The 71,299-nt window shown below is 49.4% G+C and overlaps 1 pseudogene; it reads left to right on the plus strand.

The window, feature by feature from the left end:
* The first annotated feature begins 38,455 nt into the window (after window positions 1–38,455).
* On the plus strand, window positions 38,456–54,240 carry LOC118991547 (nascent polypeptide-associated complex subunit alpha, muscle-specific form-like; annotated as a pseudogene).
* The last annotated feature ends 17,059 nt before the right edge of the window (window positions 54,241–71,299 follow it).

The raw sequence follows: 71,299 nt of genomic DNA on the forward strand, positions 1-71,299 counted from the left end.
CCACTCACTGAGGCAACATATAGTTGGAAAATACTGACTGAGATGGTCCCAAGCTTCTCTGCAACTCAGAGCTCCTCCAGAGCCCCGCCAATGCCCCTGTGAAGACTTGAGTTCTGCCATCCGAGACCACCACGCACCACTGCACCGTGGTGTTTATTACTGACCATCCTCTGTCCTTAGCCTTGTCTGGCCTGAGACTCAGCCCAGCCACAGGAATGAGGCTTGGGAAAGCTGCTGCCTGGCCTCGGGCAGTCTGGGAGAGATTGCAGTCTCGCCACTCCTGAGTGCCTAGGATGCCACTTCTGAGTGCCTAGGACGAAACTGGTGAAGCTCTGCCAGACTCTCAGCCCCACCCCCAAGCCCCAGGCTCCTGCCAGCAGCCTGGCTGGGAGCTCGGTGAAAAGGCCTCTGGAAGATTCCAGCAGAGGTACTCCTGCCCTGGGTCCCAGCCCAGTGAGCTCCTCAGCCTTCCTCAGGAAGGCTCCTCTTGTAGGGACCCCAGTGGCCAGCCCAGAACCCCTCCGAGACGGGAAGCGGGTAGAATTAGAAATTACCATGGAGAACAGGCATAAACTGGGTGTCTGGGCAAACCGGGGGGAGTGACGACCTACAGGGGGCCCACCCACCAGTCCCTCTCCCCAGGCGTGGAAGCAGGCACGGGCCGGCTGTTGTCTGCGTGAGTCTCGGAAGCACTGCCCCGGCCTCCGTTCAACCTCGTACCTCAATGTGGCAGATCACGGTACTCTCAACATTGTAATTTCTCCTGTTTTGCAGTCTCCTTCCTCTTGGCTGATCAATCCCACTGTTGAGTTTCAAAGTGCCGGGTCCACAGGTAAACAATGATTGGTGGAGGTGTGGCCACGTGACCCAGTCCTGGCCAATGAAATGCAAGGAGAAGCCTGTGGAGGCGTGGCTTCTGCGGAAGATTTCTCCTGGGGTAGAAAGGGGGAGCTGTGTCCCTGAATCTGGTTCTGGCCGTCTTGGAGGGAGGGTGAGACATCAGAGATTCAGTGTTTATGGCTGATAGTGGGGAGGACGGAGCAGGAAGATCCCAAGTCTTGGTGACACGAGTCCTGAGATGGGTGGAGTGACCTTCGGCCAGGCACTTACTGTGAATTTGCTCCACAAAGGCAAGTGTGGTGGACCCCCAACAGCCATTACCCCTTCCTCTGCAGACCTCGTGTTTTCCTTTTAAAAAGGAACCAACCCATCTGTAGTTTTGTGTAAAAGTCCACACACACACAAACACACATCACACCTCTTGGCTCCCTGCCCCCCCCCCCCCCGCCCACCGTGGCCCCTCATCCGAGCTTGGCGGTCTTCCCGGTCACTGTGATTGGGTCAGGGTGGGTATGTGACCTCGTAGGACCTGTGAGGCTCAGTTACTGGGCTTCTGCTGGGACTTCTGGGGATTCTAGGCTGGGGCTTTTAGGATCTGGCGGCCATTTTGCCACCCTAGGAAGGACCTGGGTACATATGGGACAGAAAGTCCGGACTCTGATGGGGACATTCGGGTGTCCCACAGTCGGTCCTACCCCAGGATGTCCCGGTGCTGTCAGTCAGTGAATACCACAGTACACTTTCAGGGAGAGGGCTAAGCAATGGAGTGCTAGTAAATATTCAGCAACAGGCTTTCCAGGGGGGAGTCCTGATGGGTAGTGCTTGCCAATTCCTGTAGCACAAATACTCCTACCCTGGCTGATTCATGCTACCAACTGTATGCTATTGAACCTGGAGTTGGGAAGAGGCTTTTGAAAATCCATGCAGACCAGCTCCTGCACACTTCAGGCTTTAAGCCACCCTGGTCAGGTTTTCTGTCATTTATAAGCAGAATAATTTGACCTCCATACCCAGTCTTACTATTCTAAGAGGGAACTCCACCATTAGGCTTGGGCTCCCCACTGAGCCTGTGCAATTGTCTGGTGTCTCCCTCTGTTCATTGGAATGTGGGGCACCTGTGATTTCTTCGAGCTGTGCTCGGCTGCCCTGGGGGCTCTTGGGGAGGCTGTGAGCCCCTCAGAGCCCCTCACAGCCCCTCTAGAGGCTGGGCAGCAGCTTTGCCTCTCCTCCCCACCTGCACCACATATCAGCTCTTCTTTGAGTTCAGCTCTGACACAAGGCAGGAAAAGCTGGGCCTTCAGGACGCTCTGTGCTCTACCTCCTCTACCTGGAATCTGGCTGCTGTGTTTTGCTTTGGCTTGTTGTGAGGAGAGTATGCAGGGAGGTGAGGACCCTGGCAGAAGAAATGCAGTGCAACAGCTCAAGCAACTGTCTTGCTACGTGGGGCAGAAACAGCACCTCCCTCGCCCGGTCGTTGGGATTAAATGAGATCACTCACGCAGAGTGCTCAGGTGTGAGCCTCGTGTGTGCAATGTGTGTGGTTCTCCGGTTCTCTGGTTCTCTGTTCCTGCCTGCCGTTGTCATCACTGTGAAGCTGTCGTGTCCCTGCACCCTCCCCACAAAAACCACCCTGCTCCTCCTTAAGCTTCCTCATCTCATTAATGGCGGCTCTATTGTTCTGGGCAAACCTGATCCTTGGAGCTGTCCTTGACTCCTCTCTCACCCCATACTCAATCAACCAGCTAGCCAGCCATCCCCACTGCAAAATGTAAGCGTGTCTGACTACTTCTCACCACCTCCACTGCGCCCCTCTCTGATCCTGCTGCTCCCTGTTTCTGCCCCGCGGCAGCAGCAGCCTGGTGTCTCTGCTCCTGCCCTTGCCCCTGACTCCAGGGAGTGCTCTTGTTAAACCCAAGTCAGATTTCACCCCTCCGCTCCAAATCCTGTAGTGGCTCCTGTTCACTCAGAGTCCAACTCAAAGGGCCCCTCAGGATCTGCTCCACCCTCACCCCTCATGGTTCGTCAGCCATACCAACTGCACTCCCACGGCTGGGACTTTGAGGTGCTGCTCTATCGGGAACATTCTACCCCTAGCCGGGTCCCTGCAGGTCACCTTCTCAGGAGGCTCTCTCTGCATCCCTGATCACTCCAGCTCTGTCCCACCTACTCTGCTCCTTTGGTACTAACCACCATCTCCTCTGTGTTTGATAAATCATCTGCCTAATGTTCTCCTCTCCCCCATGGCTCTAGGGGGCAGAGCCACCCAGTCACTCACCTTTCCCAGACTATACATTCCTGGCTGCTCTGGAAGAGGCAGGCCTGGGACCTGTTGTCTTCATTGCTGTATTCCCAGTGCCTAGTCCAGAGCTCAGCCTGTAGGAGGGGTTCTGTGCATACACATTTGACTAGCTGACTGCATGGCTCCCTCAGAATAGGTTTACTGCAGTTGCTCCTAAATGAGTGTAATGTTTGGAGCGGGCTCACTCTGTACCAGGCACTGTGTGCCAGCTACTGCCTGCCTTGTAGAGGGGTCCCAAGAACCAGGGAGGGAAGCACGGACCCTGCCCTTCAGGAGCTGCACTCTGCCTGGTGCATCTCATACTGTGATCCGCAGATAACTTGGCAGATCACGTGCCAGGGATTGGCCCCCACACCAGGGCTCTGGAAGATGCAGGACCCTGTGAGCACAGGATGGGGGTGTGAGCCCCCAGGCCCAGCTGATTATACTTCTTACACCTTCCTCAAGTTCAGATTCATCTTCTTATCATGCCTCTGCCTCCACTGTCCCTGGTCACATCTTTATTATCTCCCCTCTGGAGTGTTCCAGCATCCTCCCAGCCAGCAGCAGCACCCCTTCAGTCAGTTACTCCTACAGTGTCCAGAGCCCCCTTTGTAAAACGCAAATTGAACCTGCCGCCCTGGGTAAAGCACCTCCACTGCCCACAGCAGAGCCTCGCCTGGTGGCCCACAGGCTGAACACCGGCTGCAGCCATGATCTGTCAGGCTCTCCTTGGCACTAGCCTGCACAGGATTCCTGAGAGATTTAATTGTTTGTCTTTTAACATCAGGAGATTTCACACATGAATCTGGGTTTCTGCCTTTACTTAAAAAAAATGTGGCCCCATTGGGCCCAAATCTCTGCAGGCAACAGAGCAAAGGGGCTGAGCAGGGAGGATGTGGCCCCATTGGGCTGAGCAGCTGTTTGCTCCTGCTAGTGCCTGTGTGCTCAGTGGCCAGTGCCCACCACTCCCTGTCACTCAGCATCACTGGGATTTCTCTGCCCTTTTATACATGCCTACTTTCTTTGATTTTTAATTTTTAAAATTTGTTTATTTATTTACAGAGAAGGGAGAGAGGCAAGCAGACAGACATCGATTTGTTGTTCTACTTATTTATGCATTCATTGGTGGATTCTTTTATGTGCCCTGACAGGGATCGAACCCACAACCTTGGTGTGTCAGGACGATGCTCTAATCAATCGAGCTACCTGGCCAGGACTCACACCTACTTTCTCTGGAATTTGAGTTTGTGATCCTTGGTCCAGAAAATGAGGTCCAACTCCAACTCCTTCTAAGTGTACCAGGTCTTCTATGACAGGTTCTTCCTCACACCTCTGCCTTCATCACCTGCTGCTCTTGGTTTGCTCTTTCGACTCAGATAATAAGGTGCTGCTCACAGCTTCCTGCAGTCAGTGACATTATACTTCTTTGTGCCTTTGCGTCTCCTATTCTTAGCTGGGTTCAACTCATCTTCTTTTCCTCTTACTCATCTTTTGAGGTTCAACCACAGTGGTTGCCTGGGGTGGGGGCTGGAAGATACTGACTGTAAAGGGGTAAGAGGGGACTTTCTGGGGTGACAGGAACGTGCTATATCTTGACTGGGGGTGTTGGTTACACAGGTAGGTTACACTTGTCAAAATTCATTGAACTATTGACTCAAAATGGGTGCATTTAATCTTTTATAAGTTACACTGCAATAAAGTAAATTTAAACTAAAGCTCAACCCAGTGTCTTCACCTTCAGGAAGCCATCCCGGGTGCCCAGGCTGGGATAGGCATCCTCTGGGTGGCTCTGGAAGACCCTGAACCACCTCTGTCTCATCACGCACCGCCACCAATTATAAATGCCTAACTGTGGCTGCCACCTGCGGTCTGCTGCCCATTTCCTGTGGCCCTCAGGTCCCTGCAAGGTGCCTTGGCTTCGATGCTGGGGGTGGGGAGGGAGCAAGGCCTAAGCTGGAGCTTGTCCCCTCTCTTGAGCCTCCAGATAAGAGTCTCTGGAATCAACAAACTTTGGTTCACACCCCTACGCCTGGGTTCTGCCACTAATTCACTGTATGACCTCAGGCAGCTTGGGAGAGATGCTGATGCTGGAATGTACCCACAGACACAGCAAGGTTTAAAGGATTCCGTGCACGTAGCACTGTCCTCTGTCCTCTCAGTGCTAGGCCCGTTCTGAAGGCTTTTCTTACATTAACTAATGCAAGCGCGACACACTGCTGTGTTTCCCATACTGTGCAGGGGAAGAAACAGGCACAAGGTGGATAAGGACCTTGCCCAGGGCTGAGTTAATGGAGGAGGCCCTGTGACCCCAGTGGTGCATGGAGCCATTCTACTGTACCTGCTAATGTCAGCTGCTGTTTGTACTGTGTCGTTATTTCTCCCTCCTCTCTTCTCAAAGAACCATCTTGTCTTTAAGGTCACAGTGACAGTTAGTGGGAAGCTTGCAAATGCAAGGTCTTTTCACTGTCCACAGAGTGTCTGGGTAGAAAACAGACTGGGTCCCCTTGCCAGACAAATGTCCAAGTGGTGTTGACAGGAACCAGGCAGAGTAACTACGCAGGATTCCGCTCAATTCACAAACATTGAGCCAGCACCCATGATGTGCCAGGGAGCATGCTGGCATCAGGGAGCAGCAGCGGGCTGGGAAGATGGAGAACACCGCAGGCCAGCCTGGAGGGGCACAGGAGTGTCCAGGAGGCCCATGAGCCTGGGTATGAGGGTTGCAGCAGGCTTCACCCCCACCCCAGGGGCAGGTTTCTCACTTTAACCATCATCTGGTCTAGGTTTTAGGGGTTTGGAGGTGATATTTGTCATTCTCTTTGGTCACTCATGCCCTAAGAAGTAGGGGGTGCCCCCCACCCTGTCTCCCACTATGGAATCTCAACACTTGTTTTCCCAGACTCCCTTGCAGCCAGGGCGCAGTCCTGTGACCCACATTCTACTGAGCAGAAGCTAGGACCCGAGAGTCAGGAACTTGAGCAATCTGTTGAAGTGACAGTGGCTGAAGGCACACTTGTTTCCCAGGGTCCATGGTGGCAGAAGATTTGGTGTCATATCCTATACTCAGAGATAGTGAGGTGAGGGATGCTGAGGTGGCAGAGGGGTCTCTGTTTGGCAGTGTAATTTTGGACAGTCTTCCATGTTGGATAGCCCACAAACCTGGTCTCTGCCCCCACCAGTGACTCTGACTTACCATTTACCCCGTAACATATTGCTTTTCTGCTTCAACTAGTTGGCAATGGCTGTGGGGTGGTAACTAGGAACTTGGGCTGACACATTCAGTCTTCATGGCCTTCGTCACCCAACCACGTTCCCCAGAGCCACTGTCCAAATCACACAGAGGAGCCGGGGAACCTGCAGGCAAAATGGAGATCGCACATTGGAAGCTGCTTGGTGGCAGCTGCAGTCCCCTGTCTGTTCAGAATCCATCCTGATTCCCATTCTTTGGAGCCTACAGGTTCAGTCCTTTCCCCTCTCCCCAGATTATTAGTGTGACTCGCAGAAACTCAAAGACCTACTAGAAGAAATGGGATCCTTTGTTGTTGTAGTTTTGTTTTGTTTTGGTTTTGCTTAGGGAGGAGAGGTGGCCAGTTTCTCAGAGGAAAAAGGCGAGGAGCCCCTTCCTCCAGGGGCTTTAATTGGGTTGAAATACACAGGAATACAGGTGGCAAGGATCAAACAGTAGATAACATTTCAAAGAAGTCTGAGGGCTTAGTCTGAGTCAGTGTCTGCCAGGAAGGGAGTTTTGCAGAAACTTTGGGAGACATACTCATTTCCTGCTCGGACCCTTAATACATGAATGAAAGCACTCTTAGCAAAGCAGGTTTCACAGGATTTTTTGGAATTCTTTCTTATGCCAGATTTCTCCCCAGATACCGCTTTAGCAAGGCAAAGAGCTGCACACCTCCCCATCGGGTTTTCAGGCTTAAGTGGATTAGATCGAGGAAGCACTTCTCCCAGAGGACATGGGAACTTGGGCTATGTCAGATAGCCGGAGGGCGAGAGTCCATTACTCCCTCTTTGTTGCAGCCCCCTGAGTCCTTCCATGGTGGCCTCCCAAGTGATCGAATCTGGCTTAGGTTGCCCCTTGCTGTGAGGGGTCATACCCGTCTCTGACTTCTGACCATGCTTTGGGGGCAAGAGGAGGAAACTGAGGCAGCATTCGCTACCAGGGACAAGCTTTGTCTCCTGTGGCTTGCATTCTGAAGGTCGCTAGCTCATCCTTAGCCATGGGGGTAATTACAATTCCTGAAACCAGGCAGAGCGGTCCCCAACATCTCCCCCTTTTTGTTTGTTAAATCAATTGGAGCTGTTAGGCCTGTGAAACCCACTATTTGCTGTTCTCGAATGCGATCACAGGAAAATAACTTCCATATACATCATAAAGCACAAATAAGGATTAAAACAAGGAGGCATCCAAGGGTTGCCATAACCCAAACTCCTAAATTCAGTTGGTTGAAAAATGATACAAATGCATGGGAATGACAAAAGTAACAGGTCTGGTTACAATTCAATGTTTGGGAGAATTAGCACAGACTTTAGGAAGTTACTTTAAAGATATGCCGCAAGGGCTTGTGCCTTACCTCAGGGTGATAGAGTTTTAGGGAGAACAAGTTACAAACATCATTAGAATCAGTAAAGAACCAGCAGCTCCAATGACCCACATTCTCAGATTGAGTCCATCAAACCGATGTTCGGGGTTCAGCTAGCCAAAATTGCCACGGAGGGTCTGAAAAACCTCCTGCTTGGTTAAGTGTTGAATGTCCTGCAGCTATTGATGTAGCTCTAGCTGCAATTTATCAATTTGTCCTTTTAAGTTGGTAGAAAAAGTCCCTCTTAGGTGATGTTGAATACCACTCCAGGAATTCCACTTCAGGGGGATGACACACAGCTTGGAGAAGTCTGGATGGGGAGAGTCCATTGGGTGGAAGTGGGTAGTTGTCAGGGAAGCCTTTTCTTTATGGCTTTCTATATGGCTTCACTCTCTTTGCTTCACTCTCTTCACCATTATTCATGTCCATGGGTCATGTCCATGGGTCTCTTGACTCAGCGTCCTGAGTAGGTGGGACTACAGGTGCGCACCATCTTGTCCAGCGCACTCGCCACCTCATCAGGAGGTGAAAACTCCACCAGTGTGTCCCGGACTGCACTCTGTTCTGGGACCGGGAAGGGTCTCCCTGTCGGGTGTGCACCAGGGAGAAAGGGAAGTATGGAAACCAGTCTCCATCTCGTGATGCTGCCCATCGGGATCCTTTATATAGAATTGAGTGTGCTGCCTCCGGCACACTTGTTTATGTTTTAAAACTATAGTCCTGAAAGCTGCAGCTATCTAGCAAAATGGCAAATTTTTCCTAAAAACGATCTAGAATTACCGTGGCCATTACAAAGAAAAATCCAAATAGATAAACTGACTTAAAAAGTGCACTTAAAAGCAAAGGCTCTTAAATCAACAAACAGAATGGGACACTTATTTTAAATTAGTATGCAGAAGCTTCAAAAAGTCTTGCGATCAGAAATTTGACCAAATTGAAGGGTGCTATTCAAAGCCTGATAAGATTTTCTAGGCCTTCTCGCTAAGTTAAATGTACAAAAAGGAAAAAAAACATTCCAAATAAGTGGATGGAGTGTCAGTCCTTTGATATTTAGGTGGCAGTTCAATTCCTTGAGGATTGAAAGCGGTCTTCTTTGTTTTATAAATCTAGTATTAAAGGAACAGAGGTATGGCTCCAGAAGCTATTCAAAGTCCACCACTCCTTTTTGCCAATCCCCAAACTACCCCTGTACCTCTTGGGCCTTGAGAACTAAACTAAGGTCCTTCTTGAAGGAACGCTCCTTTTTCCCTATGCCTTTGAGATACTTATAATAAATATAACACATACTTCAGGGAGGTAACTCTTATCAAAAGGTGAACAAAAGAGGCAAAGATGGGAAATTTAAGGCAATGAAAAATCATATATCTTTTCAAATATTAGTCTATCTATATGTGTGTGTGTGCATGTGCCTGTACATGAGGTCTGTCCAGAAAAAGTCCAACCACTGTTAATGTAACGAGAACAGTTTGAGGGACATTGATGTAACCAGGCAGTCGAAGAGAGTGGGCCGGAATGTGCATGCATGAACAATGACGACTTCACTGTACTAGTCAGTCAGTCAGGGCATTAGATGCCGTTGAGTGAGCAAGTGTGCTGGGTGCTGTCTCATTCAAAATGATTGAGCAAGTAGAACAACAAATCTGCATCAAACTTTGTGTTAGGATTGAACATTCCTCTGCAGAAACTATTCAGATGATTCGGAAGGCCACAGCTATGGGCAGCTGGTGATTGGCAGCTTCATCACAACAACATGCCCACTCATGCACCACATCTGGTGCAGAGTTTCATGGTGAAACATCAGATCACCCAGGTGACTCAGCCCTCTTACAGCCCAGATTTGATACCCTCTGATTTCTGGCTTTCCAAAACTAAAATCACCTTTGAAAGGGAAGAGATTGAGACCATTGGAGAGATTCAGAAAAATACAATGGGGCAGCTGATGGCAGCTGTGAGAACTGTGTGAGGTCCCAGGTGCCTACTTTGAAGGGGACTGAGGTGTCATTGTCCTATGTACAATGGTTCTTGTATCTTGTATCTTCTTCAGTAAATGTCTCTACTTTTTGTATTACCTGGCTGGATACTTTCTGGACAAGCCTTATATGTGTTGTAGATATGGAATATTTTTCTTTTATTAATGATATATTGATTATGCTATTACAGTTGTCCTAATTATTCCCCTCTTGCCCCCATCTACCTAACACCTCCACTCCCTCAGACAACTCCCACACCATTATTCATGTGTGTGGGTCATGCATGCACTATATTTTTGGACCATAAGATGCACCTAGGTTTTAGAGGAGGAATATAGGAAAAAAAAATTGGAAGCAAAAAATGTTTAATAACATAATATTTCACCAATGTAAATGTGAATAGAACTCAACTGCAGCATTAACAACCATTATTCCTCCCAAATTTGCCAGGGGGAAGTGCATCTTATAGTCCGAAAAATATGCTAGTCCATTTTCTATACTGTACTTGACATTCCTCTGGCTATTCTGTAACTACCTATTTGTACTTCTTAATCCCCTCACCTCCTCACCATTGTCCCACACACCCTTCTCCCAGCTGGCAACCATCAAAACCCTCTCCATATCCATGATTTTGCCTCTGTTCTTCTTGTTCACTCAGTTTGTTTTTTAGATTTAGTTGTTGATAGATTGGTATTTATTGCCATTTTATTGTTCACAGTTTTGATGTTATTATTTTTCTTAAATAAGTCTCTTTAACATTTCATATAATAATGGTTTCATGATGATGAACTCCTTTAGTTTCTTCTTGTTGGGGAAGCTCTTTATCTGCCCTTTGATTCTAAAGATATCTTTGCTGGATAGAGCAATCTTGGCTGTAGGTCCCTGCTTTTTATGATTCTGCATATTTCTTGCTAATCACTTTTAGCCTGCAAAATTTCTTTTGATAAATCAGCTGACAGTTTTATGGGAACTCCCCTGTTGGTAACGGACTGCTTTTCTCTTGCTGCTTTTAAGATTCTCTCTTTGTCTTTAACCTTTGGCATTTTAATTATGATGTGTCTTGGAGTGGGCCTCTTTGCATCCATCTTGTTTAGGACTCTCTGTGCTTCTTGGATTTGCATGTCTATTTCCTTCACCAAATCAGGAAAGTTTTCTTTCATTATTTTTTCAAATAGATTTTCAAAAGAGATTTTGTTCTTTCTCTTCTCCTTCTGGCACCCCTATGATGCAAATGTTGGAATGTTCGAAGTTGTTCCACAAGCTGCTTACACTATCCCTGTCCTTGGTTTTTTGGATTCTTTTTTCTTCTTGTTATTCTGATTGGTTGTTTTTTGGTTCCTAATGTTCCATATCATTGATTTGATTCTCAGCTTCATCCATTCTACTGTTGTTTCCCTGTAAATTGTTCTTTATTTCAGTTAGTGAATTCTTCATTTCTGATTGGATCTTTTTTATGCTGTTGAGGTCCTCACTAAGTTCTTTGAGAATCCTTGCAACCAGTGTTTTGAACTCTGCTTCTGATAGATTACTTATCTCCATTTTGTTTAGTTCTTTTTCTGGAGTTTTGATCTGTTTTTTCATCTGGACCATGCTTGTCTCCTCATTTTGGCAGCATCCCTGAGTTTGTTTCTATGCATTAGGTAGAGTTGCTATGACTCCCTGTCTTGGTAGCATGACCTAATGTAATAGGTGTCCTACAGGGTCCAGTGGTACAGCTTCCCTTATCATCCGAGCTGGGTACTTGAGGTATAGATACCCTTTGTGTTGCCTGAGTACACCCTCCTGTTGTAGTTGAGCCTTGATTGCTGTTGGCAGGTCAATGGGAGGGATTTACCCAGGCCAGTCAGCTGCAAGGACTGGCTATGCCCACTGACCACCAACCTCCATCATCTGTGGAGGATCAGCTGTGCAGGTCAGAGTGGTGGTTCTCTGACATGGTCTGTAGCTGTCCACTGAGTGCACGGACCTTGTGTTTTTCCAGGCAGTGAAGGCCAAATTCAGCCCCCACCTATGTTTTACTCAGGGCCACTCTGCCTGGGCTATAAAGCAATCTGAGATGTTGCTTCTTGTGCTGGGCTTGGGGATTCCCAAGTGAAGCCAAACTGAATCTTGGCTGGCTGTTGCTAGTGCTGTGCATGGGGCCACTTAGCAAGAGGTATGGAGGTGGGGGCATGCTGAGGATGGCTGTCGCTTATTTGAGAGGATTTAGGAAGTTGTGAAGCATGAGCCAAGACCAGCCATTCATATGGAAAAATCTCTATTAACAGCTTGGGTGGGCCCATACATTGTGTTGGACAGAGTCTCAGGGCATCTCCAGGGCAGGGCAAACAGTGTTGGCTAGGTTGATGGAGACTCAGATATGGCACCCACCTGCAAGCTCTGTGGCTCTGTGGGTGACAGTTCAGAAAAGGGACATTGGCCTTTCTTTCTGGGTGAAAGCTGAACCCCAGCTCTGGCCTTGTTGCCGGACCCTTCACTTCCTCCCTGTATGCCACTGGTGCTTTTAACCTGCTGCCTCAGTGCTGGAGTCCAAAGGTTGTGGGTCTGAGTATGTCAGTCCATGTGTGGGTTCTTTAACAGGAACTGCTTGGGACTCCAGGAGTTTCTTCCACTGACTCAGTTTCCGCTGGTTTTTGCACCCAGAAGTTATGGGAACTTATCTTCCTGTCACTGGAACCATGGGCTGGGGGACCTGGTGTGGGATGGGATTCACCACTCCCAAGATCTCCCTCCTGAATATTTATCTACCACACGTGGATGTGGGACCAGCCTGTTTCACATCTGCACCCCTCCTACAGTCTGGATGGATGTGGTTTCTTTAACTCCATAGTTGTCAGACTTCCATTCAACTTGATTTCTGATGGTTCTGAGTGATGGTCATTCTATGATTTAGTTGTAACTTTGATGTGGTTGTGCGAGGAGGTGAGCCATGTTTATCTATGCTGCCGTCGTGACTGGAAGTCTGCATCCATGAGTAATATTTTTCTATTTCCTGATGGTATGGCCAAAATTAGTTTGTAAAACAGCTTTATTCAATTGGGTTAGAGGTATGGCCAAAATTAGTTTGTAAAACAGCTTTATTCAATTGGGTTAGAGGTATGGCCAAAATTAGTTCGTAAAACAGCTTTATTCAATTGGGTTAAAGGTACAAACTCAGAAATATAAAGACCAACCAAAACATTTTTTCAAATTCACATGATTTAAGATAATCTTTGGTAAATAAAGGTTAGTTTGTCAGTTTAATTAAACTCAATTTGTCTTTAGAGTTATTAACATTGAATATAATATAGATAAGCAATTTAATTCTGCCTGGGTTTATTGAAATAAGTTCATGTCATTGTAATTGTCACTGGAATGGGTCCAAGCACAGGCGAGTCCTGCCCTGGAATACTCCTGGACGAGCAGGTTCTTGAGTCAAAAAAATTCAAGACTTGAGTCAGGTGAAAGTGAGAGTAAGTTTTCTAAAGCTTAGAGTGAAGAAAATGGACTTCTGGCCAAGATGAAGGCATAGGTAGATACACTTGGCCTCCTCACACAACCAAAAGAAGGACAACCACACATTTAAAAACAAAAAATAACCAGAACTTCCAGAAAATCAAACTGTGTAGAAGTCTGACAACCAAGGAGTTAAAGAAGAAACATTCAGACCAGGAAGGGGGGAGAGGTGGGCAGCCGGGGTGGAGAGGACTTGTGGCACGGTGGCAGCTGGAGGACTGGGACAGTCACGGTGGCAGTGGGTGGACCAGGCAGTCCCACATTCGCATGCAGATAAACCTGGAGGCACAAGTGGGAAGAGCATGAAACCCAGGGTTCCAGCCCCAGGAAATAAAGCTTCAGAACCTCTGACTGAAAAAACCTGTGGGGATTGAGGCAGCAGGAGAGACTCTCAGCCTCACAGGAGAGTTCGTTGTTGAGACCCACAGGGTCCGAGAACATACACAAACCCACCCCCCTGGGAATCAGCACCAGAAGGGCCTACTTTGTGGGAAGCTCAGGAGGTGATTGAAAGCTGGCTGAGAGCCGAGCAAGCGGCAGTGTTCCCTCTCGGACCCCTCCCCACAGACAGCGTCACAGTGCAGCAAAGTGGGTTGCCCTGCCCTGGTGAATACCTAAGTCTCTGCCCCTTACTACATAACAGGCCCACCAAGACAAAGAAATATGGCCCAAATGAAAGAACAGATCAAAACTCGAGGGAAAGAACTAAGTGACAAGGAGATAGACAACCTATCAGATGCAGAGTTCAAAACACTGGTAATCAGGATGCTCACAGAAATGGTTGAGTATGGTCATAAAAGAGAGGAAGGAGTGAAGGCTATGAAATGTGAAGTAAAGGAAAATGTACAGGGAACCAACAGTGATGGTGAGGAAACCAAGACTCAAATCAACAATTTTAAGCAGAAGGAAGAAATAAACATTCAACCAGGACAGAATGAAAAAATAAGAATTCAAAAAAATGAGGAGAGGCTTAGGAAACTCCAGGACGACTTTAAATGTTCCAACATCTGAATCACAGGGGTGCCAAAAGGAGAAGAGGGAGGGCAAGAAATGGAAAACTTATTTGAACAAATAATAAAGGAGAACTTCCCCAGTCTGGCAAAGGAAATAGACTTCCAGGAAATCAAGGAAGCTGAAGAGTCCCAAAGAACTTGGACCCAAGGTAGCACACACCAAGGCACATCATAATTACATTACCCAAAGATAAGGAGGAATCTTAAAAGCAGCAAGAAGAGAAAAGGAGACAGTTACCTACAAAGGAGTTCTCGTAAGACTATCAGCTGATTTCTTAACAACTGACCCTGAAAACATAAACAAACTTAAGTAAACAACTAGAACAGGAACAGAATGACAGAAATGGAGATCACAGGGAGGGTCATCAGCAGGGAGGGGGAGGGGGTAGAGTGGGGGAAAAGGTACAGGGAATAAGAAGCATAGATGGTAGGTACAAAATAGGGGGAGGTTAACAATAGTATAGGAAATGGAGAAGCCAAAGAACATGTATGTATGACCATGGACATGAACTAAGGTGAGGGAATGATGGTAGGATGCGAGGTGCAGGTTGGAGGGGCATAAAGGGGAGAAAAAATGGGACAACTGTAATGTAGCATAATCAATCAAATACATTTTTTTTTAAAAAAGGAAGTGGAAGTACACACCTGAGGAAAGGGCTCCCAGGTGTGCTCCAAGGAACGCCAGCACTGGCATTTTGTCTTGAATGTTCTTACATAAGAAAATTAGGGGCTTATTTCAGCAGAGGATCTCAACAGAATATTCATTACATTTCCCGGTGTGTTGCTCAGTATGCTGAGCTATCAAAATAAGGGTATGGAGGGGTCAGAGGTCAGTTAGTTTGATCTTGGATTAGTCTGGCTCTAATTGTTTTTTTTAATTGTTGTTGTTATCTAGCTTTCTGACTAAAGTGACTTAAACCAACTGCTTTTAGATATCTTTGGTTAGGGAGGATAGAGGTTTGTGATTCTGGTAATTGCTCAGCTGTTCCAGCTGTGTGTTCAGCCATTTGTCTGTTTCCTCATTCCACTTGCCAGGGAATTGCCCTAGTTTCTTACTAAGCTGCCTTGTTCTCCCCTAAGACTCCCATCGCTGAAATCTTTGGGGGTGATGAGGGCATGCGGTGCGTCTTCAGTAGCTGTTTGCTGCTAATGAGCACCTTGGGCCCTGCCTGAACGGGGCACAGAAGTCGCTCTCTGCCTGATGCAGGGGGAGAAAAGGGAGTGGGACCCAAGACTGGAACAGAGAGGCTATTGGTTGATTCTTCTAACTTAGGGGTGGGCCGGAATCCCCAAAGCGTCGTCTTGATATGGGATTCCTGTGTCCTAGAGCTGACAAATTGGACAAGAAGTTTAAAAATACATGGCCCAAAGATAAAGAGGTGAATGATAACTAGTAAAGATCCAAGAAGGGGCAAAAACCAGATAATGGAGGAGAGAACAGACTTTACAGCATCCCAGCGTGAGGGGCAGGGGTTTTCCTTTCCAAAGTTATGCAGCCAGGTGGCCCGGTCATAGATTTTTTGGCGTCCTCCTCCACTTGACCTGAAGAGTCTGTGTGAATGCAGCAGGTTTTGTTGATGACCACGCATACCCCTCCTTCTTCTGCTATTAGTGATCAAGGGCTAATCTTACTTAACACATTAGCAAGAGAATCTAGAGACCACTGTAAATTTGTAGACAATGCCACTATTTTTTGCTAGAGCAGCATTACTGTCTGTTAAATTTCTTAAAGTGGTTTCGAAACAGGTGAATCCTCCCCTATGCCAGCTCTAGTGAGACCAATGGCCCTCTTATTTCAAGGGTGAGTGGCATTATGAAGTGACAGAAATCCCGCGGGGGCTAAGAAAACCTAAGGTGCACTGGCCTTGAAATTGTGTATTGTTGACACATGGAAAGGTTAGAGCAGGTAATGGCTGGTGGAACTTAGTATAGGGTCTGCCATTATCAGGTAAACTATTTTGGGGGTGTCCACAATATCCAGAAGGGGTGCCTGTTCACTGGGGATATGTTGATGAAAACCAGGCCCATAAGGCTGGCCCCCAGCTGGTGTCTCCCCTGCAGTCAGGGCAGAGGGGTCCTCCTCGTAGGAGGTGGTCCCTCGGCCCTGTGGGGCTCTATGTGCTGTGGGCATCTGGTAAAGGAGCTTCTGGTTGACATCAGTTTTTCTTTGCCAGTAGCTGCAGGTGCTCTGGAGGCTGTCTTGAGAATTAGTGCCCCAGAGAGCTGGTGGGCCGTGTGGCCCAGTGGGCACCAGTGTGTCTTATTAGGGGCGCAGGAAACACTGCCAGAGAAGTCTTTGGATATAGCCGAGATGGGATAGAATTATCTTTTTCAGGCTTATTGACACATCCATTGGATGTAACACAATGACAAAAGGGTTCTTAGGGTCTTGCATAAGACCAGTTACTGGTCTGATTAGTGTGATGGAGGTGACATTGGTGCAAGGAAAACCACCAGGAACTGGGGGTGGGCTCGCTAAAGCAGGACTGGCCTTTTCACGTCTTTCCAGGGACCCTGATAATAGAGTTAGATTCAAGCTGAGGACTGTGGTTTGAAACTGAGTGGCAGGGTTGTTACCATGGGTTGTCTATGGCAGATCCAGCAACTGGAAAGGTGATTTCTGGTAGTAATAATACTGGAAAAGTTTGTCCTGGCAGGGTGGCTTAGTTGGTTGGAGTGTCCTTCCATACACCAAAATGTTGCAGGTTCAGTTGCCCATCAGGGGCACGCACCTAGGTTGCAGGTTCAATAGCTGGCTGGGGTGTGTCCAGGAGGCAACCATTGATGTTTCTCTCTTTCTCTCCCCCTTCCCTGCTCTCTAGAACTAACAAACATAGTCTCGAGTGAGGAATTTTTGTATAAAGAAAAAGTTTATTATTAGTATATTTGTCTCCCATTCTCCTGGAGGGACCCTGGGTACAATAGGGTCAGGGAAACAAGAAATATGTACATTGTTGGTTAAAATTTAAATGATTTGAATGGAGCAGAGGACTTGGGGCCTTATCCAATGAGAATTAAATCCAGGAAGGACAGAATGATTCTTTTCCTGGGGAAGGAGTCTGGGTCAGAAATACGAGACAGACACTTGTACTGAAGCCTGTCTATCCGCCACACTACCTCTCTGTGACAGAGTTCTTGTTCCTTGAGGAGAAGTTGCAGGTCCTCGACAGTGCACAGGAGAAAGTCGCAGGTGGGGTTCCTGGGAGGACACATAAGAAATGGGTTTGATTGGAGATAAGTTGACCAAACGGTTATTCCAGTGGGAGTCACTGCAGTTGGGGTGCTTAGCAGGACCTGAGGTCGCCCTTCCTTCTGAGTTGCAGCTGGGATTCAGGACAGCTGTCCCTCCAGGTGTTTAAATGGACCAGGTCCCCCGGTTTAGCTTGTCTGTGTGGCAGTCTGTGTCTCAGGCCGGTGGAATTTTGTTTTCATGTTTCTGCAATGTCTTTTGTACCTATGCTAGACAAATGGTGTAAGGGATATGCCTGAGGGTTTCCTCATCTGTTCGTGGGTCACATTTGAGAAAGGGGGCTGCCATAGGTGAGTCCAAAGGGCCTAACTTGTCATTTTCATTGAGGTGCAGCTCTCGTTCTTGGAAGACTGTGGGTGACACAGACCGCCACCCCCGCCCCCGCCCCAGGGCTATGAGGTTTCTTGGCGTGGCTTGGCTAGACTCCTGTTTAGGGTTTGATTAGCTGTTTCTACCTTACCCAAGGATTGAGGTCCCATGACAATTCCAAGTGATAGTTGATCCTTAAAACTTGAGCCAGCCGTTGAGCAATTTGGGCAAAAAGTTGTCACTCTGTACGCTTCTTGGTAGTCCAAACCTAGGGGAGATTTCTTGTAGTAGGAACTTGGACACCATAGTCAGTTTTTTCCATTCTGGCAGGAAAGACCCCGCTCCATCTAGTGAAAGTGTCTGCAAATATTAGGAAATATCAAATCCAGCCCTAGAGGGACGCTGAGTGCAGTCACTCGGCCAATCCAGCCCAGGGCATATGCCCTGCATTATATTGAGTTAAGAGGGGAGGAAGAGGAAGGTGACTACAGGGGTTATTTTTGGAGCAGAGTGCACACTGGTTTTTATGAAAACCAGTTATTGCTTTTCTAGTTTCACGAACTTCCCGAACTACAAACGACTGGGAAATGCGGGCTGCAAGTGCCGCCCTCCCCAAGCGGGTGTCATAGTGGCATGTTTTGTTGAGTTCCCATTTTAAGTTCCGAGGTAATAACAGTCCATTATCTCTTGATATCCAGCTGTGGGGGTCTCTGGGGAGCCTGTTCTCTAGGGTCCAAGAGGTCTCCTCCATGCTGTACAGGGGCCCCAGAGGGCGGAGGGGTCAGGGAGCTGAGCTGCCTGCATGGTGGCTGGCGGGGCCCGGGCTGCTGTCTTGGGGGCCTGGTCAGCCAATGTATTGGGTATTGTCTTTAGTTTTATCCATGTCCCCTTCTGGTGGCCCCTGCAGTGTATTAAGCTGCCAGGAGTTCTAAAGTTTCTTGATGGTGTTTTATGGGGGGACGTCTAGCTGTTAAAAGTCCTCTTTCTTTCCAAATAGCAGGATGGGCATGTGAGACCCATACTTGGAGTCAGTCTAGATATTAACCGGAGGTGTTCCCTAATTGTGGAGTCCTAGTGAGTGCTAGGAGTTCCGGGTTTTGCCTCTATTGTTTCCTGAAGGCTGACAATGGCATACCCCACCTCTCTGACGCCATTGTGCCTAAAATTGCTGCCATTCACAAACCATTCTGCTTCAGGGCTGGGGAAAGGTGTACTGTCCTTAAGGTCAGACCTGCTAGGACATACCGTTCAGTAAGTTCTATGCAGTGGAGTGTGACTTAGGTTTCTCTCTCTGTTGGTAGGGGGTAGCAGGACTGGGAGTTTGGCAGACCTTGGAGTTAACTCAGGGGAATCTAGGAGGAGAGCCTGGTATTTACAAAGCCTTCCCCCTACAAGCCACACATGTCCCTTTATTTCTAACACAGCTTGTACTTGGTGGGGAGGAGTGTTTGCACCGAGTGGCTGCCCTAGAGGAAGTTCACTGGCCTCTCCACTAGGGGGGCGGTGGTTGCTAGGGCTCATCCGCAGTGCGGTCAGCTGGTCGCTGCGGGATCTAGTCGTTTTGAAAGGTAAGCTGTTGAACCCTGCAGTTGAACCCAGTTCTTGGGTGAGAACTCCAAGTGCTTTTCATGTTTCTCTGCCACATACAAGGTGAAAGGTTTTTCTAAATTTGGCATCCTAAGGTGGTGCACTGCTTAGTTAGGCTTTTAATTCCTAGAAGTTAGTGACATTCAAGGGTTCAGTCTACAGGTCCTCCCCTCTTTAGAGCTTCGTATAGAGGTTTAGCAGTTAACCCAAAACCTGGTACCCAGAGGTGACAGAAGCCAGCTATTCTTAAAAAGCCTCAAAGCTGTCACTTATTTCGTGGGACTCTGAGGGCCAGTATGGCCTGTTTTCTTTCAGGTGACAGGGTCCAGGCTCCTGGGGCCTGTGGGTACTCCAGATATTGGACCCGTTGGGAGGTTTTGGGGGCCTTTTTGAGAAAGACTCTGGGTCTGCTGTCTGTGAGCAAGTTTAATACCAGAATGGAATTGTTATCTGAGTCCTTTTAATTAGTATTAGAAATTAGTAAATCATCAATATATTGTAGGAGAGTCCCGTTTGTCAAGTGGACTCCCTCAGTGCGTTGGCTGGAGCATTTCTAGATGAACGGGGACTGTCCCTAAAGCCCCGAGGGAGCAGAATGCACGTATATTGACAAGTCTCCCTAGTCTGGGGCTTTGTCCGTTCCAGTGTGAACAGGTGCTGGGAGTCGGGACAAAGGGGCAGGCATCCTTTAAATCTAATACAGTAAAATGGTTGGCTTCTCCTGGGATTCAAGTTAAGGTAGTGGAGGGGTTTGGAACTGTAGGATGTACCGGAATTACAGCCTCATTTACTGTTCTAAGGTCCTGTACAAACCGGTTCTCTCCATTTGGCCTTTGTACTGGAAGGTCACGAATATTGCGTGAGGACTGGCAGGGCTGAGAAGCCCATGCAGTAAATATCTTCCAGTGAGAGGTTTGGTCCTTGTAATGCCCTGTGGTCTAAGAGAATGCTGCCTCTTGTTAGGGTAGGGTATCCTGGTTTTAGGGACATCCTGGAAGGGGTACATCATTGCATGGTATTTCAGTTTCCTGGGGGTTGACTTGGTTGATGATAGATTTTGGAATATTATTAATTTGGGGTTCAGGGTGAGAGGTTAGATTGGCCATCAGGGGTAACAACAAGGGTTTATTATCCTCTGTGGCTGATGTTCCTAGGGTCATGGTAGTTTCTAGACTGGACAGAATGTCCCTTCCTAATGAAGCCATAGGACCACAAGAAAGACATGACTAAAAGTGAGATTCCTGAGAGAGAAGCCAAGGGTGGAGGATGCCATTCACCCAGTGATCAGACAGGTTTGCGGCGAAAGAAGCCCCGGTGAGTGAGTCAGAGCAGAGTAAGCAGCCCTCGTACCTAATGGAAATGTAGTGGCCTTACCTGCCATGTCAGGGGTCACCCAGGGCTCCTCTGGCTTGAGGGTTGGGTGGTCGGTGGGGGTCCTGGGAGGTTTTGATCATCACTGGTTGGGAAGCACCAGGTTCCCTACGGAGCCGGGGACTCTCATCCTTGTGGAGGGCAAAGTCCCGGGGCGGTCGTGCCAGTTGTGGGCTCACCTTCGAGTGTCCTTCTCTTCCACAGGAAGGGCATCGCTCCTTAGGTGTCTGTGGGGCCTGGGGCTGGGGAGCCCTAAGGCAGCGGAGAACCTAAAGCTGCAACTAAAGAGTGACCCATTTGTCTGGACCAGGCAGTCCCTGTTCTTCCTCCATCCTGTCCTGGTTGTTAAAAACACTGGAGGCTGCCAGTGCCGGTTGCTCAGGGGGAGTCTGGGGTCCCAAGACTAGTTTCGATATTTCCTTCTGATGTCTGGGGCTGCTTGTTGGAATAAATGCATCCCCAGAAGGGCTGGGCTCTTGTCGGGCTCAGGGACTGTGTTTGTGTACTTTTGTAAAGCTGCTATTGATCGCCCCTGAAATAGGGTGGGGTTTTCATACTTTCTCTGAGTAACCTTGTTTACTTTATCATAATTAAAGGCTTAATAGTGCATTTTTGCATCCCTAATTGAGACAGTTTATCATGTGGGACTGGTAGTCCCTTCCCTCTTGTCCTTCACTGGACCGGGTTGGGTAGGTCCAGTTAGGGCTTGGTCAGGATGGCATCTCCCCCAGGTCCATGTACGTGATGTTGGGCCTGGGGACCGGCTAGGTCGTCAGCACAAACCCTTGCAGCTCCTGTTAAATGCTGTTTCTTTAACTACAGGGCAACAGTGAGAGGGGACAGTCTGTAAATGAATCCAAGTCAGGTCATAAGTCAGTTAAGTGATTAAACCCGTCTTCAAATTTGTCAGGGTCCTCAGAAAATCAGCCGCATTTGACTTTGCAGAGGGCCAGGTCAGACACAGAGAAGGAACTGTGTACCTGGATGGTTCCCCAACAACGCTCTCTATTTACTACTTTCCTCAGAGGTAACATGTTAGGGTTTGGGTGGGACTGAGTTCTGCTCTGTGTAGTGGCTAGACTACAAATAGGGGCGGGTGCTAGCAGTTCTGTAGTGGAAGAGGGGTCGGAAGGTGGAGAGGCTCCTTTGGGGGACAGGCAGACCGGAGGCAGGCTGTCCCAGCCTTGGGCTGGGGTTTGTTTGATTTCCTAGGAGCAGAAGCTTGTATCTTGGCAGGGCTGAGAGAAAGTTGTTTCCTAATTCATCTAACCCAGACACTGCGGCGACATACGTTCTGCAAGACTCCCTTAAGTCCTTATCCTGCTTAAGGACCGTAAACATTTCTGAACATAAGCTATTTCACTCCATTTACCTTCATTTTTGCAAAACAAGTCTAATTGGAGAATAGTATTATAACTCAAGAGATCCATTTATCGGCCAGACTTCCCCACCCCCAAGTTTGTGTTGAGGCCAGGTGTGCAAAGGAAGACAAGGCCCAATTATGAAGGAGACGCCCCAGGGGGGAATCTGGGAATGCTTTAGGCACCGCCCATTGCATCTCTCTTTACTTGGACACTACAACTGATGAGTGATTATGAGACCTACATACCAGCTCGTAGGGCCTCGGGTGAAACATCAGTCCAGTTAAGGAACCAGTCCCAACAAAAAGTGGCCTGGTTGGCGAGAAAGAAAAATATGAAAAGGGCACAGGAAGTGATTAGGGAGGGGGTCTACCGGACAGTGGGACGGTAAGGGCTCTGGGGAGGAGCGGAGTTTCTACTCTGACCAAGCATAGCTGAGGAGCACAGCATGTGGACAGCAGCCAGAAAGAGAAGCCCAGTGACAGAGGTCAGGTGTGATGTAACAAGAAGGAAGCTTTCAGAGGGGATGAAATGAAGACTCCGAATAGAGGCCCAGGAGTCGTAGTGTGAGTCACAACAGCAGCGTCTTCCAGGAGCCTGAGGAATTCGCCTGGAGTCGCTGGAGCAAGTCCGAGAGGTCAGGTCCCCAACAGTAAAGGCAGAACTTTGAAAAGGAAGGACGTCTATAGAAAGCTGGAGAAAAACAAGGGCCTCCGTTTGGGGGTCGGGGGTGATCAGGCCCGAACTCACCATGGACCCCGTTGCCCAGGAGCCACCTGGGGACCATCGCGTGGGCAGGTTACCCATGCCTCAAGGACAGACTTACCGGTGGTCACAGTGTTGACAGGGCCCCAAGTGGTGGGTTTATGCTGCTTCTGGTAGGGGGCTTCCCCCACCCCCACAATGAGAAGCAACAAGGAAGACAAATTAGACAGAATAAAGAAGAAAAAAGTCCTGCCATGGCCCCCACAGAGTGCCACTGGAACGGGCGAGGCGAGGCCTGCCCCGGCATGGTCCAGGACAAGCGGGTTCTTGACTCGTGCGGGAAAAAACATTCAAGACTTGAGTCCAGGTGCAAGTGAGAATAGGTTTATTAAAGCTTAGAATAAAGAAAGCAAAAATACGTGCCTGAGGAAAGGGGCGCAGGCATGCTTGAGGGAGAGCGCACCCTGGTGTGCTGTGTCTAAAGGTTTCTATCTATTTTCTATAGGTGAGAGTCTTAGCGGGGTGATCCCAGGGGAGGCTCTCAAACAATATTCACTGGATTTCCAGGTGTGTCATTTAGTATGCTGATGTATCAAAATGAGTGCATAGTGAGGTCAGGGGTCATTCTCTGGTTAGTTTTATCTTTATTTTGTATTAGTCTGTTATCATCTGTCCTTCTGACTAAGGTGATTCACACTAACTGCCTTATGCATCTTTGGTTAGGGAGGATGGAGCCTTGCAGTTAACTTAGCTATTTAAGCCATTTGTTCAGCCATTTGTCTGTTTCCTCATTCCACTTACCAGGGAATTTTCCTAGTTTCTTACTAACCTGCCTGAGTAGCCATGCAGAAACTCCATTTCCTTCTTTTTTTTTTAAATCCTTACCCAAGGATATATTTTTTTTATTGATTTGAGAGAGAGAAAAAGGGGGAGAAGGAAAGAGATACATCAATGTGAGAGAGAAACATGGATCAGTTTCCTCCCGTACCTACCCTGACTGGGATCAAACCTGCAACTGAGGTATGTGCCCTGACCAGAGATTGACCCCACAACCTTTTGGTGTAGAGGACGATGCTCCAATCAGGTGAGCCGTCCAGCCAGGGCAAAACCCTATTTCTTTAACATAACCCTTTCTCCTTTCTGTTCTTCTGTTCTCTTCCTTAATCATTAAGCCCTTAGGATATCAGGTTCTGGTCAGTATAAAACTGTCTTAAGAACAAAGCCTTAAACCCTGGCTGGTGTGGCTCAGTGGATTGAGTGCCAGCCTGCGAACCGAATGATCGCTGGCTGGATTCCTAATCAGGGCACACGCCTAGGTTGCAGGACAGGCCCCCAGAAGGGGTCTTAGGAGAGGCAATCACACATTGACGTTTCTCTCCCTTTCTTTCTCCCTCCCTTCCCCTCTCTTTAAAATAACTTAATTAATTAATAAAATCTTTTAAAAAAGAAAAGAGCAAAACCTCAGGTCTGTTGACCACAGAAACAGAGTTTTGACCAAGCTAAATATAGTATCCTAAGTTCTGCTGTATTGCAGCTATATGTGCATGAACGCACAGGACCCTATGGACCACACCTCACAAAACCAGACATTTTCCATGGCTGACATCAGGACCTGATATAATGATCAGCTACTCCCTACCCTGGCTCCTACCAATTGGTAGAGCTCAGGACCTCATCTCCTTTAGCCATCATGACCACTGATGCATTTCCCTATGTAACCTATTATCTGGAAACCATCAGGGGGCCAGGTTTTTGAGTGCTAGCTTACCTGGGACTCCTGACAAGGTACCATTTCCTCAGCTAATAAACCTCCACTTTCTTTATAGCAAACTCCTGTTTGCATTTGATTGGGCTTTGATGCACACAGGTGACCGGGCCTCTTTAGTATGGTAGCATTGTCTCTCTTACAAAATCTGTCAGTAAAAAAAAGGTCGGTGTTGAGACAACCTGAGCCTCTTCTAACAGGATTGGAGTTTCAGTCAGTTGCCCCTCAAACCCCTCGCCCAATCAGCAGCCCAATAGAATAGCACTAGTAACTAAAAGTCCTGTTTTATTGGGCAAAGAGACTTTCTCAACCCTAACACATGCACAGTTTAGCCTCAGAATGAGTGCTGTGTGACCTAGCCCTCATTGTAATAGCAAAAAACCAGACCGCTGGGTAGAGATTGAATGTGCTAATGAGACATGCCACACCTGAAGACATGTAGTTGTACTGCCCGAGCACCAGCGTCCATGCGCTACATAATGAGACATCACATGTAGACATTGTCTTCCCGCCTCAACTTCTTTAAAACTGTTCCCAGCTTCTGTGTGAGTAGCAGCCTGTCCTTCCTTCCGCTCAGCATCAACTCCCTCGTGCACTGGAGCTGCAGCGAACCTCTCACCTGAGAACTTTTTTTTTTGGTGGTGAACTCTCTTGATTTCTACCTTGGGAGTTCCCAAGAACTTTGCATGCCAGTAACAGTATGGTGGAATTTTCAGAAGCAATCTAAACATAGTTGTTAAGAGCAAGTTAGTTAAATAGATGTGAGTAGAATTTTTAAAAATTTAGGTGAGCTCTCGAAAGTTTTTCTAAATCTTTTCAGTAACTTGCAACTTCAGAGTTTTACTGAGTTAAGTTAAATGATGGAAATATGTTGAGTATTTAGATTATTTTCAAATAAGGTAAATAGTGAAACATTAATTGCTAAACATAAATTCATCTCATTAGGGCTTCCTGCTGCAGAAGCACTGAAGATGAATTCAGGTCTATTCGTGAGTATGTCTTAAGCCACACTGAAAATTTTTCCATAAGAAAGCACATGTTTCTAGAAATCATACAAAATATGTCTGTCAGTCCACAAAATGCTAATGTAAATGACAGTTTACAATTGCTTACTTCTTAGTTTTTACTAGAAATTAAGGTTTCTAAGAGTTAAATCTAATTAATCCCTGTAGTTAAACTGTGCACAAAAAAGAGGCTCGGTCAAAACAAACAAAACAGAAACAGACATGCAGACCCAGCGAACAGACCGAGGGGAGGGGTGTTGTGGAAAAGGTGAGAGATTCAGAAGTGCAGTCGGCAGTTACAGAAGTCACAAAGATGTAAAATACAGCATAGAGACACAGTCAGTATTTTTGTAGTAACTATGTGTGGTGGTGGATAGGTAGCAAAAATACCAGAAGAACCAGTTTGTAGATAATTATCTAGCCACTATGCTCTGCACCTGAAACTAATACACAATAACTGAAAAATAAAAATAAAAGGGGAGGGGCTCTGCAATTAATTTGACAAGCCCACTGACCAAAAGTAGCCTCACGTGGTGATGTGGAGATAGGCCGTGTGGCAGAACAGCTGCAACTGGGAAAAGCCGCAGGGCTGTCCGGAAAGAAGACCAGCTCCCCACGGGTTTATGGCTTAGAGCTGGCAAAGAGCAGCTAGGTGCAGCACGGCAGCTAATTTCACCTCACACCTCATTACACACTCGCTGTAATGCACTCACCTACTATATCACACCCCCTGCACCACCGTGACTGGAAGCGGAAAGCCCATGTAAGGACACAAAATGGCCAACAACAGTCCTTTAATAAGTCTCCACCCCCTTTCTGGAAAAATCCTAAATATCCCTCCCCCTCATTGAATGCCCTACCTCTCAGTTAACTCAGGCCCAATAAAAGAGGTAAATCCCACTAGGAAGGGGCTGCTGTCTGTGGAGTAGCCCATTCTCTGCTTCTGTTACAGAGCAGTAAGTGGGGGCCTGCTGCCCGCCACCACCCACTAGGCAAAGTTCCGGAGGCTGAGGTTTGCTGATAAAGGAAAGGAGTCTTTATTCAAAAGCTGCACGATATTGGAATGACAGCTTTCCATGTGCATTAGTCACGTAAGCCTATCAATTATGGCTCAAATCTTTCTCTTTTTAAAAAAGATTTTATTTATTTACTTTTAGAGAGAGGGGAAGGGAGAGAGAAAGAGAGGGAGAGAAACATCCACTATCTGCCTCTTGCATGCCCCCAACTGGGGACCTGGATTGCACCCCAGGCATGTGCCCTGACGGAGAATCGAACCAGTGACCCTTTGGTTCACAAGCTGGTGCTCAGTCCACTGAGCCACATTCGGCAGAGCAGAAATCTTTAACTCTTTAGTTACCGCTTTTGTCACTTGAGCCTTTCAATTCAGGCTAAATTCTTTAACACACAAGTTCTCCTATCATTCCCCCTATTAGTTTTTAATCACCTTATTTCTAAAGAATTCGTTTACAAACTAAAACAACAGAATATACAAAAGCTACACAATTTTGGAAGAATGGCAGGCTTCTGCCTCAGAGCCCATCCCCTCCAGACACCCAGAGAATAACCAGGCCACCCTCTGCCAGGCCAGTCTGATTCTAGGCTGTGCCTGGAGTTCCTCCTCCCACCCAAAATCCATCCAAAATATTGTCCTTTGGGAAATGCAGGCAGCTGCAGCATGATCATCCAAACATCCCCAAGGAAGAGAGCCAGAGAGCCAATCTGCCCAAGTTTTATTTTAAATCTGCTAGCCCATAATTCCACGTGTTCTGGAGGTTTTCAGCTTCTCAGCCAATCCTGTCCTAGACTGTTTATCTTTGCCTCGGGCAACCTCCTGCTACGGCTCCTCTCGTCTCCTCCCCAGTGATCTGATCAGATCTCTCTGAATCACCTCACTGCTTCACTAATAAACTCTTTCACTTTAAACTGTATGTTGGCCCATGTTTGAATTCTTTCCTGCATGATGCCAAGAACCCATATTGGGTTATGGATCCCTGGGCCCCAGACCCCTGAAATACCTGCAACAAACTGATCATAAGTTTCTGGGCAGGTCATGGTGGGTAGTCACATTCCAGGCCTATAAAAGGTTTATCTTTGCCTTAAGCCGGACTGGTCCATTCTTCCTGTGTTAGGTCAACACACCTTTGAAATGCCAGAAGCAATCCTCCTTTTCAGACCACAGCTCAGTGGACACCCTTAAGGGAGCACATAATCTTGTTAATTATCTTGTAATCCAGTTTTAGAGATCCACCCCTCCCTGCTTTCTCCAACCTTCGAAATCTTCCTCACAGTCCCTTCTTACTTCCAAATGTACAAGAAACCAGAACATTGATATCGTGCTTTCTTGCAAGGCATCAGTGTGGCTCAAATAAGCTCTTATAAAAAGAAAAATTCTGTACAGGTTTGGACATTTCTTACATTGATCAAAACTACTAGAAGTAATACAGGATACAACTATGCAAGGAAAGTAGAACATGTTTTGGGCTGAGAAAAGGTATGAGGTATGGAGATGCCTTTTTTGTGAAGGGAACTGAGTAATTTTATCTAAACTAGAACTTCTGGTTATAAAGGACAAACTACATGTATTTTAAAACGTTGAAAAGAGAGAATTTCACCTGTGTAGTCAGGTTGGCTAAAAATTGTGTTGTTAATATGAGGGTTTTAAAATAAGCTTTGATATCAATACTGTACTTATGCTTAAGTAAAATTTAGACTTTACTTTCTTTCATCTGCTGAAAGGACAGAGTTTTCCGGGACCGCAGGCCTGCTCCTGCCTGGAAAGTGGGGATGCTGCGCCTCTGCGCGGCTGTGCACCGCCCTCCCAGACCTTTGACGCGAGTCTCCCTGACAGGGAGCTGTGTTTGGCTCAGATCTTTGTACCCTTCTTTTGCCTTTGAAGTATCATTTTATAATGATCTGTGATCCTATTTAGTCATGTTCATACTTTTGATATTTTTGACAAACTTCACAAAATCAAATTCTAAAAAAAGTCTTTTTGACCACAAACTAACTTTGAAATTTCTCAGAGGTCTCCTAGAAAATCTCAATAGGTTTGTCTCTATTCTTATAAAAAAAGAAATTTTGAACTAATTAGGCTTATTTGATATGTTAAATTAAGGCATACCTCATTTTATTGCATTTCTCTATGTCGCACTTCACTGCGGTTGTGGTTTCCACAAGCGGAAGCTGTGTTGCAGCCCTGCGTCAGGTGTGTCTGTTGGCACCGTTCTCCCAACAGTGTTTGCTCACTACATGCTGTGTGTCACATTATGGTAATTCTTGAAATATATTTAACTTTTTCATTGTTATTATATTTGTTATGGCAGTCTGTGAGCAGTGATCTTTGCTTTGATGTTACTATTGTAATTGTTTGTGGGCACCACGAACAATGTCCATACAAGATGGAGAGCTTAATCGATAAATATTATGTGCTCTGACTGCTTCGCTTTCTCCCTCTCCTCAGGCCCCCTACTCCCCGAGACATAATATTGAAATGAGTCCAATTAATAACCCTACCAAGGCCTCTAACTCTTCAAGGAAAAGTCATATCTCTCACTTTAAAACAAAGCTAGAAATGATTAAGTTGATTGAGGAAGGCATGTTGGAAGCTGAGAGAGGCTGAAAGCTAGGCCTCTTGCACCAACAGTTAGCCAAGTTGTAAATGCAAAGAAAAAGTTATTGAAGGAAGCTAAAAGGGCTAGTCTAAGGAACACAAAATGATATGAAAGTAAAACAGCTTTATTGTTGATGTGGAGAAAGTATTAATGGTCTGAATAGAAGCTCAGACCAACCACAACATTTCCGTAAGCCAAAGCCTAATCCAGAGCAAGGCCCTAACTCCCTTCAATTCTATGAAGGCTAAAAGGTGAGAAAGCTGCAGAAAAAAAGTTTGAAGCTAATGGAGTTTGGTTCATGAGATTTTAAGGGAAGACGCCATCTCTACAACATCAAAGTGCAAGGTAAAGCAGAAAATTGTGATGTAGAAGCTAGAGCAAGTCACCCAGATCTGGCCAAGCTAATCAATGAAACTGGCTGCACTAAACAATAGATTCTCAATGTCGATGAAATAGCCTTGTATTGGAAGCAGATGCCATCCAGGACTTTCACAGCTAGATAGAAGTCAATACCTAACTTCCAAGTTTCAAAGGACAGGCTGACTCTCTATTTAGGGACTAATGTAGCTGGTGGTTTTAATTTTAAGCCAATGCTCATTTACCACCCTGAAAATGCTAGGGCCCTTAAGTATTGTGCTGAGTCTCCTCTGCTTTTGCTTTACAAATGGCACGGCAAAGCCTGAATGACAGCACATCTGTTTACACCATGGTTTATTGAGTATTTTAAGACCACTATTGAGACATACTGCTCAGAAAAAAAAGATTTCTTTCAAAATATTACTGCTCATTGACAATGCACCTGGTCACCCATGAGCTCTAATAGAGAGGTGTGTGGTTAATGCTGTTCTCCATTCTGCAGCCCATCGATCAAGGAGTAATTTCAACTTTCAAGTCATTATTTAAGGAATACACTTCATTCGACTATAGCTGCCACCAGTAGTGATTCCTCTGACGGACCTGGACAAAGTAAATCAAAACCTCTGGAGAAGATTTACTATTATAGATGCCATTAATGAGAAGCAACAGGGAAAAATTCTTGATTAAGAAATAAGAAAATTCTTGATTCATGGGAAGAGGTCAAAATACCAACATTAACAGGAGTGTGGAAGAAGTTGACTCCAACCCTCGTGGGTGGCTTTGAGGGGCTCAAGACTTCAGTGGAGGAAGTAGCTGCCGATGTGGTGGGAAGAGCAAGAGAACTGGGATTAGAAGTGGGGCCTGAAGATGTGACTGAACTGCTGTGATCTCACAATTAAACTTTAATGGATGAGCAGTTAAATTCTTCTTTGGATGAGCAAAAACAGTGGTTTCTTGAGACGAAATGTACTCTAGTGAAGATGCTGTGAAGAAATGACAGACCACAAAGGATTTAGAATGTTACATAAACTTAGTTGATAAAGCAGCAGCAGGTTTTAACAGGTTGACTCCAATCCTGCAAGAAGTCCTACTGTGGGTAAAATGCTGTCAAACAGCACCGCAGGCCGCGGAGAAACTGGTCACAAAAAGAGAGTGGCAAACTTAATTGTCAATTGACTTAAAGAGTCAATCGATGTGGCAAACTTAATTGTCTCATTTTACGAAATTGTCGCAGCCACCCCGACCTTCAGCAACCACTGCCCTTGTCAGTCAGCAGCCGTCAACACTGAGGCAAGAACTACCACCAGCAAAAAGATAACAACTCGCTGAAGGCTCAGATTATGGTTAGTATTTTTTAGCAATAAATGATTTCTGAATTATATACATTGTTTTTTAGCATGTAATGCTATTGCACACTTAATAGACTACAGTAGAGTATAAACATAACTTTTATATGCCAGAGAACTGAAATGTTCATGAGACCTTATTACAATATTTGCTTTATTGCTGTAGTCTGGAACTGACCCCACGGTGTCTCCAAGGTGTGCCTGTACATGAAAATCACAGTCAAATAAGAAGTGACATTAAGCCTTCTTTATGTTGTGTCCATATAAATATGTCCTAAGTGTCCCAGAAATTGTGTGAAATTCCTGAAAGTCTGATATGTCCTGGCATAAGATGTTGTCTGCCATCAAGACTGAAGCTCACACCAAAAAAAATGAAACCTGATACTCAGGTTAGTGCCCAGCTGATCCTCGTAGAAAGGCAGCGCCGCGGTATCCGTAAATGACTGTGGCACATGTGGGTGCCAGAATTTGACATCCTGATGTCCTTGTAACTTGGCAACAGTCTGCCTCTGGGCCAGAAAAATTAGGATAAGCCATTGTTTAGGCTGTATATATATACATATTTTTAAGATTTTATTTGTTTCTTTTTAGAAAGAAAGGAGAAGGGACGGAGGAAGAGGCAGAGAAACATTGATGTGTGAGAGAAACACTGATCGCTTGCCTCTCACACGTGCCCCAATCAGGGACTGAACCTACAACTCAGGCATGTGCCCTGACTGGGAATTGAACCGGCAGCTCCTCACCTCGCAGGATAACACCCAGCCAGCTGAGCCACACCGGTCAGGGCAACAATGGTTGTATATTAAACAGTCAGGGCTATGGGACCAGTTCCTGGCAAACCCCATTTTTTGGTTTTTCTGTACCTACCATAGTGCATTTCAGATGACTCAAATTATGAATAGATATCTGTGAAGAGGCTTCCACAAAAATGTTAAAGCAAGCTACCAACAATGTTTGACCTGCCAGGTCCATAAACCTAGAAAACCTATGTTTGTCTTTAGAGGGCTCAGACCTCCTCCCTCTGGGCCTGCAGCTTGACTTCACTCAGCTGCCTCCTAGCATGGGCTATCAGTGTGTTCTTGTTGTGTGTATGTTTTCTGGATTGGCTGAAGCCTTCCTCTCTTGAAAGGCTGATGCCCTCAGGGTGGCAAAGAAACTGTTAGAGAATGTGTTTCCCACTTGGGGTATGCTTTCCACAATTTCCAGTGACTGAGACGTTCACTTCACTGGACAAATTATAGGAGCCTTAATGAAGGCCTTGCAAACCTCTTGTAATGACCACTGTTTCTGTCACCCTCAGTCATCAGGCAAGGTCAAGAGAACTAATAAGGTCCTCAAACTTAAAATTTCTGAACTTGCCAAAACTACTGGACTTCCCCATATTGCCTTTGATCTTTCTGACTGTTCACAGTTCCTCTTTGGAAAACAAACTCACTCCACATGAGACAGTCACCAGCCGACCAATGTCTGCTGGTGTACAGCCTCCTGCTGATGCCTTGGCTCATGCTAATACGATCAGCTCCTGTGAGTCTCTAATGTCTTATGCTCACACCCATCATCAGCTGATCAAAGAAGCTGTCCCAGATCCCAAGTCAGAGGCTCCTGTTGGTCCCAGCGTACAGCCTGGTGGCTGGGCTTTCTGGAAATGTCAATCAGAGGAAGATAGCCCCACTGAAAGGAACATTACCAAGTACTCCTGATCGGTGCTGTAAAACTAGAAGGTATGGAGCCTTGGATATACATCTCATAGCTAATGAAGGCTCCACCTGACATGTGCGTCTGTGCAGATGCTGGAGAACTTTGAATCAAATTGAGGAGGAAGAGAAGTATCTGATATCAAGGTAGATGACAGATCAAGCTGCTATTTTTCTTTCTGTTACTCTGACACCGACCTGGAAAGCTAATGCCCACTCGTCAGCCCTACATTCCCATGGCTATACAGATCAGATTTGTCCCCTCTCTAAGAAACCCCGTCAGCAGCACTCATGTATGCAGGCATTTGAGATGACTATTTTATGGCTAGATTATTCTTTTCCCACATGTGCTAAAAAGCTGACTAACCCCGTGCTTAAATGAGTAAACACAGCAGTTCCTGAAAATGAGTTGCCTATTAAGGTGATGCTAGTTCAGCATTTTGAAATGATCTCCAACAGTTTGCAAAATACAGACTTTGGATAAGAAATACACGAGAGATCACTTCTCGGCCTTTTGGGTAAGATCAAGTGTAGAAATACATGAGAGTTCTCTCAATTACCCTTCTTTGTTACTCAAATGTGGCCTCAAACTGTTTCTGGTCTGTGCAATTTCTCTCTCATGTGAGACATGACATCCAGGAAAGGTTCTTCCAAGCACCTTGTCCCTTGGAAAACCTGACTCTTGGTCAGTGATGCTTTCAAAGAAAGACCTTAGTCAAAAAGGGAAGTTGTGAAAAACCAATGAAGGAAACCTTAACTAAAATTGTAGTCAGGAAGGCCTATACAGAGAGAGCTCTCATGCTGCTGCTCCTCATCAGTTGCCCCGAACAGGAAAAGATGTACCTTCCACTTTCAGCCAGGAGGTGGTACCAGTCTGTACTAACTCAGCAGGAGGAAGGGAGATTTTTCTTGTTGCCTAGCAACAAGTCCAGCCAATGGAAATGCTGCAACTCATCTAGTAAGAAGCCGTAGTCACCCTGAACTCTTAGTTTCATTCAACTTTTTCTTTTTCTAATGACTTTCTTGTCCTACCCTTATTTTTATCTAAAAAAAAAACCAACAACTTTTGTTTAACTCCTTGGAGTATCTCTGCCAGGTGAGATGCCGTCTGACTCATGAATCACTTAATAAAGCCAATTAAATCTTCACATTTACTCAGCTGAATTTTGTTTTTAAACAAAAACAATATGTATTTTTTGTCTTAACACAACAAACTTTAAGGAAGCCTGTTGACATTAAGGTTGTGAAGGCACTGATCAGGAGCTTTTAGAAGCCTCACGGAAGCACAGCCAGGACTCGGGAGAGAAGGTGGGAGGGAGACAAAAGCGCTTTGCCTTGTCCCAGGCCCCCACCTCCTGAGACAGAGCTTGGTGACACCCATGGGTGGGCAGAGTGCCCTTGGGCTCTTACCTCTCTCTCTCCACTTTGTGCCTCTGTATCCTTACACATAAAAAAGAATTGTAACCATGACTCCCAAAGGGGCGGTTGTGAAGTTGGTGACAGGGGTTAGCACATGTACTATGCTTAGTGACAGTCTTGACACAACTAGGTGCTCATAAAATGTTATTTTTTATTGTCATCGAACATAAGCTAGGGGATAGACCAAGTCAGAGGAGAGGGAACACTTTTCTCGTTACCTACACATTACTGTTTACGTTTTTAATGATATTTCTTCCCACAGACTCACCAAAAAGGCCGTGAGACTCTGAGACCCTGGGTGGGCCAGGACCATCTCCCCATCCTGTGGCCTTGTTTCCACGCCAGCCTGGTGGCCCAGTACAGGTTCTTCACATAAAGGACCTTTAGCCCTGGGTACAGAATGGGTAAGATCACATGCTGTCTACTTCCCATTGCAATGGACAAAATCCACCACAGATTGGCTTCCCGAGTCACATATGGAATGAGCTCAGAGGGCAAGTGACCTGAGGGCGAGGCTTGACGCGGGAGCTCCACAATGTCCTCAAGGCTTTGTTTCTTCCCTGTCCCTGCTCTGCCTTCCCGCACTGGTCCTACACAGCTGCTGGCACTATGTGCTGCTTTTTCTCAGCCAGTCAGGTCTGGTCCACTGGTGCCTACAGCTGCTTGAGTGTGCTTCCAGGACCCTGGGTTGTCACGGTTGGCTGGCCTCTCTCTCCTACCAGAGGAAGCAATTCAAGATCAGGACTTGGATCTTAGGTCTCAAAATCCCCAGTGCTTACCACAGACCATGGAATACCATGGATGCTTCGAGGTGTGCTGAAAACAACCAGATTCAGGCAGTACTGCACAGCGATGGTTCACGCCAACAAATGCCCTCCAGGCAACACTGGAGAGCAATGGTACACTGATTCTTTAGCAGCACCGTGAAGCTCCTGCCTCAGCACTTGCTGCCGATAGAAATTTCTGATGAGAGAAAACCTACCATGGGTGACTCACATGTCTGTGGGCTTTTAATGGGCATTAGGCCAGGTCCCTAGATTGTCCCTTGGACTGTTGTTTTCTGCAGGGGCCATGCAGGACCAGTAAATGCACACAGAACATACAGGCAAAGCACAAAACTGAGTCTGCTGGGCTGTGTGTGTGTAGCATCCGAGTGTGTGCACATGTGTGAGCGTGTGTACGTTAACCTGGTTCTACCCCCACATCCTATCCCAGCGCTCAGGAACACGTCCTGAAATCAAAATAGCAATTAACAAGGATAATAGAGTTGATTTCCACCCAACTTCAGAAACCGATATGGAGATGCCAAACTCTGGACAAATCCTGCTTGCAATATTTAGGCTTCAGATTGTTTTATACAGTAGATACTACACAGTACCTACATATCCATGGATATAACTAAAACAAGAGCTTCTAGACCCTTACCCTTCACTGCCTGCCATACACTCGCATATATTCTATGTGATTTTTTAAAAATATTGTATTGATTATGCCATTACAGTTGTTCTATTCCCCCCTTCATTCCCCTCCACCCGCATACTCCCTCCCCCACCATTCTCCCCCCTTTAGTTTATGACCACGTGTCTCAAGTTCTTTAGATTCTGTATTTCCCCCACTATTCTCGCCCTCCCCCCTATCTATTTTCTACCTACCATCTATACTATTTTCTGTGCCTTCTCCCCCCTTCTCCTCCTCCCCCCACTCCCCTGTTGCTAACCCTCCATGTGATCTTCATTTCTATGGTTCCACTCCTGATCTAGCTGTCCTCTTAGTTTGCTTTTGTTTTAGGTGTGGTTCTTAATAACTGTGAGTTTGCTGTCCTTTCACTGTTCATATTTTTCATCTTCTTTTTCTTAGATAAATCCCTTCAACATTTCATATAATAAGGGCTTGGTGATGATGAACTCCTTGAATTTGATCTTATCTGAGAAGCACTTTACCTGTCCTTCCATTCTAAATGAAAACTTTGCTGGATAGAGCAATCTTGGATGTAGGTCTTTGGATTTCATGATTTGGAATATTTCTTTCCAGCTCCTTCTTGTCTGTAAGGTCTCTTTTGAGAAATCCTCTGAAAGTCTGATGGGAACTCCTTTGTAGGTGACTGTCCCCTTATCTCTTGCTGCTTCTAGGATTCTCTCCTTCTTTTTAATGTTGGCTAATGTAATTATGATGTGCCTTGGTGTGTTCCTTCTTGGGTCCAGCTTCTTTGGGACTCTCTGAGCTTCCTGGATTTCCTGGAAGTCTATTTCCTTGGCCAGACTGGGGAAGTTCTCCTTTATTATTTGTTCAAATAAGATTTCCACTCATGGCTGTTCCTCTTCCCCTTCTGGTATCCCTATAATACAGATGTTGGAACGTTTAAAGATGTCCTGGAGGTTCCTAAGCCTCTCCTCATTTTTTTGAATTCTTGTTACTTCATATTTGTCTGTTTGGTCATTTCTTCCTTCCTTCTGGTCCACTCCATTGATTTGAGTCCCAGTTTCCTTTCCATCAGTATTGGTTTCCTGTGCATTTTTCTTCAGTTCAATTAGTTTAATTTAGCCTTCATTTGTTCCTCTAATTTGTGGCTAAAATCAACCAGTTCTGTGAGCATCCTGATGACCAATATTTTGAACTGTGCATCTGATAGATTGGCTATTTCTTGGTTGCTTAGAGTTATCGACTCTGGGGCTTTGAGTTCTTCTTGAGCCATGTTTTGGTCTGTCTGTGCCTGTTCCATATGAGGGGCAGAGCCCTAGGTGTTCACCAGGGCAGGGCAACTCAGTTGCTGGGTTGTGATGCTGTATGTGGGGGTGGGGTCAAAGAGGGGCAATGGCGGTCCCCTCTGCTGCTTCCTGCTGCTGAGGCCTGCGTGGTCTGTCTCAATGCTTGCTCCTTCGCTGGTTTATCTGCGCGCGAATGTGTGACCATGGTCAGTCTACCACCTTGCACCCTCACTGAGTCCGCCCATTGCTACCCCACACCTGGGATCCACCCACAGCTGCCTGTGCACCTGGGTCGGGGGATCTTTCCTGCAGGACCCTGCTCCGCTGCTGGCTCTGCCCCTCTTACCAGTCTGGGTGAATGATTTGTTGTTGTCAGACTTCCATATAGTTCAATGTGTTTTGGCTGTGTTTTTGTTTACTAAAACTTTGTCATCTTTAAACTTGCTTGTGGGAGAAGGCACAGTGTTTCCACCTATGCCTTCATCTTGGTGGAAGTTTCTACGCGATTTTTTTATTTTGGTAATGCTTCATCACAGCCCATGAAATTGATTTCACTGCGCTCACCAATGGGGCCTCCCCATCTTCCTGTTTTATTTGTATTTTTTAAATTTTTTATTTATGAATTTTAGAGAGAGGGGAAGAGGAAGAGGGAAGAAGGGAAGGAGAGAGAAAGAAACATTGATTTGTTGACCCGCTTATTTATACAGTCATTGGTTGATTCTTGTGTGTGCCCTGACGGGGGTCAAACCCACAATCTTGGTGTATTGGGACGATGCTCTAGCCAACTGAGCCACCCAACTGAGCCAGGGCCTTCCATCTTACTGTTTTAAAATCATCTTAGATCAGACGTCTCCCCCCGCTCTAGGCTTTTGTAGAGGTGAGCACAGAGGTTCGCCTTTGGAGGAGAAGATGACAATTGGCGCATGGGCTCCAGAGGGGAGACAACTGGCTCTTATAAAGCCGTCAACAAGCAAAGACCCTATCGGCCATGGGCTGCCTCCAGAAAAGTGGAGACTGGCCTTCAGCTGAAACCAAGGAGGCTGCAGCTTTGACTTTACAGAAGTAGAGAAGACTTCCCTCTCCCCTCCCGCCCCTCTCCCCCTCTCTAACTTCCTTTCCTCATCCAAGGCCAGCAGGAATTCAGCAGCTCAGTCACTACCAGGACCAGGCTGAGTTGGCTTCCTGCCCCGATCCCGCCCCTCCCTGGCTCAGAGCCCTGGCTGAGCCCCATCCTCCTAGGCCTCCGCATTGACAGCTGGCTGGATGGAGAGGGGTGTGGGAGGATGGGGCAGAGGGGTGTTGGCTGGAGGGAGAGCTATAGATGTTGATGTTTGTTTTCATGCTTTCTAGAGTGCAGCCCACCCCAAACATATAATTTTAATTTTATGATATCAACATTTAGCTTCAGCAATGGAAATGTCAACTTTAATTATTTTCAAGGAGTCTTGATGGCTCTGGGAATAAATCAATATAAATAATATTTTCATAAACTCTGAATCATACTCCTAATTGTATCATATCTATAATGCTATGTCTATATTCAAAACAATTTTTCTTTGCATCTTAGCAATTAATTATTGCCAAGTGCTCAGTTTTCTGTTCCCTGTTGCTGTCAACTCAGAGCCAGGAACTGGGGGGCGACACAGGGGCCATGTCCCTGATCCCAGGACCCTTGCTAATTCTATTGCCCAAAGGGTCAGGATCCGTGTAGTGTGTCTGCCCCAGAAAACCACCCCCTTCCCTCTCAGCGCATTTATTTTGCTCACCCCTCTGGCCCACCATGTCCAAGAAGCCCGTTCCAGCCACCACACCTGGCAGGGACGAGTCCCTCCTCGACACTCACACGGCACTCACCGGCTCCCGTCTACCACTCTGGACAGACGTGGGGCAGGTGAGGTGACACTGCCAGCTTGGGACTTTTCCAGGCTGTGCCACCCACCAGCTGTGTGACTCTGGACAGCTGACCAGTGGCAGTGCCAAAGGGTCATCTGTCAGGAGGGTTCTTACCTTCAGGTCAGAGAGTGACACCAGTGGATTTGAGCAGAAATGGAATTTATTAAAAGACCCCAGGAAGCTCAAACTCTACAAGGGCCAGAGAATGCGCCCTGGATGCAGTGGACCAAGCAGTCTCAAATCCCACAGGGCCTCTGCGGCCCGCACAGCAGACAGGTGTAGATGTGGGGAGCTGCTGGATGCTTCTGGAAAACAGCTGCTTTGGAGACCTGAGTGGCCAGACCACCACTGTCGCAGAATGAAGGCTTCTGCCGCCTCTACTCAAGACCTGAGGTGCTGCGTACCACAAGCGCAGACTGGGGCTTGTAGCCTGGCCAAGCTACAAAGGAGTGTGGAAAAGTATCTGATATTTTGCATTTCAGTAAAAACAGGCAGACTTTCTGCTTATTATCGGTGGGGGTGGGGGGGGGTTCTCCAGGCAGAAGAGGGTTCAGACACTGGGCAGCTGAGAACAAGGGCAAACAGCCCCACTGCAGCCAGAGGTTCCCCTCTGCCCAATCGCCAAAGTCCCTCCACAGCTGTTTTGTTTGATGTCAGCACTTTTCAGTAAAGAGCTACATACACAAAGCAGCTCCAAGGGCCTCCCCCTCCAATCTGATTCCTGCCACGAACTTCCAGTTATGTTTCATGTCCCCAGATGGACAGACCTACAGGGAGAATGTGCAGAAGGGTCACCAGAGCGGGTCCTAGCCAAGGCAAGTCCTTACCCTACATGGTCCTGGATGAGCAGGTTCTTGAAGCAAGCAGGAAAACACTCAAGACTCAAATGCAGGTGAAAGTGAGAGTAAGTTCACTGAGGCTTAGGTTAAAGAAACCAAAAGTACACACCTCAGGAAAGAAACGCGGGCTGGTGGGTGGGGTGCTCAAAGGAGAGCCTGCACTGGCGTCCTCTGTCCTGAGGGCTTTTTGCCTGTTTTCTATAGGCAGGAACTTTAGGGGGGGTCCCAGAGGAGGACCTCAGCAGAACGTGCATTAGATTTCTAGGTGTGTTTTTAGTATGCTGGTGCATCAAAATGACCCTACGTACAGTAGGGTCAGGGGTCGGTCTCCAGGTAGTTTCATCTTTATCTTGGATTAATCTGGCTCTTTGTTGGTAGTCATCTGTCTTCCTGACTAAGGTGATTTAAATTCCCTGCTCTTAGATATCTTTGGTTAGGGAGGATAGGTTTAAACTACCTGCTGTCAGGGATCTTTGGTCAGGGAGGGTAGAGTCTTGGGATTTATCAGCTGGCTGTTAATTACTCAGCTATTTTGGCTCTTCAGCCATTTGTCTCAGTTTCTTCGTTCTGCTTGCCAGGGGATTTTTCTAGTTTCTTACCAACCTGCCTCGGTTGCACAACAGTTACATTTCTCAGTGCAAGTGGATAATTGGCACTCTGGTTTTTAGAAACAGGTCCCTTGGGAGATTCCAGCCTGTGAACCAGGACCTCAGGGCCAGTCCCTTCTGGGCCACCAGCCATTTAGATTCCCTCTTTCTAAGGCTGGTAACATGGCCTCCGTCCCTGGTGGAGGGATGGTGGCCATTTAGACAGCTGCTGGCCCTGCCCATGACCCTGACCCAGGAGTCCCCTTCCGTTCCACAAGTGCAGGGACTGAGGTGCCCTCCCTTTGTCACTGTGCCTCTGGAAGCAAAAATCAAACTTGTAGCCTTTGTGACATCACTCATGCAAAGGTTTACAAAAGAACAGGTCCATTGACTGATTTATTAGAACATCACCTTCACTTAAAAAATGAAATTATGTTCAGTTGGCACCCTCTGGGAAATTCCGGACGCACCCTCCTTAGTGGTGATATGAGCATCACTGGGCATGTAGCAGTTGTGCACTGTGGACAGACGAATGAGTGAAGGAACGGTTGGATGGAGAGCCTGCCCTGCCAGCCCAAAGTGGGGGAGGGGAGTCAGAAAGGGACCCACAGTCTTGGGGGAGGACAAATTAGGGGTAGACCGGTCTCTGGCCTTGAACAGTCTGAGCACAAGACCATCCCTTCTTTGTCTGAGATTGTTGGGGGTGAATTGGGGTCTCACCGAAGGTAGGGGGATGGGTGAGATGATTCCCTGGATCCCTTTCTTGGAAATTTCTCTAAAGATGCCCAAAGAGTCAGCTGGATCAGGTGAAAAAGCAATAGGAGGGCAGAAGGCAACAGGACACCATTCAAAGGAATCTATCCAAGGCACCAAATTATTTTCTCACCCATGAAGACAAAAAAGGAAAATGTGAAAGCTCTTCTTTCACACTGTGTTCCTTCTAACAAAGAAAAAAATACAAGTATCTATACTGCGGAGTTGTTTGGTTTGATTACTATACCCAGGGCAACCAATTCATATTATTCCTGAGCAAGATTCTCTGAGAGTAACTCCACACCCTCTGGGCCACGAATCTCCAATATCCAAGGGTTAGGAGAGGATGTTTGCTCCTGGAGGATGTTATCTCCAGCTTCCCCTGAGAAGTTTCTTCTCCATGGCTGCACTGGTTCACATTTACCCACTTTGCCCCTGCCTAGTCCCTGTCCCCTCCCTCCTACCTGTCTAGATTTTGCATTACAAGCAGCTGCAAATAAGAAGGGTCTGCAGGAGGGAGGCCCCAAACAGGACTTCCTCACCCATGAAAAGGGGCCATGGATGGCACTGCAGCCTGGAAGCCACCTGTACTTCCTGTGCAGGGGAAAGGAAGCACATGGGGGGAAGGGACCCAGAATGAGGCGAGGCTGTGGCCAGCTCAGGTCAGCAGTCTCAGGGGAGGGAAGCAATGGGGCTGCAAATGTGTTTCTTTTTCTGGAGCTTGCCTGAGAAGCCATAGTGGGGACAAAGTGGGTAGAAGTGGGAGGAAGCTGGGAGGTCCAGCCCAGGGGGTGATGCTCAACTGAGGTTGTAAAGGCAAGTCCCTTGGCTCCTACCTGGGCCTTTCCCATTGGCTGACAAGAGGCCTGACTTGAAGCACCTCTGGAACAGGGTATAAAAAGAAGGTGGGGAGCCATAGTAGAGCGCTTGAGGACTGGCCCAGAGCACTGGCAGGTGGTCCAAAGAAGAATGGCTTTATACCTTTATGCCACCATGGGTGCTGGCCCCAAGGAGAGCTTAAACCACATGTGGCAGTTTAAAATAGGGTTATGGCAGATTGTCTGAAACTCCCAGTGGTGCTAGGGCCATTTGCAAGGTGGCCGTGCTGGGCTGGCTGAAGAGCTGTCCTTGAGGGGACTGTGTACAAGATGGGATGGAAAGATGGTGCTGGGAAGGCCAGTGGAAATTCTGTGCTTCTGCCTGCCACCCCAGACCCTTGTCAGGCACCCCCACACCCCATGGAGAATATCTGAGACTGTTTGCATGGGTAAGGTGGGAGGAAGAGAGGTGGTTCCCAAGCCTAGAGCGAGGGCCCCTCACCTGTTGACCCCTCCACTCCTGCTTGGGGCCACCATCCCAGAATGCACCTCCCCCCAACATCAATTTCTTCACCTCTCTAACTACTCTCCTCATTTTAAAGACTACAGAAGTTGTTAGGGTGGCCAGTAATGTGGGCTGTGGAAGATTTCACAAAGAATAGAAAACATGGAGAGCAAAGTTTATTCAGTTTCCAAGAGAGGAAAGGAGCCGAAGTGTGGAGAGTTGCACTGGCCCCAAAAGGTTGGGGCTGTGAGCTTTTGTTGGGTTATAAAGGGCGAGGGGATTGCAGTAGAGTAATCCTGTCACAGAACAGGATGCTTCAGTCGATTTTGTGCAGGCTTCCATTTGTTTTGATGTTATCTTTAAGTTGAGGGTCCAGTCTTGCGATATGGCATGTCCTATTTTACAAGTTTTCAGAACATCTGAGCCTTTAGGGAGCTTTTGATAATTATTTCTTCCGTCCTGAGAATAGAGGCTCAGAAAAACAACATTCAGTTACATCTGACAGGGTCAAGGAAAGGACAGCTAGCTCTGGTAAAGAGGGCCTGAAAAGAGCCTTTTGTCCTTTTTAAAGGGTGCTTGCTCCTCTCTTCTACCCCTTCAGCCAAGCGATGACACGTTTTGGAGACCATGTGCCCCTTCCTTTCAGCAGGTGTTGGTGGTCCTTTTGTGAAAGTCCTGAGGCCTCAGCCTAGGATCTGTGCTGAATTTAATTCCACTGGCAGTGTGCTGGCAAAGCCAAACCAGCTCAGAGCCAGGCTCAGGCTTTGGTGTCCTTGGAGGGCTCTCTTCAGTTAAGCTTGAAGACCACAGCCCATGTCTGCAGTCTGGGGCTGATGCTCACCTTCTTTTTGGCTCTGCTCTCTGGCCTCTACTTCCTATCCCCCACCTTCCACCCCATACCCAGTCCTAGTTCCACATTTTTTTCCCACCAAGACATCCCAGCTGATCAGAAAAATTATGTCCATTAGGAGCTCTGGCCCTAAACAATATCTTAGAAATACAGCAGCCTTTGCCCCTCCCTGGAGACTTATTGTCCTGTCTTGGAAACCACCTTCCCAGAAGTGAAACTGGCTTTTCCTCCCCTGCCACCTCCTTACCATCTCCACCTGTTTGATGTGCAGGGTGCTAGGCCCCTGTATTGCTATTCTGTGCTCCCATTGCTTGTTGACCTTCTACAATTCACTCCTGCCCCAAGGGCCTATTCTCTTTATCAATAAAAAGCAGGAGATTGGACTCCACCACCCTGGGTTGGCTTTAAGCTAAGATTCCGTTTATGTGATGGAGTTATGGATTTCAATAGGCCCAGTTTTCTTTCTTGATAAAATGCAGAGAGAACATTAAATTCACAGGGACATGAATTGTTGAGTATGAGGATCTGGCTTTGGCTTTTCTGGGATGAACAATGGTTTTTTTTTAAATATATTTTATGGATTATGCCATTATAGTTGTCCATTTCCCCCCTTCATTCCCCTCCACCCTGCACACCTACTCCCCCACCATTCCCCCCTTTAATTTATGACCACATGTCACAAGTTCTTTAGATTCTATATTTCCCATACTATTCTTGCCCTCCCCCCTATCTATTTTCTATCTACCGTCCACGCCACCTATTCTCTGTACCTTCTCCCCCTTCTCCTTCTCCCACTCCCCTGTTGCTAACGCTCCATGTGATCTTCATTTCTATGGTTCCACTCCTGATCTAGCTGTCCTCTTAGTTTGCTTTTGTTTTAGGTGTGGTTCTTAATAACTGTGAGTTTGCTGTCCTTTCACTGTTCATATTTTTCATCTTCTTTTTCTTAGATAAATCCCTTCAACATTTCATATAATAAGGGCTTGGTGATGATGAACTCCTTGAATTTGATCTTATCTGAGAAGCACTTTACCTGTCCTTCCATTCTAAATGAAAACTTTGCTGGATAGAGCAATCTTGGATGTAGGTCTTTGGATTTCATGATTTGGAATATTTCTTTCCAGCTCCTTCTTGTCTGTAAGGTCTCTTTTGAGAAATCCTCTGAAAGTCTGATGGGAACTCCTTTGTAGGTGACTGTCCCCTTATCTCTTGCTGCTTCTAGGATTCTCTCCTTCTTTTTAATGTTGGCTAATGTAATTATGATGTGCCTTGGTGTGTTCCTTCTTGGGTCCAGCTTCTTTGGGACTCTCTGAGCTTCCTGGATTTCCTGGAAGTCTATTTCCTTGGCCAGACTGGGGAAGTTCTCCTTTATTATTTGTTCAAATAAGATTTCCACTCATGGCTGTTCCTCTTCCCCTTCTGGTATCCCTATAATACAGATGTTGGAACGTTTAAAGATGTCCTGGAGGTTCCTAAGCCTCTCCTCATTTTTTTGAATTCTTGTTACTTCATATTTGTCTGTTTGGTCCTTTCTTCCTTCCTTCTGGTCCACTCCATTGATGTGAGTCCCAGTTTCCTTTCCATCAGTATTGGTTTCCTGTGCATTTTTCTTCAGTTCAATTAGTTTAATTTAGCCTTCATTTGTTCCTCTAATTTGTGGCTAAAATCAACCAGTTCTGTGAGCATCCTGATGACCAATATTTTGAACTGTGCATCTGATAGATTGGCTATTTCTTGGTTGCTTAGAGTTATCGACTCTGGGGCTTTGAGTTCTTCTTGAGCCATGTTTTGGTCTGTCTGTGCCTGTTCCATATGAGGGGCAGAGCCCTAGGTGTTCACCAGGGCAGGGCAACTCAGTTGCTGGGTTGTGATGCTGTATGTGGGGGTGGGGTCAAAGAGGGGCAATGGCAGTCCCCTCTGCTGCTTCCTGCCACTGAGGCCTATGTGGTCTGTTTCACTGCTTGCTCCTTCGCCGGTTTATCTGTGCATGAATGTGTGACTGCAGTCAGCCTGCTGCCTAGCGCCTTCACTGAGTCCGCCCATTGCTACCCCACACCTGGGATCCACCCACAGCTGCCTGTGCACCTGGGTCGGGGGATCTTTCCTGCAGGACCCTGCTCCGCTGCTGGCTGTGCCCCTCTTACTGGTCTGGCTGAAAGGTTTGTTGTTGTCGGAGTTCTGTATAGTTCAATTTTCTGTTTGGGTTGCATTTTTGTTACTAAAACTTTGTTGTCTTTAAACTCAGTTGTGTGAGGAGGCACAGTGTTTCCACCTACACTCCATCTTGGCCAGAAGTCTTTTCTGGGATGAACAATGTTATCCACCAGCCTGGAATGCAGGGCTCCCCATCCCCCACATTCCTAGTGTCTCCACAGCCCCTTCCCTACAGGGTTGTTGGGAGAAAGGAATCAGATGCTCTCTGTCCCCAGGAAAGGCCAATGAGGGCATCAGACATCACTACCTGTTTAGTTCAATCACCTGCGGATGACGGCCCACCATGGTCCTACCTTCCAGGAGTCAGACTCAGGCCTCACGGAGTTCTCATCATATGACAAGAGCAGGGACCTCCCAGGGGCTGTGTGTGTGGCAGAATTAACCACTGGCCAGAGGGCCGGGGCAGTCACAGAAAAGGGACAGTGAGCCCACCGTGGCGCACTGCGCACTGGGCCCTGGGCCCTGCAGGGGAGGCCAGTAGGGTGGGAGGTGATAAGCCTAAAAGCAAGGCAACCATGTCTTCATGGTGCAACAAGGGATTTCTTAGAATAATTATCGAGAGAGAAAGTCATCCATGAGTAAAACAGATGCCCCCCAGCAGAGGTAGGGGGGTTCCCTTCACTTTTGGGTCCAGAAGAAAAAGGCTGGGGTCCTGGCCTAAATCTGGGCAGAGGGCAGTTCTGAACTAGGGGGCAAGAAGGGTGCTTTTCTCCCTCTGTGACACAGGCCATCATAGTTTGTACTATGTGACCTCACTAACAGGACCAAGGGTGAGTATGAGACCCATGCAGCTCCCTCTGTTGGGGGTGGGGTATCCTGAGGAGGAAGCAGATGGAAAGGAGCAAAGTCAGAGGTGGGTGCAGGCTGAGAGCCCTGCTGTGTCTTCAACAAGCCACCTCCAGGAGGCCAGCCACCTGTTGACCCCCAAGAGCCCCATTTCCCAGGTGGCCCCCTTCCAGTTGCCAGTTTCTGCAAGGACACTTGTGTAGACTCTAAGAGCCTGAGCAGCAGATCTGGTAAGGCCCTTGGGATGGAGCAGTGTGGGCGCTGCCTGGAGGACCAAGAATGGAGGCCAGGGCTTGGGGCTGGCTGCACTGCACTGCGGCTCAGAGGCAGGTCAGGAGTGAGCTCAAAGTGGAGGATGTGAGCTCATGACACTCAAAGCTTATCATTAATAACAACAGCATGTCCTGACTGGTGTAGCTCAGTGTATTGAGTCTGAGCCTGCAAACCAAAGGATCGTGGTTCAATTCCCAGTCAGGGCACATGCCTGGGTTGCAGGTCAGTTCCCAGCAGGGGATGCACGAGAGGCAACCATACATTGATATTTCTCTTCCTTTCTCCTTCTCTTTCCCTCTAAAGATAAATAAATAAAATCTTAAAAAAATAACAACAGCAATTTCATTCATATGTAAACCTCACACTGTTTTGTGTACTTTTTGCATCATTCTACCAGGTCTTACATCAACCCAGTGCAGCAGCCAAGGTAGGCAATTTATCTCCATTTTACAATTGGGGAAATGGGCTTGGAGAGGTCAAGGATCTTTGAGACCAGAAGCTTAAATGAAACAGACTAGCAATGTCCCCACCAATGCACTTTTCTCAAGACTGTCCACAGTCCCTTCTTGCACCCCTCTGTTCCTTCTCAGGGCACCGTCTCTCCCTACCTTGGGGCTGGAAGGGGAGCTACCTAGTCTCTGGAAGAGATATGGGTCAAGCACTTCGCTCACCTCAAGTCGGTGGGTCAGAGCCCTTAGACCTGCATGGCAGCTACTTGCCACATGTGGGTACTGAGCACCTAAAATATGGCTGCTCAGAGTTATGATGTGCTGGAAGTATAAATAGAGTGAGTTTCAGAATTCTGTATACACAAAAAGAATACAAAATATTTTATTAACAATTTATATTGATTACACATTAAAATTATAGTTTTGGTGGTTGGGGGAGTCTGTTACCAGGTCTATGACTCCCTGCACACTAACATCAGGAGCATTTCAGAGAGGAGCTGGTCATAACTGTGGGCTAGGCCACCTCTCCTCTGCGCATCATGGGTCCTTAGGAGCTGCTCTCAGACAGCGAAGCAACCAAAGGGGCCCCGGAGGCTCCGGGCGGCAGAGGCAGGCATTGCACGCGTGCAGGCAGCAGGGCATGGCCATGGCAGACAGAGCCCCTTGGCTCTGCCTGGTATTCTTTCATCTTACCTCTGAGCCGGCAGCTTATTTTTTGCATGGAATGAAGATACATCTCTCTGCTCCAGAAAACAACATGTAGCATCTCATTCTTTTTGCGGGGCAGGGAGGTTTCATCAACAGAACGTTCGCGTTGCAGATGGCCTGCCAGATGCCTCATTTCCCTCACGCCGTCACCTTATAAGCAGATTCTGTCAGGTTCTAGGAGTAAAAGCTTAATTAACAAGTGGTGTGTACAATTATGTACTTAATTATCTACTGCTTTTATTTCTTTGTTTTTTCTTGTTTTGCAAAAGTTTGGTAACAATTAGAGGCAACTGTTCTCTAACACAATTTCTCTCTGTACCTCGTGTGTGTGTATGTGTGTGTGAGAGAGAGAGAGAGAGAGAGAGAGATTTGGAAGCTGGTGGTGTAGTGAGTGGAAGTCTCTCTTTTCTCCCCTAGTCCACCACTTAGGACAGGCAAGCTCAACATGGGCCCCCCTAGACTCACTGATCTAAACCTCTGGGAGGTGGCCAGGCCTGTAAGTTCTGGAGAGTTTCCTGTGGTACCAATCTGCACTCCAGCTGGGAACCCAGATCCGGGCCTCCCTATGGGAGGCCCATTCTCATTCTTTCTCCATCTCTCCCTGTTAGTCCATCCTGGAGGACAATGGTGTGGCTGGACTAGGGTGGTGAAAAGACAGGAAGGGCTGAGGGAATAAGGGATGATCCTGCCTCAGGTTAAGGATAGTGGCAGCTTTAGGGAGCCAAACACAAAAAGCAATACAGCCTGGAATGGAACATGAGAAGGATCACATTGGAGGAAATTGAATGGACTGAAGCCACACCCATGATTTGGGGCTTAGAAAGAAGTGATTGATCTTTTTTAATGGTTAAAATGATAATATTTTGTTATGTGTATACTACCACAATTTATTTTTTAAAAGATTTTATTTATTTATTTTTAGAGAGAGGGGATGGGAGGGAGAAACATCAGTGTGTGAGAGAAACATGATTGGGTGCCTCTGACACTCCCCCACCTGGGGACCTGGTGCAGCCCAGGCATGTGCCTGACTGGGAATCAAACCAGCGATCTTTTTGTTTACAGGCCCACACTCAGTCCACTGAGCCAAGCCAGTCAGGGCAGAAGGACGTGACTGATTTTTCCTGGAAGGATCTCTGTGTACATCCCAAGTGACCTGAGGGGCAGGCAGCCATGTCTCTAGTGCAGACGTCATTTGTAAACAGCAGTGCAGGACATGTCCTGGTTTAAGCAAATCTCCCTCAGAGTTTAAAACTCATTTATCAATACTTGGTGACAGAACTGGCCCCAGAGCTGACAGTGAAGTGTGAGACGAGACACAGGGGAGCAGCCCACCTGACTTCTCAGAGGGTTCGGGGCTGACTCAGGCTGACTCGGGGCTCCTCAGTTGATGGACTAGGCCCCAGCACCCCCTGGTCTCAAACATCCTCCCCACCTTGTCCGCTGACGTTAGCCGGAGCGGGGCACAGTCAGGAGAGGCCTGGGAGGGTTCGTGGAAGAAGGGAGAGATGCAGGAGCAGAAGAATTACAGGATCAGGAGCTCAGGGCTCCCCCTTCTCTCTGCAGCTTGAGGGGAAACCTGATGGATACTTCCCTCGAATGAAGACAGACGAGGCCACACTCAGCCGCAGCCAGGAGCCCTTAGCTATGCCACTCCTCTGTCCCTCGGTTTCCCCGTCTGCAGCAAGCAGCAGGAGTGGGATGAGTTCTTTCAGCTCTGCTTAGTCTGCCATACAATTCTGCATTCTGTAGACACCCCCTTCTCCTACCTCTTAACGAGGAGCCCGCCACAGTCCAGGAGGCTGTGTGCTGGGAAAGGAGGGCAAAGGGCAGTCTGGGCCCCTGACCTTGTGGTACACTCAGACCCAGAGCAGGCCTTGGCATGTGCTGAGTTCTCAGTAGGCATCTGGTAAATCAGTCAAAATGGAATAGACCTGCTGTGGCAACTTTGCCACACTTGTGGTTCCCTGTAAAGACAGCCGTGCTGCCTCGGAGAGCTCCCTAGTTATGTCCGCAGTCTGGTCTGAGCTGACCAGGGTAGCCCATTGAGACAGTCAACTCGAGATGTGGCCTGGGGGCAAAGAGATGAAATAGGATTCTGCTTCTCAGAAGGTTGATGTGGGAAGTACTCAGCATCAAGGAGGGTCGAAGCTGAAGGGAATCATACGAGGGAGAGGAACCAGGTGGGAGCAGCCACCCTGAGAGGGCACATCCCCCAGCCCTGGGCGCCGAGGCCTGCCTCAGCCCCAGAGACCCTCTTCTCCACTTCCGCTGCCCTAGTGCCCCTTGCCACCCCCGGGAACCTGTGTAACCACCCCTGCCCGGTCCAACCGTCCCCTGCAGTTTCTGTCAGAGTCAGGGAAGAAAAGCTTGAAGGGATGGAGGCAGGGTACGTGTGCAGCTTATCACGCAGCAATAACCACGACCCGGAAGTCAGAATCTGGCTAGCCTCAAAGGCAGAACAATAATTTGGGGACAAGTGAGGGGGCCATTCGTCCAAGCTGGGAATCAGGGAGAAGTTTGAGAATCACCCGTGGGGCCCCGGAAGGAGGCCAAAAAGATAATCACAGGTCCAGCTTCCTCTGCTGGGGTGGGGTTTGGGGTGGGTGAGGGAGCTGCCAGAGGAGGTGGGACAATGAGGGTGGATGGCGAGTGTGCTCAAGAGCCCCACCCCCACGCTCGGGATGGCTGGGTGTTTCATGCTTTTGCTGAATAAGGAAACACTGCGGCCGGGCATGGGGACACCCCCTCCTGGTAGGACTCTAATGAAACAACCACCCAGCCTTTCACCCAGACAGAAAAAATCCTCTTCAAATGTGGGTTTTTCTAGGCTTAAGAAAGTGTGTACCAGGTGTCCCACCTGGAAAACAAGATGTGCCCTTCGGCACTCGAGAATTTGTCCCAGGGCACACACGTTCTAGAACTGTAGTCTCTCTTAACCCTCAAAAAATCATGTTTTTAATTGTCCAACCCCATTTTTAATTCAAATAAACCTGGAATGCTTGACAAAATATCTTTTACATTAAAATGCATTTTTTCATAGTGCAATGGCATTTAACCTCCTTTTCATTTATCATATGTGTAATGTTCTTAATCATAAAAAAACCTCTGCCAGGTATGGGGACATGGTGTGGCGTCAGGCTGCAGAGTGGGGACGTATCCCCTGCTGCTCTTAGTGTAGGTGATTGTGGCATTCTTAGTCATGATGTCATACTGGGTGCTGGGGAGCAGAGCAGAGAGGAAGCCTCGCTTCCAGCTCACTCGTGTGGGTGCTGGTTACGAGCGATACTCCAACCTTACAAGCATCCCCGATATGGTCTTTCCTATCAGCAGGAAAGCCTCCAGCCTTTGTCACAGACCAGAGGTGCTGGGCCACCTATACAGCCACCGGCCCTACAGGCAACACCAGCACCAATGAGTAACCGTCAACACAGGTAACTATGCTATTCACTCAGCTTTTATTAATGCAGAGTCAATCCCAATCTATAATAACCCAGTAATAACAATCACTCAGAAACAGCAATAACATCACACAAGAGATTTGGGGGATAACGAACCCAAGTCCCAAGAGTCCAGATCAGGTCCAGGTCCAGGAGGCAGCTGGTCAGTGAGTTGCAAGGCAGAGTCTAAGGCAGCTTCAGAGTCGGCTAGAGCAGGGTCCATCAAAGCAGCTGAACATCTCTTTGCTGTCTGAGCTCCTCTCGGCTGTCTCCGCTGCCTGTTCGAAGGCTTTGCTTTCATACTCTTGGATGACAGTGTTGCATGCTGTTTTGTGCTCCATGAGCACAGGCTGCTTATGTTGCTCTACTGCGCGTGGTCTGAAACGGTGGCATCTCCCTTCAGATAAGTAGGTGCTGGCTGCCACATTGTACTGCGCATACTCGGGGTGCTGCACCATCCCTCTGAGTCATTGCTCTACTGCGCATCCTTTAAACATGGCTTCTTAATTGACGGGACTGAGCCATCTTAGTTCAGTCCCACTTTCCACAGAGCTTGAGTGCCACCGACCTGGGACCTCTCCATTCTGTAGGGGCCAGCCCTCCCTCCACATCAGCCTTGCTGCCCCCCTGAGCCTCAGACTCTGAAGCAGGCAGGGGGTCGACAGCTTGAGGAGGGCAGTCCCACAGGCAGTGCAACGTCCCCATTCAGCCCCCAGAAGTGACCAGTGTGTGGGAGAGGCTGTCTGACCCACACGATGCTCCTGAGGGGCAGGATGAGGAAGCCTCCAGCGGCAGGAGCCAGCTTTTTCAGGGGCTCGATACAGTGCAGCAGCTCAGTAGTCGAAAGTTCCCGGCCCTGGGATGTGGTCACCCTTTCTCCTGCACCTGAGATGTCCTCACCGGTCATACAGGGAGAGTGATGAACTGCCTCATCCTCAGGTGAAGGTTCTGGAGAGTCAGCAGAACCTGTGAGCCACAAGGGGGACCAGGGCCTTCCCCAGCCGGGGCTGGAGCCAGAGCCCAGACCTGAGTGGATGTTGGATAAGGGGCTGCAGCCCAGCACACTGCCTCCCAAGGCGACCCACCTTTTCCCACCCTTGGATTACCAGGACGAAGAGGAGGGTACAGTGGGGCTGAGTGGCAGGGGGCAGAGACAGGAGAAGATGCCTTGACAGCAGTTCTTCCGGAACCATGCGAGGGGAGCCAGGGCTGGAAGGGCCAGTGGAGGACGCCAGCCCTCCTGTGTCTGGGCCCTGTTGATCTCTGCCCACCAGATGCCCTGAGGGTCCTGCCCCCACACCTTCCTACTCGAAGAGTCTGGCTCTTCAGAGCCAGCAGATCTGGGGGCTCTAAAGAGAGGGGAAAGCCCTGAGGCTTCTGAGGCCCAGAGCCAGAAATCAGCTGGAGAGGGGCTTGGGCCCCTGCTGGGAAGCTTCTGACTGCCTGACCTGTGGACCTCCGAGGAAGATGCCTTAAACCCTTTCTTGTCTCAGGGGAGCTGAGATTCCCCCCCAGCCTCCCATCCACATCCCCTCCGGACCAGAAGAGCCGTCTCCCCACTCCCCTAGAGCCTGCCTTTCCACCACCCCTTCTCCAGCTCTTGGAGGTGGCGGGGACAGTTCTCCATGCTCTCCTTTGCCTGGAGCCTGGCCCCTGACCTCTTCCTCCCTACCCCACCCCCCAGGGGATCCCCTGCCCCACTTGGGGAGGACCATGAGGCAGCCACCCCAGCCTCCCTGCTTGTGCTCTGCCCTTGGAGACACAACCTGTGGAGGAGCCACAGCCCGTGCCAGGTGGGCGGCAGGCTGCCAGCCCGAGAGCATTCTCCAGGAGGAAGGGGGTTGAAGGGGAAAACACAGCCCAAGGGCTGAGGTGTTCACAGTCCAGCCTCAGCACCCCCAGGGGTGGAGGAGAGGCTTGTTCATTCAGGCTGGAGGAGGGAGACTTTGAAGTCATGAGCTTCCTGTGGTGCCAGATCTGAAACAGCCTCCTTTTGGGGACTTTGGACTGGCAGGTGCCCCCACAAGACAGGACTTTGGGCAGGGGGTGAGGAACGGGGTGGGGAGAGGTAAGGCAGGTCAGCAGGGGAAGGGGGATGAGAGCGAGGCCACTCTGCTGCTAGGGGATGGGGGCAGTGAGGCTTGTCAGATGTCCCCCACCCCTCCAGTCTTCCACCACAGTCCTTTACCCCAGGCCCCCAGGCGAGAGGCTGCGCAGGCAGAGGGCCGGAGGACAGAGGAAGGACTGGCACTGAGGTCGGAAAGGAAAGGAGGGATGCCACTGGGGGGAGGAAAAAAGAAGTACTTCCCACCAGTGTGGCGCTCAGAAGACAGGGTCTGCAGCCTCACCTCCAGCTTCCCTGGGTTGTGTCTGTGCCTTCGGGTGTCCCCGTGTGCTCAGGGTGGTGCAGAGCCGGCTGTGGTCGCTCCTGTGACTGCGGTCACTGTGGCATTGGTCTGTTTTGGAAGAACTGTGAGGCAGAGACCTCACCGGGTAGCTGATGAAGGGTGACCAAGGCACCAGGGGTGGGAGGGAGTGGCAGGGTGTGATTTAGCCAGGGCAGCAAAGTGCAGAGGGGTGCCGGCCCTCTGGGAGGCCTGAGTGAAGAAGCCAGGACAGCAGAGGTGGCTGCTGCTCTGGTGAGCAGGGCAGGGCGGGCGCTGTGGGGGCAGGAGAGGCTCCAGCCCCTGGCTCCTGCACCCAGCCCTGCACACTCACCGAGCATCCACTGTGTCAGACGCTTGGCAGGATGAAAGACGCTGCCCCCCAGTATTCCCAGGGGGTTCCGATCCAGTGGGGAATGCCGCAGTGAACCGTGAAGAGAAGGCCCGAGGGCCAGTGCGGGTGGATGAGAAGGGCTGGGAGGCCGTCAGAGCTGCCCCACCTGCTGTTGCAGTTGTGGGCGATGAGGCCACCCCCAGGGGTGTGGGAGAGGAGGTGTCACCGCTCACCAGTGTCCTCAGCTGGCCCCACTGTAGTCCAGCAGCACTTCTAATTACACTTACTACTGTTTAGAAGTTTTCTTCTCTTCAGAGTTGGCTTCATGTCTGTACTTGGCATGTTCCTTATGTCATGAAGTGGATGGGGCATATAAAGCTGTCCCTGTTTCTCAGATGGGGACATGGAATTCATGAGAGCTCCAGGTTCAGGGTCCCTCCGAAGCAGGGGGCCATCGCACTGGGAGCCTAGAACTCCTGGCCCTCATTCAGGGTGTCTGTATGCCTCACTGGTGCTCCCCCCAACACTCCTCACCCAGCGCAGCCCGCAGGTGGCAGTAGAGCTGCCGTCACGCCCCCTTCCCTCACGCAGACTCCTACGGGGGCAGAACAGGGTGAGATATGCTCTTTCCCCTACTGCCTGCCCCGCCTGGGCTCTCCGACCCTCCTCCCCGCCTGTGAGCCTGAGTCCATGCCCTCCCCTGAGGAGCGGGTGGACTTCCCTGGGTGTGGGTGAGCCCTTCTTCAGTGTGTCCAGGGCCTTGACCTCCACTATTTTGCCTCCTACTCCCTAATGGTCCCAATCCTTTGTGAAGGAAGTGTGGTTTTTAAGAGGTCCCCTAGGGGCAAGTTCATTGATATAGGCGCCTGATGCTTGCAATTTGTGTAACTATCACAGGTCCAGGGTGCTGGAGGATCCCAGAGGAGGGTCACTTAGCCTGGAAGCATCAGGGAGGCTTCCTGGAGGAAGTGGCCTTGCATAGCTTTGAAACATGAGTTGATGTTAGCAGGCCCAGGACGAAGGGACAGCATTCCAGATGGGAACAGCTTTTGTAAGAGACTACGGGTGAGAGAGAGCCTGTTTCCCTGGCTGGGGAGCACAGGGGCGGAGGGCCGGGACAGAAGGGCAGGGCCAGCTGTGTCAGAGACCGTGTTTTCTGGCCTGAGAGGGAGGCTGAGATGGCGATCCCAGAGCGCAGTGCAGTGGGCAGAGGGGACTCTGCAGAGGAGCTGACTTAGCAGCTGTGGCCATGAGGAAGGTGTAGTGAGCCCTGGCCTGATGCTTGTTCAGGCTAAAGCCAGAGCAGGGATTCAGAGAGGTTCCCAGGGTTTTGACTGGAGCCACAGGAGGTTAATGGTGCCACTCACCACTGGGAAGTGCAGGAAAGGGCAGGCGTGGAGGCTGAGGTGCCTGGGGTGGACCCCAAGTGGAGTAAACCAGCCTGAACTGTCCGCTGGGTCTGGAGGTCAGGGCAGAGGTCTGGGCTGGAGATCACTGAGGAGGTGGAGGGGAGAGAACCCCAGGCTGACTCACAGTGAGGACTGAGAAGAGACTGTTAGGAGGTGGAAACCCAGAGAGAGGCTTGGGGGAAAGCCAGTGGAGAGAGCAGCCCAAAGGGAGGAGAGGTCCAGGAGTCAGATGCTCTGTGGGTGGAGGAGTCAGTGAAGGTGAGAACTTGCAGAGACAGAATGGGGTCCCTGTGCTCTGGGGAGGCTGCGCGGGAAGGGGGAAGCCATGGGGATGACAGAGGGCAGTAGCCAGGCAAACACACGATTAAAGGAGCGTGTTTTTTTCAGGCCGGTGTAAATGCTGAGGGAAAGCACCAGTGGAAAGAGGCGGGTGACCAAGTGCCCCAGTGTGCCCAGCTCTTTCCTAGGTTTAGCACTGAAAGTCTCACATCCTAGGAATCCCCACAGTCCTGGGAAAACTGGGGAGCTGGGAGGGTTGGCCACCCCCCTCAACCAGAGAAAGGTTACAATACAGGAGAGGAGGGAGGGAAGATGCACGGAGGGGGCAGCCCTGGCAAAGATGGGGTACAGGTGCGGAGGAGTCTGTGGCAGGGACCACTTGGGCTGTGGCAGGGACCACGCTGCCCACCTGTCTGGGAGTTATGGGCCACCAGGCACCAACTCTTCAGCCTCACATCAATTCCCCAAGAGCAAGGAGCCTGTGTGGTATAGCGTCATGTCCGCCATGTCCTGAGTCTGTCTGTCTCCAGCTATTTGGGGAGGAACCGCGGTGTGGATGGAGGGAGATGATGTGCGTCCTGCAGGCCACTCCCTGCCCTCCTCCTTGACCTTCCTAGGCATGTCACGTGTGAATGTGTGGAGAGCTGGGGCAGGTGAGGACAGACTACCTCCTCACCCACCTCCAAGGTGTGGGCCCCTTCCGACCCTGGGGCTTTGGGTTTGTGTTTGAGGATCAAGCCTCCATCCCGGTTTTCAATCTGTTCAGATGTCAGAACGCTGCTGCTGTAGGGTTTGAACTTAGGGAAACTGATTAAAATGTGCCTTTTGTGGGTGGGGTCATGAGCCTCTGGGTGTAGCTCCGCCCCCTGCTTGGTGCCCCTCTCCCTCCCTGTTGAGCACAGGGGGCTCCATCTGGCAGGACCCTAGGATGGAGACAGAGGACGAGAAGCCCTGCGCATGCTCTGCCCTCCCCGTGAGTTAAGCTAAGCGTCAAGCCAAGCTGCTGCTCCCTTAACCTACCTGCTGTCTTCTCTTACTCACACAGTACCAGTTGAGGGGGGCCGAGGGTGGGGGACAAGAAACTCCATTCTGGAAATGGGAGGGCCCACTGTGCCTGTGCTTAGGAAAAAGCCTTTGTTGTCCTCCCAACCCATCCACCACCTGCTGTCCCAGCCTGTCCCTTCTGCCCCATGGCCTTGACTGGCTTGGCTGCAGTGCACTCTGAAATAAACTGTCTGCCCTTTGGCCCGGCCCTGTTTGCTTGCAGACAAATAGCAGGCTTCCCCACGGCATCTGCAGAGGACCTCTGGTGGCTTGGAGCACCCTCCTTAGCAAAGTTGTGGGGTGAGGAGGTGAGAGCTCCCCTGGGGCCACCTCTTTTTCGTGAGCTGGCCTCTGGGGCCACTCTCTGGGGTCACTGGTAGAGCCCGGGAAGGCGATTTGCTCTGTGAGGGGTGTCTTCTGCCAGGGCGAAGCAGAGGGGCCCCACATAGCGGGGAGTGCCCCTCCACTGTTATCTGCCTTAATATTAAGGACCGCCTGTCAAAGCTGAGGACAGTTTTGGGGGCATCATCTGGGGTTGGATGGGTGTCTCTTCTGCAGGAAGGGGGCCACTCCTCTACTAGGTGTCCCTCTGTGCTCTATGCAGCCCCAGCCCTGACACTGACCTTCCACTCAGCCCTGATTAGGGCCTCCAGAACGCCCAGGCCAGGGATGCCTTGGGAAGAGTTTGGAGTTGAAGCCCACGGTTCTTGTTGGGCGTTTCTGGTCCTGGCTGCAGGTGGGGTGGGCAGGGAGCGGGCACACTTCTGCTTTGCTGTGTGTCTTCCTAGTTGTAACTCCACTTATAAAGGAGCTTGTCCTTCATGTTTCGAGCACTTTACGAAGAATAAAAAGTCCACAGACTGCAGGTGGCGCTGCTGTGGTCCTGGTTCCATGAGCATGCGAAGCAGGCTTCCTGGGTTGGGGGGCGGGGGAGGCCGGCGATGGGCTCTTGGATGACACTGTCCCTGTCCTAAAATCAGGGCACAGCACAGTGCTGCCCAGTGGCGGCTGGGACTCAGTCTTTCTCACTTCCAGGACACCACATATATTAAGTACTGTGGGGGACATAGAGGATAAAACACTTGATTCCTACTCAAGGCCGCTTAGTCCAGTAGGGAAAGGTAAGATACAAATCCAAGATACAAATGGTTCTTCATGGCTGGCTAGAATCTCTCTTCAGGAAAAGTCTGTTTTCTTGTGGTTCAGCTGTTAGAGGACAAGGAACTGACTGCCACAGAGCACGCATTGTTCAGAAACCCGCGGGCAGGCAGGAGCCAGCCCTGCACCTCGCCACAAGACTAAGGAGACCCAAATGGGGCTCCCTAGCAATGAAACCAGATATTTCTGCTGTCCTCTTGTGGGAAACAGGTAACAGAGCTGGGACCAGGACTCGGGCCCTCCCTCCTCTCCACCCCACTAAGATAAGAATGTAGATTTCCTGACATACAATCTGCTAATGTCTTGCTGGATTGTGTGCAAGACTGGACTGGAGTTAATGAAGCATTTTATTTACACATAAAGGCCAAGGAGAGTCCCACACCCTCCCACAGAGGGCCAGCCGGGGCCACCTTGAGTGCACAGACAGGGCCTTGCAAGCAGGTGTCTAGAGCTGAAAAAGCCAAGAAAAGGGGTGGGTGTTTTAAGGGAGCAAAGGAAAGTTGATGACAAAGAAGCAGCCGCTCTTGCTCACCCTGCCCTCAGCCTGGATGCTGCCGTTAGTTACATACCTGTTTGGAAATTGCGCGAAAATGAGAAATGTGCCAGAATGACTCCAAATTCTACCCGATGGAGGATGGGAGGGAAGCGAGGAGGGGAATAATGGCCTTGGAGCTGCTGGGAACTGTGGACTTGAGACTGATATGGACGGCTGAACGGGTCTGGCCAGCTGGAGGGCCCGCATCAGGAACCCGAGCCACTGGCCGGGCCAGGTCAGCAGCTCAGGAGAGAACCACACTGTCAGACCACATGCACATGCCTTCAGGCGGTAGTGATATGGAATCCAAGCTTACATTTGTTCCTTTGTTATTGTACAGGTTTTTAAGCACGTCCCCATGTCATTGTAAACCTCCCCGATCTGTGGGTGAGGAGTAAGGGCAGAAAAGCTTCCCTGTGCAGAGGGGGAGACTGGTGCCCGTCCCTCAGTACTGGGGGCAGGGGCGGAAAGACTCCAGCTGATCCGGGTCTCTGCACCCGTTTCCCTCAGGGCAGCTGCAGCCTGGTGTCGGAGCAGCCTGCTTTGCCCGCTGTCATCCCTTCAAATAATTCCTCCTCTGTTTCCCATCAAAATCTCCATCCCAATTCCAGATGCCCCTCCCACCCAAGCCCCAGACTTGAGGCTGCTGTGTCCCCCAGTAGCCCCACTGCAGCCTGCCCCAGGGCCCTGGCTCTGGAGGAGTTTTAATCAGCCATACTTCTCTGGCCCCCAGACTGAAGGAGCATGTTCAGCAGAAATGCTCCTCAGTTAGTGGAGGTGAACACAGCAATAGAAACGTCAGGCTGAATATAAACAGAGGAAGATGGAGGGTGTCCAGGGCCAGGGGGCTAAGTGGGTTCTGGAAGGAAAAAACCAGGCAGCCTGCCTGGGGAACAGCTGGGCTCCACCCAGAAGCAGCTCCCCGCACTGTCAACACGGGGAGGGCCTCATTCATTAGGCACCTGCCACGACTCAGACTCGGCCTAGACTGAAGCCTGCCTCCTTCTGAATCTGGTGAACGGGTTCACAGAGCTGGATCCCTGCACACAGGCTTTTGCACCTTGACCTCACGGTGCATCACGCATGATTTCTAGCCATTCCCTCCTTGGGGCTGCCTTTGCCTTGTATCCCTTGCCAGACTGTAAGCTCCATGAGGACAGGGACTAGGAATAGGAGCTGTTTCAGCCCAGCACACTGGGCCACACACGCACAGCAAACACCTGGGGAGGGGAGCGCCATGGCAAACTCCGGGCAGCTCAGCCAGGCATCAATCAATTGGTAAAGAACCAGACGATGGAAAACTTGGGACTTGAGCAGAAAATGGGAGGTCCCTAAGGAAGGCCGCTATCTCACATCGAGATGAGTAATGAGACTAACTCTAGCTTGAAGAAGCCACATTCAATCTCCAGAGGCATCATTCTGGAGGGGAATCCACCTGGTGCCAGAGGCAGCTGGGGAACGTCTGGTGAGCCTGACAGTCATGTTTGCAGAACTTCAGGGTGGTGGAAAAGAATGGGCAGCCTGTCAGGATGCCGGATAACAAGACTGGCAGAAAACTGAAGTCTTGGAGTTCGTTTCTGGACTCTGGGCGATAGAAACCTCTGTCCTTTCCCTCGGGGAGTTGGAAAAATATGCTTCGGCCCAAGAAAGATGGTTTGGGGGTTCCTCACAGCGTGCCCCTCTGCTGAGGCGGAGACAGCTGGGTTGGGATGGGCTCTCCCTCATGCAGCCTCTGATCGAGGTTTTAAAAGGAGGCAGGAGAGAGCTGACAGGCCTGGTTAGAATTCTCAGGGTTCGATAAGCACAACAGGGCTTTCATAAGGAGGCCACCACACTGCCCTTTGTCACCCCCTAGGAAATTCCCTGGTCCCCAAATTCCTTGTGTAAATTACTTTAAAACTTGATTCCCCTATACCTGTTACCTGACTTAACTCACTCAAGGAATAGAAGCTTGCTGGGGGACAGGCGTGTTGCGGAGTGAGAGCAAAGAGAAGCAACTCTTAGACACTAGGAGGGTGGGGCTCAGCAGGAGGGGCCACGGGTGTCTGGAGAACAAAGGCCGCTTGTGTGTTCCCCACGCCCCTGGTGGTGGCATCCATATCCCTGAGAAACCACTTTTGAGATTCTGTGTCCTGGGTTGACAAAGAATTGTCCTCTTAAGTATCAGGTAATCTAAGCTTTCACTCCCCAGGTGAAATAAGGAAGCCAAGTCAGGCAGAGAAACCTGGGTTCTTGGGATGGATTAGGAAATCCCCACTGGAGGGAGGCTTAGGGCAGCCGCTGCCCAGCCTTCTAACCAGGGCTTCGGGAGTTCTGGGCCGGGGTCCTGGCCAGCTGCCGGGCTGAGCAGCGTCAGCCAGAGCCAATGGGCCGAGGATGCTTGCAGGGATGTGGGGAGAGGAATGGGAGGTCCTTGCAGACACCAGTTCTTGAGAATGAGTGGAGATCAGGACAGTTCGAGCTTGAGGTAGATGAGCAGGGTGGAGAGAGAGCAGGATCCTGAGCCGATGGCCTCCTCCCTTCTCTGTGGGATCATAGGAAAAAGGATGAGTAAAAAGAAAGGATGCCTGTGGAGGGGTAGGAGGTCTAGAAGATTCCACTCCCACGCCCCCCACCCCCGCCAATCCTCCACTTGGGCCTGAAGTAGAATTACGTGTCCTTTCCCTAAGTTTCAGGTTTGCACTGGGGCAAGGGGTACGAGAGTGTGTAGGTCCCAATGTGCCAGGGACATGGCAGCAGCAACAGGCCTGGGGAATGACCATAAATGGCCTCAAGAGTGATGGTGTATGGGACAGGCCTGCTGGTGACTTCTTTGCTCAGCCAATACCACTCAAGAGCACTTCAAGATTTACAAAGTCCTGTGACTCCCATGATCTTACTGGCACTTTCCAGGGGCACTTCAAGATGGGCGAAGAAAGGCAACTGGGTTTCCGAGCGGGGACTTCTCTGAGGGCACAGATGGATTGGTGGGGGAGCCAGCACTACCAATAGTAGCAGTGCTGTAGCAGGGTGCAGCCAAGAGGGGGGCCCAAACAAGGATTTGTGATGGTGTCCAGGAAATATTAGAAAAATATATAAGATGTCCTCACCGCCCCCACACCCCAGGTTTAAGCTGGGGGAAGGGACACATGGAGCAGGACCACACAGAGCTATTTTGTACAGTGATAGCTTTGCAGCTAACCTCTGGCATGGTCATTTAACATATCCATAACCTTTAACTGGTATCATAGATATGTTAAGTAGCTGTGGCCCTGCTCTGAGCCAGAGAGATGGGAGTGACTTCCACCCAAGATGTAACTGCAGGCAGCTCCCCCGAGTTACAGCGCCTGCGTGAGAGCTTGGAGATGATTGGCTCCACACCATGGGGCCACACCTGCCAAGACTCATGGTGACAGCCCAGTAAAGCTGGAAGGATATGGGAGTGCTGGCAGGTGTAACCGATTGTAGGAGGAATCGGAAATGGGGCTGCAGAGGAAGGTCGGTGCGGGGATTTAAACCCAGACTTGGTAGCCATTGAAGAGAGAAACACACGGCTTTGGCCAGGGCGGGGACCCCCACAACTTTGCCGGGAGAGAACCACGTGGCTTTGGGGTGCTCCCTTTTGCCACGTGGCTTAGGAAGCAGGAGAGACTTTGCCTGGAAGAAAAGGGGTGAAAGGACTCTTGCTGGTGAGAAGGTGCCACATGGTTTTGGATTAACTGGAGAGCATGGTGATGACACAGCTGATGGTGCCAGGAGCCCGAATCACAGACTTCTGCTTGTTTTCCTGAGATACGGTACCCCAGATTAGGGAAGAGGGAGAAATAAGGGCTGTGTGCATCTGTGGATATCCTAAAGGACTTTAATATTTCAATGAAAACATTAAGTCACTACTCTAAGTCTGTATAGCTTTAAATAAGTAACTGCTTTCCTTTTCACCAATCTCTGGCATTGAGAGACATCTTTCCTCTGGCGGTGGTCACAGCAAACCTAGCAGGGGGTCCTTTCCGTGCTAGCATATCGTACACCACCCCCTTGGGCCTGTTCTGTAACAGTGCCCCCAGGTTCTCATATCTGGCCCTTTGCCCTCCTGCCTCCCTGCCCTCTCCGTCTACCAAGCTACACGGGAACCCAAGTTGCCCCAAGAAAGAGTCACTGAAATGTGAGGATACCCAGTTGCTCTCTCTGTTTCCAGTCCCCTCGTCCACATTTGGGCACCTTCCCAAACCTCCTTGACTATGAAAGGGACATTCTCACCACCATCACCGCCACCCTGCTTGAGACAAGAGGTGTCCCCTACACATCAGGCCACCTTTAAGAAGAGTTGATTCCTGACAGTAAATGGGGAAGGGGCTGTCTTAGCCCCCCAGGGTATCTGGCCAGCCCTATGGGGAGTCCCTGAAGCAGGACAGACCGCAAGCTCTACAAACTCAGTGACTTATGAGTGACCCAAACTGACGGAGTGGGGTGAAGCAAAGAGGCAGCCTGCCATCGTCACAGCCCAAGAGGACCGGACACGGCAGAGATTTGCTGGTCTCCCTCCAGAGCTGCCCCACTCTGCCTTGAGATTCAGTTGCTCCTGCTAGCCTGGGCCTGAGCCTCATCCTCTGGGCTTTCTGGGTAGGAAGGAGGTTGGAAGTAGGAAATGGCCTTCACTTGAATTTCAATCTTCTGTCCCAGGAAGGATAATGAGTAGGTTTGAGAAAGGCTTTGATCTTGAAATGGGTCATAGTGGGTCCTGGTCTTGGATACGCCACTGATTAGCTGTGTGACCTTGAACTAGTCCCTTAATATAGTCGTAAAATGTTCCCCACCGAGTTTCTGTAGGATCAAATAAGAAAGTGGGTGGGAAAGTACTTTGCGATATGTAGAATGCTATACAATGGAAATGGATTTTATTATAAGGTCTGTAGGGTCCTGCGGCTGGGAGTGCGATTGCCGGGGCCTGGATGTATGGGGCCTGGATGTACAGCCTGTATGGGCCTGTATGGGGCCATACGAGGGCTGTATGGGGCCTGGATGACAGCCTTCACCTTCCCTCCTTGATAGGGGGACAGGGGGCTATCTAAATGTGGCGGCTGCCAGGTGGGCGGGGAACTGCTCGGCACGGTTCAACAGCCACGGAGCAGAGGGAAATGAACCTTCACCGGCTGCTCGGCTTCACCAGATCATTTTACTGCACATCACAAATTATCATCCTGTTTTATTCTCATTTTATAGCTTTCCCCAGGCCATTTCTGGTGATTTATTCTCTGCTGTGGGCCAACTGTGTTAGAAATGGTTCCTGGTCTTTATCTTTCTCTGTCGACACCTCAGATTCCTGGCAACTTACCCAACAACTAACTGGGGGGTTTCTGTTGGCCAAGAAAGCCTCAGAGCTGGGAGCTAAGGGGTGACACAGTCAGGACCCCTAGTGCCTGCCCTGGCGTGACTCCCATGAGCTGGAGGGCAGCAGCACTGTGTCCATGCGTTCGCGTGGGCTTGCCGAGCCTGCTTCTGGAGGATCGTCTCACCTCCTGGGACCCGGGCTTCTGCGTCAGGCAGCTGCCAGGAGGCGATGACAAACTCTTCAGTGTAGTTGGCTTTCTCTTATGTAGGTGGTCCAGCCTTCTCGTATGGAGGAGAAGGCGTGAGGAGTACCTCCAAGATCATTTCCACTGTCAACATCCTGCAGTCCACCCTACCATTGATTTTAAGAAGCTGGGGTGGGGGCGGGTCCTGACTGGAGAGTCATGGGCTTGCATTCTAGTTTCAGTTCTAGTACTAGTTAGTGTGGTGGATCCTGACTGGCAGGACCCGTGTATGTTGTGGCTGCTCGTGAACAGATACACACAGACAACAGGAATCCTGTGGAGAAAAAGGGACAGCATGGCCACTCAGAGAGAGAGAGAGAGCGAGAGGGCTAGAGACCCCAGTCCCTGCCTGAACAGGCTTTTATTGTTTTCCTGGGTACATTCCATGGAGGGTTGTCCTCATTTACTATGCACAGGTTCACTGCAGGAGATTACCCTTTACAGGTAACAAAGGAAAGAATGCTGTTAATTACTTCAAAGAGAAGGGTGTTGCAGACCAAGGGCAAAAGTGGTTGAACCTGTTACACTCCATAATGGGGAGGTTTAGCTCAGATTTGAGGAAGCTGCAGTAAGCACTTGTGCCTCAATTCAGGGTGAGGGAGTTTTAGCAAAGGCAAGTCTCATAGCAGCCTAGGTACAATGCAGGCCTGATTCCCCATAGGAAAACCTCTCCGTGGGCATGGTCCTGCATGCCACTCGCTCCCCACTGGTTTTCACTACATTTCCACGCCATGTGAAGTGGTTCCCTAACAAGTTAGTGCCTCAGACAAGTCCCTTCCTCCCTCAGGGTGTCAGTTTCCTCATGAAGGGGACAAAGCAGATGGTTCTGGAGTTCCTCTAGGGCTACCACGCTCTGACACAGGACATGCCAGTATTGGTTTGCAGACTCACCAACAATGCACTGTCAAGTGTCACACACAACAGTGTCGGCTCTAATGAAATACTGGCTTTTCCCATGAAGGCGACTATCAGGGAAGATTTAAATGGTGCTCATGAGCCTTTAACATAACATTTTTACTGAGTTTTTTTTGTATCTCGATTAAGGGGAAGGCAAAACAGTGGCAAAGTTGTCTCTCCTGTCATTATTCAAATGGATTTTTGTTCAATACAATTTTTATAGAAAATTGTCAATTACCGTTCTCCCTGATTTGTTTCAAAAGCATGACCTGTGTCAGCCTCGTGTGTGGTTACGAGGTGGTGAAACAGAAAGCAGTACAGGCCAAGTTTGTACCCAAGGATGAATGAACACAGATGGGACCGGTGTCACAATGCTCACAGTGGCAGGGTGAGGGGGTCTGGAGGGTGGGAAAGAGGTCTGCCTTTACCATGCCAAATATAAGATAGTGGCAGCCACCTACTCAAAAATACTCTGAAAAGAATACAGCAGGACGGGGGCGAGGGAGGGGCAGGCCTGGTGCCATCCACACCGAACGGTACGGAGCGTGAAGGCAGAGGGAGAGGCAGAGCGGGTGCAGGGCCAAGTGAGGGCAGGCCCTCTCTGGGCTTCAGTTTCCTCATCTGTAAAGTGAGGGGGACACACGGATAGGCCTCGCATTCCACCCCATCATCAGCTCAGAGTGGAGAGGAGATGCGGGCGGAGAGCGTGTCCGAGTTGGCTCTCACTGGCTCAGCTGCATCACTCGTAGCCCAGAGACAGTCCCCCAACAAGGGAACTCTTGTTGATAAACCGATCAGTGTTTAAACAGTACTACCCCAATTTTTTAAATAAAAAGTTTCTTACAAAAATATAGTGCCATTTCCAGGGTGAAGTACAGGGCTAGAGAGAACCCCCCACCCACACAGTGGAACGCCAGCGCAGGTCTTTCCAGGACAATGTCTCAAATCTGTTCAGATAAATTCATATTCCCATTTCGACAAAATCACACGCCAGAGTGTGACTCCTTCTGATTCCGTAAGGGAACCTTAAGGAATTTCATCTCCCTGAAAAAACACACTATATAATTGTGTTTGTGTGTTTAACATTAGGGGACATTGAGAAGCAGTAAGTTTTTCATTTTCTTCTTTTTTGTGGAAATGTGTATGTGCAAGAAGTTGCAGTAGTAGAAAGGAGGAGGGGGAGGGGGACAGAGATGTGCAGGAGAGATTTTACAATTTATCAAGACGAGGGTACAGGTCCTTCTTTTTTTGTCCCCCAAAGAACTCTACTTTGAGCTTCTTAAATTAGGAAGCAATCTTCCTAATGGCCACCCTGAGGCAAGGATCCTTCTAGAATGCCTACACCTGATTCATTAACGTGAAATCCTGCTTGGGTGGTTCCTGTGCTGGGTAAGACTGGGTATGAACCACCCTGGGGTGCAGCTTCAGGACAGCGAGCCCGGCGAGGGTGGGGGCCGGGAGACTGTGGCTGTGTTTCAGAGGAGGCCGGCCTTGGTGAGCCTTGCCCACTTCAGGCCCCGCTCTGGAGGCGGGTTCCCTGTTGCCACGCCGAAGGCTCAGTTGAAAACTTCCAGTAAAGCTCTAGTTCTGCTATTTGGACCTCCCCTTTCCGCGGCCTGCCTTGATTTTTGGCCATTCCAGTTTGGCAGAAAATAATCTGTTATAACAAAGATGTTGTATGGGAATGATGACATCTTTCATTTGTATAGCAAACACTCCAACCACTCTTAGAGGGTATACACCTCTCTTATCAGACAGTGTTAATTATAAATGGAACTAAATAGCCCATGAGCCAGCAAGCTCTATTTCCAGAGAATCTGGAGGGAAGTTTTAAGTGCTAGGAGATCAATTCCCTTAGCCAGGACAGGGTTTAGGGGAACCCTTTCAAAATGACTTTGCGGGGGGTGGGGGGAGGGAGAATAAACTGAGATTGGGAAGAATTAAAGCTTGCAAATATACCATTTTGGGCAAATGACATAAAATTCAACTTAGTGTGGCAAGCACTGTCTGAAGTGCTACTGGGAATAGAAAATAAGGCCCAGGCCCAGCTCCTAAGAGATGAACAGTCTAGCTGGGGTGCTCAGACTGTGTGCTGATTCCTGAGACAAGCCAAACAAAGGAGAGATTAAACTAACTGCACTCCACCGCAAGCCAGCTTCTCACTTGCTCAGGCCCATTCATTCTTTCTCTTGTGCCTCCTGGCACCCACACCTCTGTGTAAAATTCTCTCTTCCCAGATTTCTCACGCGGCCTGCCCCCAGTGGCACCCCCAGACTTTCTCTACGTAAGTGTAAGATTACCCCATTTCTGCCTACACCTTCCAACCCCATTCCTTACTCCTCCTTTGTACAGCACTTCCCGAGGGTTCAGTCTTTCTTGTTTGTTTGTTTAGAGGAATCTGGCTTCACTCAAGACTAGCTGTGGGAAGACAGTCTCTGGGCTCCCCAACCCCTCTGCTGTGTTGACGGTTTAACTACCAAGAAAGGAGTTGATCAAAATAGAAACATTCAGAAATGACCAGATGCAGACCCTTCAAAGATTTCCTAAGTTCTGGTCCCTAGTTTTCAGCTCCCGAAGTCCCACTGGAAGAACCACTGGAGCTCTGCCCTGTGCTCCTAAAGCCAAGCTGCCCCTACGTGGAGGCTTTCCTGATCCGTCCATGCAGGAAGCAGGCAGAGGGCATTGGAGGGGAGTCATGGCAAGCAGCCGTGCTCCCTGCATCTGAAGTGCTCCCGCTGAGCCCTCACCATCCCGACTCGCCCAAGCCTGGTCAGCCAGTACTGGTACTAAGTCAGGCCTTCCACGGGCTTCAGCTTCCCTCCTATAGTTACCAAGATTTCCAAGGATACCCCCCTTTGGGATGTGACGTAACACAGACAGAGTCTTTCTGCAGGTGATCTGAAACAGGCTCTTGTAAGAATCCGGGAGTGTGAATTTTGCCCCTCAGACTCCAGCCACCCTTCGCCGGCTCCCCACCACAGCTCCACACGCACAGTCAGGCTGAGCACAGCTGGGAGTCCCTTCTGGGTACAGCCTCTCTCACCACCACTGCCACCAGAGACAGCCACACTTCCTCCAAGTCTGAGTCCTCCTCTTCCCAGGGGCCTCTGCTCCTCCGGCTTCTGATATGGGCCAGCTTATTAACCTAGTTACCACACACCCAGGGAGAGGGTTCTCCACCTTGTTTTCTTTACATCTTTCAGTATCGCCCTCTCCTTGAAAGCCCAAGCTCTAATTAAAAACAGAGTTCTCCTCCTTCCACCCCTCTTTCGGGGCATATTCCTTTGCAGTTCACCATGACTGTCTGTGAGAATAACTGTCACAGGTAGATTTGGTCAGAGGGTAGGGAGGCTGCTACTGCAAGGGATGGATTGGGATCATCGGAGGCTATAAACTTTGTGGCTATAAAGAAAATGTGGCTATAAACTTTCTATTTCAATGGATTTACACAGACACAAATGGTGTGATTTCAGAGTCACCTTTTGTATGCCTCCAAAAATGGTCAATTCACTTTAGGTTTTTAAAAAGGTCTCCAGTTATTTAAAAAGGAATGATGGGGGGAGGTGGGAGTGTGGCAAGGTAGGTAGCAACCACTCTCAGCTTATTAAATCCCACTCTCCCCAGGTTGTTATTAGAACCATTGAGGCTGAAAGGAAATTACTTTTTCTCACCCCCCTCTCTTTTCACCTCACTGCTCTAGCCCCTCTGGAGTTGGGAGCCAAGTGGAAAAGAAACGCAGAGTGGGAGGGGGGGTGCTCCGAGGAGTGGAGGATGGTCGGTATCCAAGACGGCTGGGAAGCGTTCGGAGAGGAACGCAGCCCACCTGCTCCTCGGGAGAGGAGGGTACTGGTGGGGAAACTCCAAGGCCTCAATTTTTGTTGAGGAAGCAGACAAGATCCTTAGACTTCAACGGGGATGGAGAGGAACAAGAGGGTTCAGGGAGGCGTGGGAGTTGAAGGCGCTCAAGGTTTCTGTGGAGTCGTCCTCAAGCCCAAAGAGTACAAGGCAAAATCCACAGGCTCCTCAAAGACATCTCTGAGCCCAGAACAGTCTGCTGGACCCGATGTCTGAATTAGCTGAGAACTTTCCCCAGTAATCGTCGATCACTTCTGTTCAGCTCAACCCGAGATCCTTCAGAAAGCGCAGGAATACACAGCTCTCCAAAGGGCGGGGAGGACCGCCCAGCCTGAAACCAGGTCGGAAGACTCCAAATCGGGGGAATGTCCGGAAACCCTCGAAACCTGTCTTCCACCCGGGCCCAGAAATCCAGAAAGGCGGAGCCTCGCTTACCGCCACCGCGGGGGCAGCGCCGAGCTAAAGACCCCGCCCCACCCCACCCCGCCGCGATGGGGGGGCGGGGGTGCCTCGGGGCGCGGCCTGGGCGGGGCGCCGGCCGTTGGAGGGACCGACTGTGAGGGCGGCGGGGTCCTCACCCACCCCACCAGGGCGGGGGGAGGGGGGGGCTCGGAGTAACGGCCGCTCCCAACGGTTTTCCTGGGTCCAGTCCCGTGGCTCGGCCGCCTGGGGCTACCGAAAGGCGCAAATGGGCTTTGACCACTGTAAGGGTCCGAGGATGCAAGAGGGTTTGGGGGCGCCTTCCTGGAAGCTGGGGCAGCCCGGTGGCCCAGAGAGAGAGGAGGCGGATTGTGCCCTGGGCGGGATCAGTCCTGCTGCTGCCCAGAGCAACACTCCGTTCTTGTCACCGCCTGGTCCCAAAGCACGTGCGGGGGGCGGGGGGCTGGTTGGCATCCGAGATCGTAGGGGGGGCACTGTGGGCCATCAAGGTAGATGGATTATGTTGGGGTGGAAGCTGCCCACGCCAGAATTTGGGACCCAGAGTTACGTTTACATAGCTCAGCCCACAGCTTGGTGCCTGTGAAGTGAGCTTGCTAAGGCTGCCTCTTCAGGAATGCTGGCATGGGGTGCGGCCAAAAATAATAATAATAATAATAATAAGAGCCCGTGTGATACAGGGAATGGGCTGGAGTGTCTCTTACAGAGCGAAGTGAGTGGTAGCTCGCTACAGATGGGCCCTGGGGATGAGAAACGTGGAAAGATGATGGACTTCCATTTCTAACGACACTGTGGTGGGCCGATGCCAGCCAAGGTTTTAAATAAGGACTGGTGGGATGTCCCAGTGTGAAAAGAGGGGAGGGGGGGCAGCCTGGAGGAGAAGAGGGTGAGGCAGTGTTCCTGTCACCAGCACAGCCATCTCATCAGCTTTTTGATGCCAGCCCTCAGGTCCCTTTGGGAGACACTTCCTGACTGCAGGGTCTGTCAGTGGAAGGGGGACAGAGAGAAGGGGGAAGTTCGGGGCCTTACTGGCTCCCTACTGAGATGTTCATAAAAACAGCCTTTCACAGGTTAATTCAGAGTACAGGAAATTCTTCCAAGCCTCACCCTGAGTTGCAGAGGGTCTGAATCCAGCAGGCATGATGGCTGATGCCTTAGGTTTTCTGTCACGAGCATCTGGAAAAGAGCTCTTTACATCCCAATATTCTCTGCTCTGGCTAGAACCCAGACAGTTTTTCCTGGGGGCAAAGAAAGGACAGTAGAGCAGGCCTCCAGGCCCTTGGGTGTCCCAAGAGGATCAGCAGAGATCAGGCCAGATTTTAGGTTAGCTGTGGGTCAAGATTTGCCTGCGAGACATATATGGGGCATGTTTTTTCCCCTTTTTCTATTTTGATGTGCTTCACACATTTGATTTGTTTGAAGAACAGCTTCCCATGTTAGAAAATTAAAAAAAAAATCCTCGACTAAATGATCCCTGGAATGTGAACACCCTGCAGGTCTGATTCATTTGGAATGTCTTTCATTGCCTGCCACCTGGCAGGGCCTCCCTCGGGCTTTGAAGAGCACAAACAGAATGCACCAGGGAACAGAGTGGGAAGGGCTGGGGCTCAGTAACTTGGGCAGGAACTGGACTGTCCTCTGCACACACCAGGCTCAGAGCAGAGCAGCCTCCCAGCAAGGCTCCCCTCATCGCAGCCTGCAGGGACTGGCCCTGCGCTTGTGTACGCAGGAGCCCTGCACAATTCTCCACCTGTTTCTACTGGTACAGGATGTGCTGCAGCAGCCCATTGACCCTGTCCAGCAAGGTGACTCAGGTGGCACGGATACAGACTTCCCTGACAGGCAGGGAGTGCCTCATTCACCTCTGGGCCCTTGCAGACCTGGCTTTGAACTGGCACTTGGTTGGCACTGGCAATGCACATCCTCACTGAATCCTGAAGGCCCAAACCACAGGAACATAAGAATCACATCAGCAGCCGGGTGTGGAGGGCCCGGGGAACTGATGGAAAATTGTGGAGAATGCCCGAGGAGGTAGTTCAATTTGAGAGCCTACTAACTACTGGAGAGCCTGAGCAGGCCCCGTTTGCTGACACACTTGTAGATCAATGTGACTTCTGGGAACGTAAGAGCCCATAGGACATTCCCTTTCTGCTGAACCATGAAGGATTTCTGGGTGGGCTCTGGGTTGTCTGTGGGCCCTGGCAGAAAATTCCGGCTGTCTCAGCCCCCCAAAACAACCTTCTACTCCCTAAAAAAACATAAGGAGACTACAGCAGCCTGGCCTAACTTCTTGGAGAAAGGGTCAAGGAAGACCTGAGCTTGCACTCCCAGCCCAGAGAGACTAGAGTTCAAAGAGAAGCATCTTTAGAGTGGGGGACGGTGGTCCCAAGGTCCTGACAGCCCTGACAGAGTTGGGGAGGAAGTGAAGTCCCTGAACCTTGCTGGTGACTTGAACCTCCAGCTTTGGTGTCCACCCCATTGGTGCCCTCTGGTGTGGCCCCCTCCCCAGGGATGGTGGGTTGTGGGTGGCCTTCTAGGCCACACCCTCCCCTGGATGCTGGGCTATTCTCTGCTTGGTTGTATTTTCATAGTCTGTGGAGGAAACTTTGGTCCCCAAAGCTAAGGAG

Source organism: Sturnira hondurensis, unplaced genomic scaffold, assembly GCF_014824575.4.
Source record: "Sturnira hondurensis isolate 20B ecotype Veracruz unplaced genomic scaffold, ASM1482457v3 Scaffold0007578, whole genome shotgun sequence".
Taxonomy (NCBI): domain Eukaryota; kingdom Metazoa; phylum Chordata; class Mammalia; order Chiroptera; family Phyllostomidae; genus Sturnira; species Sturnira hondurensis.